General features: G+C 44.9%; 1 protein-coding gene across 1 annotated transcript; it reads left to right on the top strand.

Moving 5' to 3' along the window:
• Nucleotides 1–21,363: 21,363 nt before the first annotated feature.
• LOC149333658 (uncharacterized) lies at nt 21,364–64,004 on the top strand. Its single transcript, XM_089557775.1, has 5 exons — nt 21,364–21,539; nt 28,566–28,714; nt 54,658–54,752; nt 57,537–57,626; nt 63,853–64,004. The coding sequence occupies exons 1-5, from the start codon at nt 21,390–21,392 to the stop codon at nt 64,002–64,004; spliced, it is 636 nt and encodes a 211-aa protein (XP_089413901.1). The 5' UTR covers nt 21,364–21,389.
• Nucleotides 64,005–72,089: the final 8,085 nt, after the last annotated feature.

Here is a 72,089-nt window from a genome sequence, read left to right as displayed (position 1 = left end):
GACGGTGAAACAACAACATAGATCAATTAGTTCGTTATCGATCAAATATGCCATCACCCGCATGGTTCAGCATTAAAGATCTAGGTTTTTTTTAGTTCATATAAACCACATGCAATTTAATATCACTTCTTCCATACAGCTATTCGCCGATGACTGCATAAATTATAAGCAACCAACTACTCCTACGGTTGTTCTCGAACTTCAGTCCGATTTCACTGAACTAACGAAACGTTGTTCATGATGGCAGATGTTTATTAAAGTAGTCGAAACTAAACCTTTAGGAATTCTTGGTGTGGCAGAAAGATGACAAAATATTTACCGATTAAAGAATAATGAAACTGATTATGTCTCATGTATGAGCCGTGTCTAATGGAGGAGCTGTCTGGGAGTGTATTTCAGTGATAATCTAACCAAGGATGCCCACATAAGTACATAACAAACAAGAGTTAAAAAATGTTCTTTTGAGAAGAGGTTTATTTCCCGTGATCGCTGCAACAAGGCACAGTGCTTACTTCACGTTGATCAGATCATGTCTTCAATACGCCTGTATCGTACAGCATCCTTCTCAGGCGTTTGCTAGAAATGCTCTTGAAGCAGCGCAAAAGACAGCAGCCAGATTCGTACTGTCATCTTACTCCCGCCATCAAAGCCTATCAACACTAAACCATACCCGGAATCTTTAGTATCTTGCCACGCGTCGAACAACAGCTCATTTGTAATCCTTTCGTATGATATACCATAGCGCCAGCCATTCTTCCAGAATCATATTTTTCCGGCGTTCGATTGCACAGCTCGCCTGGATCATGCGCAAACACCACGAGATTTTTGCTCGCGCTCTAAAATGTCAAAATAGCGCAGGGATTGCAAGAAACCAATGGAACGTATTGCCATCCAACATTGTCAGCCATAGCGAATCATTGTTTTTTGATGCAGCATTATTCACATATTGGAACGCCGCAGATGCTTTATATAGTTCTGTATTCGTGTGCGTCTTATGAATGCCGTTATTTTTTGCCTGCACCTTTTTTGCTTTATTATGTTCAGTTATGCTTTGTAATACGCGGAACAATGGCAGAGGTTGTTTTGCTTAGCAACGTGTTTGCACAGTTCTTGATTTTTCTCGTACGCCCAAACGTTAGAACAACTTTTCCTACAGTACCTTTTCTATCATTTGTTATCGGGTGACGCTGTCTTCGAAATATTCCGTTCCTGTGCGTGCACAATTGCTGGTATACAGGGTAAGTAAATAAGTAAAGCTGATACGATTATAACGGAGTGGTCACTGACAATATCGCGGGAAGAACATGGGCTTGAAAAAAAATTTTTCTCGTCATTGAATATTGCCGCCTATTTTTAATGCTTTGTCTGCTCATTGAAAATGGTTTGGTTTGGTTTATGGGGTTTAACGTCCCAAAGCGACTGAGGCTGAGAGACGCCGTAGTGAAGGGCTCCGGAAATTTCGACCACCTGGGGTTCTTTAACGTGCACTGACATCGCACAGTACACGGGCCTCTAGAATTTCTCCTCCAAAGAAATTCCAGCCGCCGCGGCCGGGATCGAACCCGCGTCTTTCGGGTCAGCAGCCGAGCACCATAGCCACTGAGCCACCGCGGCGGCCATTGAAAATGGCGTCGGTTCAAAGCTTAAGTTATAACGAAATCAGAGCCGCCAACAGTGCACAGTAAAGCAATTGCAGCCTAATTAAATTCGAATGCCCGCGCTCGTATAAGCCATTTCAATTTCGCTTGCCATATTGAACGCACCGAGTATTCTAGAAACCACGTAAAATCACCATACGTTCGGTTTAATGCGTGTATCGAAGTGTGAAGATGCAGTATCAGGTAACTGTTTAGAAAATTAATCTCCTATATATACCTTGTATCCGCATGGAAAGTAAAATTTTTCTGGGTATCGAGAATCTGTATCGAAGATGATACTTCTTTCAAGTGTCATACCCAAACCTGTCTCTGAGGGCGAAAAGTGTCTTCAGCACTTTTCGGCGGCTCAATCAGCGCTCCTTCTTGTGGTATATGGTCTCCTTACAACGGCATTCTTCCTCTTGTAAGGTAGACCTGGGGGGAAAATCTGACTGTGCAGCCCGCTCGTGGCCCCCCCCCCCCCGCCACCGAATACGGGCCGGTGTAGTTTCGGCTACTAGGCTTTGTTTCGGTGCAATGCCAGCAGTGGGGATGGGATGGCCGGGACCCATCCTCTGGGGATGCAACCCCCCCCCCCCCCCCCCCCCCCCCCCCGGGAGTGGCAGCGACTCCCAGACGACTGTGAGGGCCAGTCGTGCACGTGAGGTCCGATGCCTGAGCGGAGGCAGGCCTGGGTTTATACTCAGGTTGGACCCACGAAATCCGGCCCGGAAGGCATGTCAAAACGCCAAAAGGTTTTCAAATACATGCTACCTTCCTTCCTCTGCGCGCGGGGGCGTGCAAGTCTGGCTACCGACGCGTCGGTTTCTGGTTACGGAGAAACCAGGTCCGCGCGGGGGTTCATAGTGGCCAGGCTCTGAGGACCGCCGCCTCGGGGAAGCGGCCTTACGGCCGGCCACAGGCTTAACCGCCTGCGGGATGCCGGGGGATGAGGGCTTAGTACTGCCTCGTAAGAGTCTGGCGAAAACCGAAGATGTGTGGAGTACCGGTGGAGTAGGCCCGGGTCATCTCATCCTAAGCCACGTTCTTGGTTAGTGGCCCGGTCGCCCAGCCTTGAACACTCTCTCCTCTGTAGGAGAAGAGTAAGCTAGGGGAGGAAATAAGTGCATGGATGGTTGGAGGAAGCACAGATGGACCCCCAGGAGCGACCAGTTCTGAGGCCGCGAGGCCGTTGACGTTCTGGACCTCCACTGGCGATCGGGACTATCACACATACTTCCGGTGTCCGAAAAACCGCGAAAAACCTTAGACGGCTAGTAGCCGGCAGGTGGGAAAGGCCTTCTAGTGTGCGAGAGGAGCCCCAGGTAGCTACTGACCCCGTGTTAGGTTTTCCTGTCTCCGACGGTCGGAGCCCGTTGCGTATGGTGGGTGGTCGGGCATCCCGTGAGTGGGGCCGCACCATTGGGCAATCTCGATGCTCTCCCTGTCCTGGCCAGGCGGGCCAGTAATGGAGTCGAGATAATTGAAGGATCAGAGCAAAAAACTCGCTGTCCCCATTCCCTTCCCACGTCCCATTTCCCTTTCCGCTACTTCCCAGGGGAGGTCAGGGGAGCCTCCCCGGGCCCGCTCTCTCGGCTGTGGGTCGCTAATGTAGCATTTTCCCTAATATTTTATTTTTCCACCCACGGGTGGTCAAATTACAACTTGCCTACGGGCCTCCTCTTTTATTTTTCAATTGGGGTAAGCCTGTTGTGTGTAAATGGTGCAGGCAGGGGCCTATTATTTTTATTTCCTTTTCGGTTGCCTCAACCTATTCAATGTAAGGTAGACCTGAAGTAACGTTAGTTCCGCGCAATTCAACGAACGATGTTCACTGCGCCGACCACAATGCCCATGACAGATCTATTCTTTAACGTCTTGCTGCATGGCACTTCTTGGTGTAAGATGCCATGCACTTCCAAGAACTGTTCACTGACTCCGAATCCTTCAAGTTTCGTTCGGAGACGTCGTACAAGATCGCTCCTGCTTTCAATCAGTGATGGAGCGCCGTCCGTTGCTGCACAAACCATTCGCTCCCGCTGGAATCCGATGCGTTCAACAACTTGAAGCCCGAAATGATGTCCACTCCTATAGCGATGCCTTTCATCGGGAGAATGTCCAGTAGTTGTGCTGTCACGATGAGATTTTGGAGGTTGTGAGTTCGGCTATCACCGGCGGCAAATAGTTGTTTTTCTCCTGCCTTGTAATCTATTATCTTTAAAATAATTACCCAATTATTCTTCCTATAATAAACACTACAAAGTATAAAAACCTCTCCTCCTCGGTATCGGCTACTGTTGACTTTAGCTCCCGGTGAAAGGTTTTGCAGATTTTGATTTTCAAATAGACGGGAAATATTGATATACTCTCATCGATGCTTTAGCTGCTTTGCAGGCTTTGAGAAAAATTCTTTGTGTTTCCCGAGTGACGTGTAGAGTTTATTTATTCTGTTGTCACGGATCTTCTGAATTAATGCACCGTACATACGAGTATCAAGAAGACATAATGTGAAATGGAGTCGCAAGATTTAGCCTTTAAGTTGCACACACAGTTCGACGGCAGATTAAACACAACGGCTTGTCCAAAGAACTCAATGAAGAATTACCACTTTGCTAACGACAAGAGGACTGTGTCCATCGAAATTGAAAAAAAAATATTTCATCTCCAAAATTAGTTTTATTTGAAACCTTCGATACAGATATTCCACCTCTGAACTTACAGTGCACAAAGACCATGTTCTTGATGCCACAAGAGCTATACACAAGGTTCAAAGAGATATGACAGTAGTGAAACACCATTCCCCGAGTGGCTCTCTGTGCGGGGGTGCGCCTAATATAAATTCCTACATGGTGTCGCAAAAGGATAAAACCACAGGAAAAACCTCCCCAAAAAAGAGGATCTAGAACGCGGTATGTACATTTCAAAGCCTCCAAGCGGCAAGTGGGAAATAGAGAAATTAGGTGTCCGGCGCCTCGCTTCTCGTGCGCGCTTGAAGGCAGGTGATGGCGCTCTGAAGGTAACGCAGATTAAAGCGCCCTTTCCTGTTTTCCGTTGCGCAAAGAATGAGTGCCATCTTCAAGCCAAATTTTATGGCGGATTTCAGTTATATAGCAATTGTGGTGGTGAAGCTGATTTGTTATATTGGCACGAGTTATCGAAATAAATGAAGGTGGTACGTGTTTGACACCTCTGACCTAAGGGGATATCTGTCAAGGTAAAGGTATATAAAAACTGTTCTCGGTAACGAAAAAAACGCAAATTCTATAAATGCTAATAGTAAACGCTTTTAAGAAATTTTGTTAATCTCAGCAGCCATTTTTGTCTAGGCAACGATCTTGATGCTCCCAGCAAACGAAATATAAAGCACAGCAGCCATTTCGGATGAATAAAAAAGTTGCTGAGGGGTATCAAAATACCAAGCTGAGCACTGCGTCAAAACCTACATTTTCTTAAGAAAGCGAGCATATTTTAAAACCGTAAAAATTTAAGGTACGTCAACAATTTCATTGTGTCCTAAGAGCAGCGCTGGGTGAAAAGAGATGCATTACTCATTAATCTGATTAAAGAGCTCTTCCTTAGTACTTCGACTTTCGCGCATGAGTATGAAATGTTATTCACTGTCAGGACATCTCCAGACTTCTCACAACAGGTTTGTCTTCTTTTTCAGCAGGAAATCGGGAGTAATTTGCCCAATGCAGAGGAAACATAAAATTGCTTTTATAAAACATTCCTGATGACCACAGGTACGCCATTCACGCTGGATGGGCTTTACAAACGGCAACTTGTTTTTTAGTTTGTTATCCCAAGTTGTCTGCGTTCAGCCTTAAAGTGCTACGTACTTATTTTGGGGAGTATCCATGGGGCATCTGAACTTTTCTGATTTCATGACTGGGAGCATGCCTCTTTCATTTTAATTATTCTCAAAATGGCTCGGCACTTAGACGAGTTTAACATGTGTCGCTCCGTTGCGACTTTCTATGTGTTGTGTATTTTCTTCCTACAAGCGGTTCGACTGCTACGTAGTCCCGTTAGCAGGATGAGCGAATTTGAGTAGGCTATGCTGTTTTTAATACCTCTTTTTGTTTTTCGGCCTACAGCTACACGATACCACATAACATTCAGCTGTAAAAAGGAACGCAGAATTCGGCAGCTTTACTGAGTTTTGCCACTTTCCTTGACCTACCACGCTCTCAATATATCTGCTTTTTTTTAGCAGTCAGTGTAAAAGTGTGCAGTTTACTTATTTTTCTTACAGTGCCAGGTGTTCCTGTATTATGTCTGTGTGGTACTTGTTTTTTTTTTTAAGAAAGTTTGGCAGTGTGAAGCCAGGTAGAGTGGAAAGGCTGTTGTACCATGTAGGTTGCGGGTCGGGCCTAGCGCCGATTTCTGGAAGGGTATTCAGTATTTCTAAGTTTAGGCAACTATTCTGGAAGTGGAGAAGGTCAGGTCTCTTCTTGGCCGGTGTCTTTTTTTTATCACTGTTCTGGAGACCCACTATGTAACTATCGGATAACAGAGAGGCTTTTGTGAGGACCGCATTTTAAGTACATGTGAGCATTTAAAGATTGTTCTCCTTTCTTTGAGGGAAACTTAATTTGGTTGCACATAAAGATCATTTAGGGAATACGTTCGGTATGCTAAAGTTGACAGACGGCAACTTAGGTTTTGTACTGGATCTAGTTTTTAAGGTGTGATGATATCGTAAAACCATAGACTGCGCAACCATGTTGTATGGAAGAGCGTACAGTACCGTGGCGGATGCGGAAAATGCACAATCCTGTCCGACCCCCTATGCTTTCGTGGGAGCGCTTTGAGTATGATCAGGGATCGGTCGGCTTTCTTTTTCAGGGTGCTGATGGGAAGAACAAATGTGAGCTTTCTGCTCAATGTTATGTCTGAAAATTTATGTTCTTGTTTCCGTTGAAGTATGCATTGATGACGTCCAGCTTGAGATCCATTTTTAAGCCTGTTTTTGCGAGAAAAGAACAGCAACCATTTTTTGGTGGAAGGACTCGAATTCATTTTTCTCTGCCTTCTCTGCCCAGGGTGCTAGTTAATTTAAGGTGAGTTCTGTCTGTCTCTTACATGTTAATAAGCTAGATGAGTAGCATGTAATTTGAAGGATATCGACATGGATGCTATACATATTTAACTGTCGAAATATTTCAGGCGATGGAATTCAGTATTACAACAAAGAGCATAGTACTTGTAAAATACCCTTGTTATACTCCATTTCAAAAAGAAAATTTCATGGAAAAGTTTGAATTCACGTGTACATGAAATCAACAATCAGAGAAAAACATTTTAAGCAGTTAAGCATCCTGGCACGGGTACTTAGCTCCGTTAGCTCCCGAAGTACTATAAACCTCGAGGTGGTATCGTAAGACACTTTGATGTTACGAAATCCTGCCAGACATTTTTGTTAACGTCTGAATTCTTCACGGACTGTGCTTTGAAGTCGAAATTTATGGTCATCAGTAGAACACCAGTTCTGTTTCCCCTTTACGTGGCGACGAGAGGAAACACTTGACGATGATGAAATCGAGTTTCTTGATGAATTGATGGTTCGGACTCCCAAGCAATCAAATTACTCGATGGCGGGAAAAGAAGGTCAACTATTTATTTACACGTAAATAAACAAGAACAAATGAGCAACGAGAAAACTATTTACCACATGACTGAACCGTTGATTACATGAAGGTTGCCCCCGCTTTACCACGCTGAGTTTTAAGCCTTCTGTCTCCGCCCTCGGCGCGGACAGCAACCAAGAATAAAACAGGTCACACTGCTCACCAAACGATGCTTAGGGAAAGGAAAATAAAATTTCTGTCAGCTAATCAAAAACTGTGGAAAGGATTCCAGCTAATCAAATACTTGGGAAAGGACAAGCTCCGAGCACGCTTACAAACAGCACTGAACTCGCTGTATTCCGAACCTCTGCCTTCTTCTACGTTTCCTTTCCGCACACGTGCATACAGGGCAAACGTATGCCTCGCGAACAATGACTCCAGCTTCTTTATGTCGCTGAGGGGTCCAGCGTCCAGTGGCAACTAAAGCTTAACTAGGGTCCTCTTTTGAGTACCCGAAGCTCATAGACCCATCGGCGCCGCATCGCGTACCGATCGGCCACCGTACACCTGATTCCTCACAGTAAGCTATATACATGAGCAGAGCGAATGATTGACACGCTGGGAAGCGAGAAGGTTAAAAACAACATCCACTGGCCACAAGCACGACGACTGCAGGCATTCAAACACTGCACTGCAGAAAGCTACAAAGTATCTCTCGTAGGTAGGCAAGACGGAGACAGAACGAGCGCTCTGGCGACGGTGCCGCCGGCACCAATAGAGCAGCCACCGAGTCTCCGTCGTGCGTCCGCGGTTCCACGAATTCGGTAACCCTTCGATAGGGGACAGGTGCACATGTCAAAGCCTCGCTCCGTGAATTCTGCTGGTGGCTGGATGGCGCACCGGAAAGTTCAGCGAGCTTCACAACACCCATCTTTAAATCCACCATGATGAAAGTCAAGAACTTTGCGTGATTGAAAGATCAACATAATCTAATATTTAGCACTGGCTCAGAAGATATGGCTAGACTTTTAAGAGCTATTGCCGTCTACCTACCAACCGACGTTGGCTGTCGTTCGGATTTTCAGGAATGGCCCTATCAGACCTCTTCCTAGCCTGTAACATATTTAGGGATTCTGATATTTGCGTAAACAATTCCAGAAGAGCCTATAAAGCAGCTTCGGAGAGGTGGGAACGCTTGTCGTAATAGGCTTTACTGTGAAAACGTTTCATGAAAGAAAAATATTTCTGGCAGCTGCGTTGCCATAAAATGTCTGTAGTGTTGAAAATGGCATGCTGACGTCATGCTGACGCCTTCTTCTGAGGGTACCGTGCAAGTGGCTGTCTCCGTACCACTTGCACGACCCCCGGGTGGCATTATCCTTTTTATTTTGCTCATTCTTTGGCGAGCTTAAAGCAGTAGGAGTCTTCGCAAGGGAAGTAAACGGTCCAGTCTTGGCTGTTTTGCCGGTAATTGTTTCGCGCTGGAAGAAAGAAGACTTTGACACGTCGTCGCTTCCGCCTCTAACTAGGAGGCACCATTAAAGCATGTAGGACTGTTTGTTGCTGCGTGTATTTTTGTCGAAACATCTTCGGGAATGAGAAGCTACAGCGCTCTAAATTCAAATTTTACTGCTGTGTGCGCAGATAGGAGCCGAGATGAACAGAATGTCGTAGAAGCATTATTTTAATGGAGCTGTTTCTCTCTCGCCAACTGAAACGTCCGCTATAAACAGTGCTTTCATGGTATTTTTCAATGCTCAACGTTAGCCTAAATGACGCTCCCTGCAGCTCTCAGGGAAGATTCGTGCTTGTCGTGCCTCACAAAACACTACAAGTGCAACCGCGGTACAGACTAGCCGCGGCACCACGCGTTGCAGGTTGGCTTTGCGCGCCGATTATAATTCGCGTGTTTGTATAGAGCTTAATGGAATAAAATGACGTTATGCCTACGATAAAGAAGAAATCCGCAAAAGAATGAGGCGCGCCTTCACATGACTCTATACGTAAAGTTTGAAATTCGGCCGCTCACTTCCCGAATATCTCCGAAATGCCTATTGCACTGAAAACATATTCCCACACTCGGACTCGTGTTTCGCCTTCAACGATTTGCGAAGGCGAGCAAATCTTTTTTCCTAATATGTGGGAACATTTTCTGTCGGCTCTGAACATAGAGCAGCAATCACTGAGAGGCGTTTCTAGCCATGCCAGGTGTTCTTTAGCAGACTGCTCATTTAAATGTCTTCCACGTGAAGCTAATTCAGTCGTTTCAGTATGCACGAAGTTTTTGTTATCGTTTATTTTAATGCGTGAACTACTTGTGTATGTTGCAAGAAATAGTTGAAATGGATGTTGTCTATTTCTCCCGAATGAAGTCGCAGACTTATTGTCGTTCGCGTCGATGGCACTGTAAACTCATGACCATAAAGTAGCTAACCTCAGCTTGCCTCGTTACATCCGATGCAGTTGCCACAGCAGTTTCGGTTGCTAAGGCACCTTTGTGGACAGTTACCTTTCAGTTCAGCTCTTTAAAACAGCGTGGGAAGAAAGGGTCCTCGGAAACAATTAACTCTTTCACGCATTTTCTTCCGACGTTATGGCTGACGAGCTGTAATTCTTTATTTGTTAGCACACAGTACCTACTACGCTCTACATCTATGGACTGCACTTAAACTGCAAGTTTTGCGGTAAAGGAAATTTGTCGTCGTCTTGCAGCACTGCGTCTCGTGCAACTGATAGCATGTGTACTGTCTCGGGACTAAGCTAAAGCTGACTGCTTTTATGGAGAACTGCTGCCGGCTGTGCTATAAACAAATAAAAGTTTGAAAAAAAAAAAGCAGAACCAGACTATTTCCACTCCGGAATACTGTTGGAAGCGATTATGGATGGCTCTACCCGCATTCTTGATAATTTTTGTATCTGAAATCGAGTCCAAAGGAAGCAACGGTTGCTGCTGCCCTTCATCCAAAATTCAAGAAACTGAAGACTTCCATCATCGAGCCCAGGAGATTGCAGAAAAGGCTGTTGTTGACTTGGTCAGCTGGAGTAAGTCACGCACTTTGCCACGCAGCAGCAAATGAGTTAATCATTGGCTGCGGGGTCAAATGCATCAGCTGATGCACGTTTGTGCTTGGAGCAGTAAGCACGATAACAAGCTTTAGCTATCCAGAGGTGCGAGGGGAATTTCAGATGTTAACTATGTCCGAAATCATCCAGAGGACGTGACATTTTACTCTTATCGGTTGGTAAAAAGTGCCTTCATCGACTAAAACACAGTACGTGCTCATCTAGTCCAGTACAAAGACTTTTTTTTGCTTCCCTTATAAGAAGGCCTAATCGCTGGGCTCTTTTGTACCGGCGGTTTAAGCTTAACCCCCAAACTCTGAAAGCCTCCCTATCTCAGTAAGGAAGCCTTCATTGCAGTGAGGCCTCCTCACGTCTATCTGAAAGCTTTCTTGCTGACTATCACTAAGTAATGTCGTCCTTGGTGCATCCTCAAAGTTAAGGCAGCCACTAGCTGCCTTCATGCGTCCTTTAGTCGCTCCTGGCCCTACAGGAGCTCTTCACCTCACTACTGCCAAATGTGACTCTGCACACTCGCCCGTTCGGCGAGACGCGACGCATGGACACGAGCCCGGCGTGAGCGCAGTTTAGCCGGCGGGAAAAAATGGACTGACAACATGGACTGACCGCTACGCGGGTGACTACACGCAATTTTTTAACCGTGCTTGTGAATATGCATTCGATGAAGTGTACCTGTATCCTCCGACAGCTAGGTCGCTTCGCGCCGTGGTGAATACAGTTGAAGTGCACTATTCGTACCATATTCGTACTGTCATCTTACTCCCGGCATCTGAGAATATCAGCGCTGTAGCATACCTTGAATATTCAGCTTCTTGCCACGCGTATTAAAACTGCCCGCTTGTCATCCTTTCATATGTTATACGATAGCGCCCCGCCATTCTTCCAAAATCATCTGTTACCGCCGTCCCAACGCGCAGCTGGCCTAGATCTTGCACAGAACACCGCGAGGGTTTCGCTCGAACAATAAAATGTCAAAAGTTGCCGCTGGGATTGCAGTAAACCGATGTAACGTATTGCCACCCAGCATTGTCAGCCATAGCGAATCAGTGGTTTTTGAAGCAGCGTTACTAACATTCTTGAATGACGCAAATGCGCCATATAGTCTAGATTCGTGTGGGTGTTATGATCCGTTATTTTTTGCCTGAACTTTTTGCTTTTCTAATGTTCAGTTATTCCCCGGATTTGCTCATTCCTGGCACGTGTTTGCGAAGTAATTGATTCTTCTCGTATACCCAAATGTTCGAACAACTTTTCCTACAGTACCTTTTCTAATATTTGTTATGGGGTGATGCTGTCTTTGAATTATTCTGTTCCTATGGGTGCACAATTGCTGGCCTTTACGATGAGTAAATTAATAAAGCTGATGAGATTATAACTGAGTGGTCACAGACATGATCGCGGGAAGAAAATAAGGTTTAAAAATTATTTTTCTAGTCTTCGAATATTGCCGCCTATTTTCATTGCTTTACCTGCTCAATTAAAAATAACGGTTGTTCGAAGCTTTAGCTTTAACGAAATCAGAGGCAGCGAATTTGCAGGGTGAAGAAATTTCAGTCTAAATAAATTCGGGCGACCGGGCTCACCGAAGGCCTTTAAATATCGCTTGCCATATTGAACGCACTAAATATTCTAGAAAACATGCACAATCACCGTACTTTTGGTTTCACGCATGTGTCGAAGTATTGATGATGCGGTATCACGTGTCTATTTTGCAAATTAATCTCCTATATATACCTTGTATCGGTATGGAAAGGAAAATTTTTCACGGTTTCGAGAATCTGTACCAAAGATGATACTTCTTTAAAGTGTGATACCTAAACCTGTCTGTTAGGGCAAAAAGTGTCTTCAGGACTTTTCTGGGCTCAAGCAGCGCCCCTGCGTGTGTTATAGGATCTCCTTATAACGGAATTCTTCCTCTTGAAAGATAAAGCTGAACTGACGGTGCTCAGCGCCCTTGTACGAATGAGGTTCAGTGTGCCGAACCCAATGCCCGTGACAGATTTCACCTGCAGCGTCTTGCTGCATGGCGCTGCTTGGCGTAAGATGCAGTGCACTGCCAATAACTCTTGAGTGACTAAACTAAAATAAATTTCATAATTGCTAATAGTTAGCGCTTTAAGATTAACATGAGTAAGGTTAACATGAGTAGCCATCTTTGTCTAGGCAAGGAAACTGATGCTCTCAACCAACAGAATAAAATCTCAGCAGCCTTATTCGGATGAACAAAACAGTGGCTCAGTTTATCATAATATGAAGCTGAGCACTGGGTCAGAACCGACTTTTTCTTAAGAAAGTAAGCTTAATTTAGAACCGTAAAAAAACTTGAAGCACGTCAGCAATGGCATTGAGACCTAGGAGCAGCTTTGGTGTTAAAGAGATGTATTCGCGATATTGCTAAGTAAATAGCTCTTAGGATTTCGACTTTCGCGCATGAGGATCAAATGAGATTTACTGTGGCCAGAAGCTGAAGATTTAGGGTGTGCTTCAGTGCTGATATGCTTTGAAGGACGTCATATAATACAGGCACATTTAAGCGATGATTCGATAAGCGTGCGAGGAAGAAACGGCTTCTCAAAAGAACATGTTTTTAAGTTTCGTTACATATGTATTCACGTGGGCACCCGAGGGTATATCTTGACTGAAATACACTGCCATACAGCTCATACATGAGACAGAAACAATTTCGTTCTTCATTATTCTGTAGTTATTTTGTGATTATTGTTATTATTTTCTTCATTATATTTGTGTTTTATTTTGTTTAGTATCTGCTTTATTATCTTTCTGCTCGACAGGAAAGTCTTCCGTGTTTAGTTTTCACTATACTAAAAACCATCTTCCATGATGAACACCTTTCCGCTAGTTGTGTTTAATAGTTCATAAATAGAACAACCGTCGGAGCAGTTATTTGCTTATAAATTATAGAGTCATCAGCGAACAGCTGTACGAATAAGTGCTGTTAGAGCGCATGTCTTTTATGTGAACTTTAATGCTGAACCCAGCGAGACACCTGGGTAATAATGGAGGGGGTTTAGGAATGTAGTCCTCAGTTTTAAAGGGCCAGTAACAATCGTGTAAAAGCTTATCTATCCGTGTGATTGTTTGATTGTATAGCTGTAAAATTCTGGTCTTTAGATGAAATCATTTGTGAGCAGCACCGTAAACAGCTTTTGAAATGTTGATGAAAATGTTGTCTTTAAGAAGCCCCGTCATCTTCGTCTTTCTGTTTGGTTTTGGTTAAATTAGCTCCGTTTTTTACCTCCGTTAAACAAGCAAGAAGTGCAGGCACTGAAGAAGGTTGCGACTGGCAGCTCTGCGGCACCAAGTGACAAGGAAAACTGCCATGCTCGGAAACAAATATTTGCGCGAGCAGCTGTTATTTTTATCGAAAGTGAACAAATGGGCCCTGCGTCCAAGGGTGAGCAATGACCTCCTCAGTGCCTCCGCATAACGGTCTCCGCGCGAGACCTAATGCCTGTACTCCACTCCTTGTCGCTGCAAAGCTTTGGCAAACCTCCAGCGAGCGGCATGCTTAGAACTAAAGGATAATCCCTTCGATTAAATATTAGCACCTCTTTTTGAAGAAACGAATTACCTTCATAGCTTCTTTTACTTAACAGACTGAAAGATTGGCGTTCATCATACATGCGCCCATCCCCTACAAAAAAACCTTCATTGTGACTGATCTCCCTCCACCTCTTCCAACTATTTTGCGCATTTTGCCTCCCGAGAGTAGAAATTTTCTCGATGCAGCCACATAGAATTATGAGTTCGAGATCCGTGCCTTATTTGCTTAAGCTCCACGAAACCCCACACAACGCTTAAGTGGGCATAAAGTAAAAATGTGTCAGCTCAGTGACCACTCAACAAGAGCAGTTTTCGTTTGGGGAAGTGTAGTCGCAACTGGCAGGAAGAAATACGCTTTTCAACACAAGATGAGCCAGGGCAGTAGAGTAGAAACGAGTCAGCTCAATGTCCAACATTTCAACAAGAGCAGTTTTCGTCTGGGGGAGTGTAGTGCCAACTGGGCGCATTTTGGGGAGGATGGTAATAATGGTACAGTGGCGCGCGTGAACTTGCTCAAGCTTGTGTCCGGACATGGAAGCGGAATGTTCTGGCGTACATTACCAGAGGTCAGGTGGCAAAAAAAGAATAACAGTTGGGCAAGCGGCAACGAGCTGGAAATTAGTGTTTCATCTTTGAAACCGAAGACGTTTAGCGACGTCGCTGAAGATCGCTGAAAACGAAAACAATGGTGGCTGGGCTGAAGGCAGAATCTCAGTCCCTGATCAACGGAGCATTGACAGGAAAAGCCTGCGGCATAGAAAAGAAAATGGCGAACGAAGTGCGTCGGAAAAGTACGGGTGTCATTTCTGGAACCACCGCAGACGTTGGAGAAATGCGAACTATGCGCTTCACTGATCTGGCGAGTGTGTCCGTAGTCTGCAATAGCCCATTGTCATAGGATGATGTTTGCGTAGGAATACTCTTCAGAGGTTTCATTCTTCTTTTTAAAAATTTACCCGCGCATGTAGCAATGTCTTGTTTTTATCTCCCAAGCATATTTTCCGGGAACTCAGTTTCCTTGTATTCACTCTCTTATCGCAACATAAACCCTGAGGTGGCTATTTTAATTAGTTCACGTAGTCCAAGGTACCTCAAACATACTAGAATCAATACAGGTGTTTTCAGTACATTATGTACTGAAAACAAAAGAGTTCTGGTTAGAAGTTTTACTCTGACGTTGATGTTAAAATAAATAACCCCACACTTTTTACATTTACTTTAAGTGACGTTCGAAAAGTAGCAAGATTTCTCTTTTCTTTGTATTGTTTAGTAATGCGAAAGCTGAGTATAGTGAACTTATGTACAAAGTTATTCCATGGACGTTTCTTTTTATTGTTATTTTTAAAATGTTTTTCAATACCTATGTCGATGCTGGACCACACATCAAATCGCCTTTTCGTGGTGATATGCTCAACCAACGTGGGCACGCAAATGCGTCTTATGACAGACCTGTCACCTAAATTTGCTGAGTAACTCCAACACTATTCACGCAGCTTATGGTTAGTGGCAAGCTCTCGTTGTTTCAAAAGTTTTATGTCTGAAAGGATGTTTTGGAATCACTTAGGGACTACTGATCTTCATTTTTTCCTGGTTTACCTCGACCAGAGAAGACGAACTGTAGGCATCCGCGAAGCTTTCAGAATCCGCGTATATAGAGACGGGCAACTGTGTGTCGAATTTCAAAGCATGACGAATGATCCAGATAGGCAAAGATAACAAACTTTAGGCAAAAATTTTATGCAGCAAAGTAAATTAATGGGCAGTCTCGGGAGGGAACTGCACTTCACGGTAAGTAGCCAAGCGATTGAAGTGGCAGGAGAATGCACATATTGTGAACAGGTAATCACCGCCGATCCGGACACGAGAGTGAGAACCGAGAAAACAAGAATGCACTCGAGTGCCCTTGCCGAGTACTCACAGATACTGAGTGGTAGTTTACCAGTATCCTTACCAGTAAACTGTTACCAGTAAACTGTAAACTGTTAGTTTACCAGTAAACTGTATAACAGCAGTATCTTTCGGCTACCCGTGTACAGAGCAGCAACGAGAGTTTAGTCTAAATTGCAAACAACGCACCATGGTTTGCAAAGAAAAATCCCTTGTAAAATTAAGGGAGAGGAAGAGGGCAGAGTAGATCATAGAACAAGCGCTAAATAATCAAACGATAGTCGAAATCCAGCAGAAGAAATGTACACGGGCGGTTCATATAAGGAGAAAAGAAGATAACCGTGAATAGCTGAGGGTCAGGACTGGATTTCAAGAGAACGCAAGCCTTGTAAAGGGCGGCGGGAGTTGCCTGGGTGGCTGACATTAGGAAGTTTCTGGGTAGAAGGCGGCCACGCAGTCAGCTTAGGAGCAGGTAGGTTACTTTGCGGGATACGACAGAGGCCTTTGCCCTGCAGTGGGTGCAGTCGGACTACATTCATGGCGTCCCTCTTCCTGTTTCTTACCTAAAGGTCTGGACCTCATCTTCAGAAACCGAGCACCTCTTTTCGGCTACATTGTTGTGCATGTCCGGCAATTTCGGAGAGAAATTTCCAGAATTAGAAAATTGTAAGATACTTTCACGAAAATATTGAAGGTAACGGTCAATTTTTCTTTTAAGTAGTAAAATCTTTTTTTTAATGTTTCTGTTGATGTCATGAAACATTGACTTCTCCCATATAAAAGCAATGGGGAACGCTTTTGTCGATAGCGAAAACGTTGATAGAAAAAAAAATTGAAGACTGATCTCTGGATATATCGACTGTTATAGAGAAATCTTACTTTATATGAAGAATTACGTTCGTGAAAGGCTTCTTGCTCAAAAATGCTTTCCTCAAGAATCGCTGGGAATGGGAATTCCACTGGTATCCTTTTTTTTGGTGTCAATGGACCCGCCTGAACTTCAGGAAAGCAATTTCATCTCATCATTGCGAAGGAAAAGCCTGGGCCTTCATGTATTGGTCGCACTATTTGCAGCGTGAACCTGTTAGAGAGTGCTGCTATCCAAAGCCTGGTAAACTGCGCCCTACGCATGTCCTATAACACCTGCCGGGAGACATCCTAAATTTATGACGGCTGTGTCCTGCACTACATGTGTCGACTTCGTGTTATGCCTGCAGTGCATTTTAATGAACATCACGGACATTGCAGAATTCTTCTCGGGTGAAAAAACGGCAATACTCCCACTTCAAGTTGGTGAAAACACCACCGAGTACGTAACCGCCGCGCATTTCACACGCCATCCAGTGCTGGTATTCCTTGCAAAGTTACTTGTGTGCTCTACCATTGCTCATGTCCATTCGCCTAACAGTTTCGCATGCAAGGTGTGCAAAATTTTGCCCTTTCATAAATTGAGAACGGGGCAAGCGGTGTCCTGTCTGTTTAACATTCATTTAAGGACTGACTGGGGCAACGATAAGTGTGTATAGGCACTGAGTCCCAGCTTCTCACCCATAGGCATAGGAAAGATACAAAATTAAGCTGTGCAAAAGGGGTATCTAAGCAGTTGTATAACAGCAGCATTTTACCGGTACTCATATACGGAGCAGCAACCTGGGTTCAGTTTAAATTGCAAACAACGCAGAATGTACAGAAAGAAAAATGCCCAGTGAAAATTAAGTTAGAGGAGGATGCAAAGTGTTTGAGGGAGCAAACGCGAATTAATGACAACCTAGTCGAAAGCACAACGAAGAAATGGCATGGGCGTGTCATATAAGTCGAAGGCATGCTAAACAAGTGTGATTAAGGTTAACAAATGGCTTTCAGTACAAGGCAAGCGTAGCAGAAGGGGAGGGGGAGTTAAGTGGGTGAAATGAGATTAGGAAGTTACCGGGTAGAAGTTGGCCGCGCTTTATCTCAGGAGCAGAATGGTTAGTCTGGAGATATGGCAGTATCCTTTGCCCTGAAGTTTATTTAGACGGGCTGCAGGTGCATACCCAAGGTGCATACCAAAGCATTTTTGAGTGGGAAACAGTTTATGAGCGCAATGGTTTCTTCTAATGCAAGATTTCATTGCAATAATCAATATATCCCCAGATCACCCGAGGACTGTCTTGCAATCTTTTTCTTTTAACGTGTTGCCACCCCTAAAATTTGCTTCCCTTAAAAGCGTTCCCCATTGGTTTTCCGTGGCAGTCTTAGCTCTTCGATACAATCGATGTACACTAAAGAAAAGATTTTGCGACATATTCAGAAGAATAGACCAATACCTTCGATATTTCTCTAACAGTACCTTACAATTTTCCGATATTTAAAATTTTTGCTCGAGAATGCTGGCCATGATCATAATATGTAGAGCTGGAGGGGGAAAAGTCTTCATCTTAATACAGAAAAGTCTTGATGCGAAGCCCCAATGATTGAAAATGTCCTGCTTATTCTTGTGTACCTCTAGCTATTTCTTACCTCAACGTCTTCCCGTTTTTTTTTAGAAACAGTCGACCTCTTTTCAGCGACACTGTCATGGCAACGCCAGCGGTCTGCCTTTTATGGTGTCCGTGGACCCATCCGGTCTACGAGAAACAAACATTATCTCATCATTGTGGACGAAAAGCTGGGAAATTTATTAGTGGTCACACTATTTGCAGTGTAAACTTGTTTCGCAGTGGTGCTAGTCAAATCTTGGTAAACTCCATCATACACGTCATATAACACGTTGAGGTAGATACCTTAAATTTATTTAGAATTTATTCTGGTCTACATATGTCGACTTCATGTTATGCCTCTAGTGTATTCCACTGACCATCACGTAAGTACATTGTGGCAATCATCTCGGACCGCAGACCGGCCATCGTCCCACTTCAACATGGTCAAACTGCCATGCATGGGTAACCTCCAAGCATTTCACACGCCATCTAGCGCTGTTATTCGCTGCAAAGTTGCGTGAGTGCTCGACAATAGTTCATATCTATCTGACTACCAATTTTCTCAGTAAAGTCTGCGAAATATTGCCAATTCATCAAGTGAGATCGCTTGAAGAGGTGTTCCGCTTAATGCTCATTTAAGGAACACTGTTTGAAGCTGAGTGCGTATAGGCTCTAAGCACAGACTTCTGACCGGCAGGCATCGCGGAAAGATACAAAACTGAGCTCCGTGGCCATTTGCGATAGAGCTCTTCTCAGTGTGTTCTGCTTGGAGTCTCATTGCTTTGCACGTGCAAGTATATACTTTAAAATGAACGCCGTTTTCTTCATTACCAAGTGAAAACGAAGCTAACTGTCGGGTTAAACAGATCGGTCCTGCTATTTTGTACAGCAGTTCAGAAGCATTGAGGCCAATGACTATGCAGTGGGAATATAACTGAACCGCTCTTCTGTCTTCATCAACTCCGTGACTGCATCTTTGTTCGGATATATTAAATTTGTTTTGGAAAGCGAGTAAGAAAAACGACAATATTTTTATTATCGCAATATTTGGACTATCATAAGTGCCGACATTCTGTGCTCCTCAGGATTGATTTTGTGAGGGTTTCAGTTTTGGTGCTGCTAAACACCACTGTGGGAACTTTCCTTCCTTTTCATCACAGCATTAAATTACGACCAAGGATAGCTTGCCTACTTATTTTGCATCTAAAATATCTTTTCCATAGTGCATTTAGAGAGCACAAGGCCGATGGCCAGGGAGCATTTCCAGATCAAGTAACTGCAGGAAAAATATTTCCACTTGTTGGACCCAGAATGTCCACTTGGGCTTCATAGCAAGACGTACGCTTAGTACTGAATGAAGCTGAAATGTTACATGAATGATAACCGAAACAAACTTGAACTTTTGCGTTTACGGCTAGTAATTTACGATGGGAAACTGCACGCCAAGCACTTTTTTTAAATTATCTGAATTGGTACTTTGATTGCAATGTCAACAATAAAAATGTCAAAGTCAAAAATAAGCTTATAAATGCTCGATGGCTTGGCTTTACTTGGCTACTAGACGATACCACCGCATCCAGGTTATTTTAAAATAGCGCAAACTGCAAAGCGTTTCTTTGGCGGCACAGATTTTGAACGCTGTGCTGATTGAGATAAACTAGAAACTGCGTTTGCCTGCATTTGTAACGGCTTCTAATTTCGCAATATAATCTAAGGCTGCAAAATTAAAAATCAAAAAGTTTATTAGTAACTTTAATACACATTCAAATACTAAATCTACGAGGCACATATAATGACATCTTTGGTACAATCCACCTGCACAAAACACTCCGATATATCCCTCGAGGATTCTGAAGGTTCAGAAGGTTCTGAAGCGAAGGTTTTCAATATGGTCTAAGCCTTCCTATTGTACCATCGTGCAGTGCAGATTTGTGTTCGATATTTGCTCTTCAATTCTTTTAATGAGCAGCGGCGCCTACTCTAAAAGTTACGGAAATAATTCAAAGGGAATTAACGTATTGTCAGACGCTTCGGCGTAAAATGTTAAAAGGGAACGTGATAAGTTCGATGGTCATAAACATACTCGCATTATAGGTTTAAGCAGGTTATTCGTGAGTAACGGTTCTATTGGATTACGTGACCTATTGGACTTGTGACACGCAATAGGTCATTTGAACCATGGACTATGGGGAATGAGATAAACTAAAAACGGCTTTTGCCTGCATTTGGAACGGCTTTTAATTTCGCAATATAATCTAAGGCTGCAAAATCATAAATCAGAAAGTTGATTAGTAAATTTAGTACACATCCAAATACCCAATCTACGAGGTACATATAATCATATCTTTGGTACAACTCACCTGCACAAGACACACCGATATATCCCTCGAGGATGCAGGACAAAGGTGTATCCCATATCCTACCAGTTCACCTTCCCAATCCCCGCAAACTTTTCAGTCTCATCGGTCCGCCTAACTTTCTGCGGAGCCCCTGCGCTTACTTCTCTTGGAATCCATGATCTTAAGCTACGATTTAATTTAAAAATTAGGCTAGTCACTATTTTTCGTATGTTTTCATTCCCCGGCAGCTGCGCTGGGAAAACGTCGTAACTTGACTCTTCTGAACATATTTCAAATGAAATTGTGTCAATACTTACTAATGTAAATTTACCTATTTGTTGTGTCGCTTAATGCACAAGGCACGATATAAAGCTCTATATGCAGAACGTGGGAAGGTCAAAGATATATCTTTCAAGGAGTTCATAAACAGTCCCTCGTTAACAGTCCTCAAGAGAGAGCACGCAGTACAGTTCTTGGGTAGTTGCATTTTCCACCTGTCTGGATAAAAAAAAACACAACAGCTATGGGAGTAAGAGCAAAGCGCCTGTCTGCTTTGTTTCGTTTGCCGCGTCGCATCAATCACTGCCTTCTTTCTAAAGCTGAGGCAGTGCGTATCTAGCCTGTGGAGCTACCAAGAAGTGAACACTACGCCTGAAGGAAAATGATAATGTTGACTGATCTATCTCGCGGGGTGACCATGCCCATCTTTTTATATTTTGGCGTAAAAAACAAGAGTGTCATCACTTTAGCAGGATATAAAAACCACCCAAGGGTAGGACTCCCGCACTTCTCACTTCTGCACTGTAGGAGTCCAGTGAACGCTACGGTCAGACGCAAGAAGAAAAAGTTTTCATGGCGCATTCTATTATTACAATGTCAGGTCTTATTGCTAAAGCAGCCGTTTTACTGACGATAACGCTCCCCTTCATGGAAATCGGGACTCACGCGAAAAGACGTATTGACGACGATCCCACGTACTTTCCTTACCAAGACATCTACGAGGTAACCTCCTGCCCATACTTCAATTGAGGACACCGTTCATGCGTGTCCGCATAAGAATGTAGTGCTCCACTTTTTTGTTTCCATGCACCGAGAGAATTTTTTGCAAGAAATCTTTACTAACCAATGCTTTTTCCTCTTGAGGAATATTTTTATTTTCATGAAGCTTCTTTGTTCTCTTCAAATGACATTAACTATGTCATTAACATTGTAAGCGGCAATTCACATTGCTCGTATATGGCTCTTATTCAGATGCTAGTGGCTTGTCACGGCAAATAACGCAACCTATCTAACGAACGGCCCCAAGAATTTATAGCACATAAGGCACAACTCTCCATTGGATCGGACTACGTTTTGTGCTGCTGCCCTCATCCGCACACTTTTATTATATACCTGGTTCTATAATCTATATCTTTCTTATTGCGAAACATCGAGCGCGTTTGTTTATGTTGGTGGTATGAAAACTTTGTGGAATAGTCGAGCAGCTCAGGGTGGGGAAACATGTGATGTAGGTGTTTGCAGCGCACACGAAACACGGACGGACAGAAAAGGGAACGAAACACAGCGCTGACTTTCAACTGACTTTCAAGCGCTGTGCTTCGTTCTCTTTTCGGTCCGTCCGTGTTTCGTGTGCGCTGCAAACATCTACAGCATGAACAACCAACTAGCCCAAGAAAAGACGATTCTGAAACTTGTGACTACCATTGCTTAGGCGAATATCATGCTTTGCGCAAGGCTTGCAAGGCGGCCCCTGTTTCTGAAATACCAGGGGTGCCTTCATACGGTAACATTTACAACCGCCGATCAGGGTGTGGAAAGCAGTGTTTGGAGCATTTGAAAACTGTATTCTTTGTAGAGGTAAATATTTCATGAAAAACGCGGATTGCTCCAGATTCTTGTTTACCTGAAATCTCCGTTACTTGATTGTTCATCGCACTGATTTTTCATCGCAATCTACATATGCAGATGCAGGATTTGTTCTCTTCTTGAAAACTTTAAAACGGCTGAAAAGCGTTCACCTATGAAACAGGCAGGACTAATAAATTTTGAATATCCAAAGTTAAGATTGCAGCCCTGTTATTGTAAGCCCGAAGTTCTTGCGTTGTTCCGATAACGGTGCAGAGCCTCCACTGCGTGTCCACCTGAAAGGAGAGTTCCTGCACAAAGGTTAGAGCCATTGCGCTTCTGCCGGGCAGTCAGCTTTATTGTAGTCTCAGCGTTAGGTCACCTTGTCCAAGGCAGCGCCTGCCAAATGACAGCCTCATGATTAAGTTGTTTGAGGAGAGCGCGACGCTCCAATTGGCTGGTCCCTGTCATCATGTCCGGGAAGCACCCATGCTTTCTCGAGTTCGTCAGTATAAGCCCTGGCGCGCAGGGCCCGAGAGCTTTTACTTCATTTTCACCCACAAGTCTACACCACGTAAACCACAGTATAAAATACTCTTTTCTCACTTGCCCCTAACTCTTTGAGACCAGCTTCCGCACTTACTTACACATCAACCCCCGTCGCGCACGGAGCAGTGCGGAGGTAGCCAAACCTCCTCTTCAGAGCAGAAGGAGCGCTGATTCCGGACGCAGCATCGAAGCATCAGCAGGCGCCATCAGGGAACTGCACGATTCAGAGGAAAACCTTATGATTTGCTTATTTCCCTTTAGTTGCGAACACACTATACAAACGTTGAAGGCGCCCAAAAGTTATAGCAGATATACGCCGGTGCTAAGAATACAATGCTGCATTCTTAGTGCTGTTTCAGTTTGTCTTTCAACCTTGAACCGGCATAGAATAAAAATAAAACAGTGTTCCGCATTTTGAACTGTGGATGCGCATCATCACCGGTAATCGGCCTAATGCTGGAAATGGTTGCTTGCGCTGTGGTCCATTGTCGGACCCGTTTTGACGTTATATTTTCAATATTCGGCCGACTACGTTTGCTGCTTGGGTAGGTACTAATCTGCTTGTTTATTCTTTCCTGAAAAAAACAAACAATCATGTTGCTTCTGTTTGCTAGGCATCCTATCCGGTACTATACAAGTACAGCCTGCGCCGATACTAGGCCAGTAAGCGGATAAAACTATCGAATATGGTTGGACTATAGCGCGCGGACAAGTACGTCGTCCTGAAATGAGCTCGATAATTGTAACAAGATGTGGTATAGAGAACTAAATTAAATGAAGTGTTATGCGTAGCAGCTCAGTATTTAGATAATTTTTTTTCGTTTCTGGAAAAACGGTGCCGCCATATTTAAGGCCATTGTTATTTACTTTATTCAAAATTTTACAACACTCCAATGACTAAACCGGCTCAAGCCTCCCCACTGCTGTTTGCGCAGCTTTGTGGATTGGCTCTCACAACCCTAAAAACTGCGCCAGCCGGCTTTCTCGGTTGACGCAGAGCACCTTTAATGTGCTTCCTTAGCACTACCATAATTTCCTTTCTTAGTTTTCATTTTGTTCGAACTAGACGATGTTTAAAAATCATGCTATACGGGTGAAATTTGCGCTACACCTATAGTACTCCACTGCAGGTTTGCTAGCATGCTTACCTATGCTTCCGCTTCCGATGAGGTTCTTGCTCTCGCCCATCTTCTGTAGTAAGATCACGTCTGACGCGGACTCAGGCGATCGTACCGTCGGTCCTTTTTCGTGGAAAAGCTATTTGCTTTTCGCTTCAGAAGGCGATCACGTTTCGGCGAGTCTCCTTGGCACTTGTGGAGAGTTCCGGCCTCATCCGGCCTCATGATAAAACAGTTTTCTTTTTGGGATGCCTTGAGTATCGTGGATATTTTCAAGTGACAATGTATTACCCTGGGCTCTTTGGCCAAAGGGAAACGACTTTATTGTGACTAACACTGGCAGGAAACAGAAAACTTGACTTTTTGAATGTCTTTCAAGCAGCACTTTATGGACCTAAGCAACTCCGAAAAGCATCGCTCTGGTTTGACATACATAAAGAAGCCGGTCAACACTTGCATAAAAAGAGGGACAGAAAGGTTGCCGTTTTATGCATTCCAGCGCTTAAACGAACGTCAAAACGTCAAGAGTATAAAATCTACCAAAATGCGTAACGTTTAGCGCACTCGTTTTTAATTTATGCAAGCCAATGAAATCATACCTACAAAAGCCGCCCTACTGCTCTGTCCCCAGGAAAGAAGCACGACCCCTACTGTCGTAACCACGCACATTACTTTAATTAGAAACCCATACCTATTCCATTCCCTCAGTTCGAAGCGGTTGCGGACAAAATGACCATGGAAGTGGTCAGGGCAGTCACGCAAGCGAAGCTGCTCAAAATCCCTCCCAAGCAGCACAGGTAATGGGCCCACTATTGCAAATGGATGGTTTGACTCTGGTTCCTTTGGAGGACCGTCATTGGCCAGTACGTTTCCAATAGCGGGCCGATTACTTGTACTGCTGGGCTAGCTGGGGACAGGTCGCCATTGGACACTGAACATTGCAACATTGAAGGCGAGAGGACAATCCAGTGACGTTAGCCTAGTAGTGGTGACAAGGAAGAAGCAGGAAATCTTTGGGATATGATAAGGCTTAGTGAGGTTAACAGGAGTTGGGAGGAAACATGAAGCGTAGAGAGTAATAAGTAACGTGCACGACTTATGTTACCGTTGTTTAACGGACAGCCCAAAGCTAGGTGTGCGATTCTTGAACAGTAAGGTCATAGCCGGCAAAAAAGACGAATTCTGCTACCTTAACGAGATGTGCGCATTGAAAAGATGCGGAATAGGCAATGAACATAATAAAAATGATGACAGTGATGATGGTGATTTTTATGGCGTTAGAGCATCTGCGGCGAAAGAGTGCCGTGGCACAAAGTGTTTTGTTATACTGAAGGTGGGGTTAAAGACCCATTTTCCAAGCATTTCACCATAAAGAAGCCCCGCACCGAAATTAAAAGGTCTTTAAACCTCGTGCCCCTAGCTACCCGCCGTAAGCACTTCCGCATATGCCCATTCCATAAGATTTTCTACTCCAATTTTCAACTTCGCTCTCGATGGATTCAACCAGCACCGTTCATTTGTCACCGTCGTGATCATCAACACAAGGTCACAGTGCCTCATTGTAACACAGTGACATGTGCGCAATCCTATTTTCCGCTAACCTCTAAAGAATGGAATTCCCTACCCGCATCATTAACTAGCATCACTGATTCAACTCAATTTAGAAGAATGCTTACCACTCTGATTACATAATGATCGCTTTTGTATTTGATTGTAGTGTTGTGTTCTCCACGTACTAGTATTGTTCTTAAACTATTTTATTAATCTGTTCCGTGTTAATTTTGCTCACTTCTTTTTATCCTGCCTCAGTTGTTCTATAGTTTTGTATGAATTGTGCATTGTTTATTTTTTTGTTATCAGCTGCCCTTCCCCTCTGAAATGCACTCTGTACCCTGAGGGTATCACAAATAAATAAATAAATAATAAATAAATAAATAAATGAAAGGGAAAGCCTGTACCAATTGTATCTGTGCTGGGTAACCGGTGGCACTGAGGATCGAGCCCCGCACCTCCCCCATGCGAGACGGATGGTCAACCGACTAGGCCATCGCTGCGGTCATAATAAAGATGGGGCACACGCTAGTCGTGCGCGACTTCAACGGAAATGCAGGCAAGAAGCTGGGAGGCTGAGAAGTGATGACTGCGACATGGGTTCTTGGAATAGCCCGAGGGATTAATTAGTAGTAGCGGCCGAATGAAATAATTTACCGACTACGCATACATTCTTCGCCGATCCGAAGAACAGGTAGTAGATTTAGAAGAGCCCGAAAGGCAAGACAAACAATGCAATGTTCTTAATATGGGTGCGCATCTTATACAAGGGCAGGATATGGAGCCGCTATATCAAGTGACATACAGAGGCCATAGACCTTTGGCCGTTTCGTACAGAATTAAATACATTTGAAACACGCACTTTTTTTCAAAGGCTGCACTAGGAGCTACTTTTTTCTTTCTTTTCAGGTGAATGTACCATGCTTCTTTGCCGCAGATAAGGCGTTTTATTTTTTTATGTCGACCAGGGAGCGTAGCAAGAAATATTTTGAGAAACTGAGCCTGTCAGCACATCTTCCGCTATTTTCTTCGTGATTAGCGCTGATTTTAAACATTTTATTTGGCAATGGGCCTTTAAATATTGATTGCAATAATACGCTTTCGAAAGCTCTGTGACTCGTATTTTGCGTACGCGAGCATATTAGCTCGAGTTTCTTGTGCATTAAATACAGACTCCGTTATTCAATGGTGCGAAAAACTTAACGATTTCGGCGACACTTTCACTTGCTGTGACGTCAATTTAAATGTATGCAATGCAGGAAAGACAGCTGAACAAGCTCTCTGTTGCGCATTTTTAGATTTCGAGATTTCGATCTACATTGCGGATTAATGCAATTTTAAACACAGGCTTAGCTTCCATGTGGGGTGCCTTCCATTTCGCATTATTATCGTGCCCCTTAATTATTCGTCTAACCTGCATAAACCTCAACGAAGTGCCTTTCATAGGTACAGAAGTAAAAATATGTAAACATAAAAATAAACCGTGGCGTATAAGTATAAAAGCGATCATAGTCCGTCACACTCAAAAAGCTTATAAAATCCAGAACACAAAGCCTGTCAAGGAAGCTGACAAGACTCGCCGATAATATCTACCGCTTATCTACGCGACTTATTACAAGGAGGGGCCTGACAGGTATTGAGATTAAAAGAAACGGACAATAAGCGTCTAATCAGCCATTCGCTGACATCACATTGCAGTGCATGATTGATGACCAAGCATGGTAATTTGAATCATTGGTTTAAATTTAATGTACAGAAACTAAAGTTATGTAGGAAAAGCTTAATGGCTTGTTTAAAAATGAGTGCGCAAAAACTAAAGTTAGGTTCAACAGCGTACGAGGGAAGCAGCAGTTCACCATAGACAGCCAAGTGTTGGAAGTGGCAGGACAACACATCAATATCGCGCAGCTATTTACTGCAGATACAGGTCAAGGGAGTGAAGCAACAGGGCTAATAAGAATCAGGTGGAGTGCATTACGCGGAGACGCGACATTCATGAAGTGGAGTTTACAATTTCACTCAAGTGGAAAATATGCGGGGTATTCATGTCATGTAACATCATGGCCACGATTTAGTGGTGAAGCTTGCAGGTTCTGCAGTCAAACCCCAAACAGGTGGCGATTAGCCGGTTAGATATGCTGGCAGCGTTCCACCGGGATACATGGACCGCAAAATTGATGCCACTCGGACTTCGCCGCATAGACTTATATAAAAACTTTGTCTTCCCAAGTACTCACCTATGGTGCCGACGCGTAGTTGTAACGAAAAGGGTTAAAATTAAATTGGGGAAAATGCAGCGAGCTAAGAAAAAGAAAACGATAGCTGTGACGTCAAGGACCAGGATAAGGGCCGAGTGGGATGGAGACAAGCGTAGTTAATTGCATACCAACGAAAATCAATGAGAAAAAATCGGCACGAACAGGGCATGCGAGGTCAAGAAACGATAACCAACGGCCTTTAAGGGCTACTGCTGAATTCTACAAGAAGCAAACGGTAGCAGGCGGTGGTTTATTTCAGGTGGGCGGAGGAGCTTAGAAATTTGCTGCGACGATCAAAAGGCAGGGTTAATTACGGAGAAATGAGAGAGGCCTCACACCTGGATTGGGCGTAGTGAGATTTATTATGATAAGTAAGTGAAAAGCAACGGATTTGAGAAGCAAATATGCCAAAATAATATAATCAGAGAGGAATAGCATTTTCAGTGCCTTCTTACAGTGCCCATTGCTAGTCAAGCACAAATTTTGTTTTGGGGAAACATGTTTCGTCATCACGAAGATTGTGCCGCCGGCAGTGTGAGATTTCGGATAGCGCTCGAGAAGTTACAGCGCCAATTACAGCGTTGTATTATGGGCCAATAAATCGTTAGCAGTATCAAAGCGATCATACACAATAAGTCAGGGGCGCTGATTCGCTAACCTGCACACTGTGACTTGATATTAACAATAGGTTCCAAACTTACTTTCAGGCATTTAAGATTTCAGAAGGATTTTGGCTCCATACCCAGAATTTTAGAAGAGAAATGACCGGCGGAAGAAGGTGCACTTACTTTCAAATTCGAGAGATTGACCAAAATGGCATGAACTACACAAGCTACTACTTGGTGAACGACACAAAGTAAGTCCTGAAATGACCGAACTGAAGCCAATTTTTTTCAACTCTATATTTTTATATAGAGCAACATTCAGTGCTGCACGAAATGTAGCAAAGCTGGAGAATGCAGATATAAGCAAACAACACCTGGCTCTCCTTCGTCATGTGCACTTTGCTACGGGTATGCATATGCCATCGAAACTGCGGCTAAAGATACCGAAAGAGTGCCTGAAAATTTTGAACAAATTTCTGTGAGTTCTTCACTGACGAAGATACAGTGCGTGGTTCCCGGGGGCAGAAATGGTGCAAAAGTAATGTGCCTAATGTTGCGTTAAGGTGAATTTGTTTAGGATGAAACTATTTTACTAGAAGGAAACATTTTCGCAGTGCAAGGTGTTAGTGAGAGGTCAAATCGAAATCGTCGTCAACCGGGAAAGCTAGTTTTCCAAACGGCGGCGTTACCGCATTTTGGAATGGCCGCCGATCGTGCCTGTATCGCTGGATGGTGCATGCCCTGAAAGCGTAGTGCAGCTCTGTACCGCTTGTCCATGGCACACAGGACAGGTTGCCTGAGCCGTATGCGGACGCGCAAACGTCGCCACGAACGTGAGCGCAACGAACAACTATGTGATTATCGAAGGCATGCGCAGCAATTTAAGTGGAGTGAAAGCTTCAGCGACGAGATGGTTCTCTCTTCCAAAAATATCAGACAACTGTGCCTGATTAACCAAGTGTGCACACTCGGACCCAGATTAACCAGACTCAAAAGATAGTCGAACGGCGACAGCGTCTTTTAGACGCTTGACTAACATTTTGTAGGCAATTTTGTCAGAATAACATTTCTGTTCTGCTAAGCACTATTAAACCTTTAGGATTTTCTCTGGCAGCTGCCAGCTGGAGCTCCCTCTCGAGCACTAAAATTTTGATGACGAGTTGTTAGTTTACCGCCGCATGATAATATCTGCTCTGATTTGGTGACCACCTAGTTACAAGGCCCAACTAATAGTTCGTATTGAAGGCAGGGAAATGCAGAGAAACATACATATAGTAACCCATCGTCGCAGAGCAAAGACTTTCGATCTAACGCGTCTAGGAAAAGCGATATCGGCAAATGAAAAAGGACGCCCTTCGCTTTTGCACTTGACTCCAACACCTGAATGAGCCACAAATAAACAGCTATTAAAGTCTGGTCACAGGCTCCGCCCACAAATACGTCAGCCAGTAAGGTTGTTTATTTTTATCATTCTCACGGCACGGTGCGCTGCCGTCTCGAGCTAGCTTCGCGGCCCGCCTTCTTTACCGGTCACATCTACTAACGCCGTTGCGGTGTTTAGCTACCAAATGGCTCCAGCCCCTCAAGACGCGCCTGTCGAGTAGTAGTATTGGCGCGAGACCGGCATGTGAAGGCAGCCCGAGGCGCGGGATTAGGAATTCAAAAAATATATATTTCTATATTATGGGCTCGCTTCTGAGAACATGTACTCTGAATAAACGCTAATTTGGTGCTATTATATATAAGGCTGGTATTTGAACGCAACTACCAAAAAACATTTGTGAGTATGTTATACCGCTGTGTAATTAGTAGAGATAGTTTCTGAGGGCTCCTTGCAGTTTAGCCCTGCCACCAGAAGTAATCTTCGGTAGGCGCTATCAGCAAGGCGTAAGGGTAACAATGAAGACCGGCATTTATGTCCTAGCATGGATGTCATTTCCAATATATTTCCAACGTGACAATATTGTGACGTTGTAGTGACGGGTCAAGCGGCCAGGAAGACAGCAATACTACTTGCAAACAACCCTTACAAAAATTTTTAGTAACATTCTTTAGAAAGTCTTTCGACAATTGTTAATAGAACCTATCAACATTGAATAGAAAGTCTTTTAAACGCCTTTGTACATTGTAGTAACAACCTATCAACCGTCTTCCGACAATTGGCCACCGATATCCAAGACTCAAGTACATAGAAAGTCTTTATACTTCCTATCATCCCCTTATCGAGTTTCTATACACTTCCTACTGACCCCTTACCGACAATGTCTACCAACACCCTATTGACGGTCTTCCGACAATAGACGATATGCGAAATGCGCAGCGCCATCTCTCGGCGCTCCGAGAACTAAGTCCTCCATGTTGGCACGGTACAGAAAACGAAACCGCTGCCCAGCGTTGGGTTAAAACGGCTGCGCTTCGTTTGAAAAGTAAAATGCCGACGCAGTGTTGCGCTACCCTCTCCACTGTGAAAAGACACTACGATGCGTGCCAGAACTAGGTGCGTTCAAGCTTTTCACTTTTCTATTTTTTTACTCCGTCCCAACGTTTTAGTAACACAAAACGCCATGCGAGGTATCATGTGTCAGCACGCGGATCAGTGCGCAGCTTTCGCTTTCTGCGCTGATTTTTGACAAATCTCTCGAGGTGATTTGCGTTTAAATTAAGATAAGAACCACAGCCTTTGTTGTCTCTGATCAAACTTAGAAGCCGATTTCGTGCATTTATCAACTCTCCGGTCGGGCGTGAATATACTATATAGACGCATACTTGAACAACGTAATAGAGAAGGTAATTTTTTTGAGCGGGCCAATCGCTTGTGCCGTGGCGAAATAAGTTCACTCGAAGAACCATATGCCGATTACTACTTAGTTTGCTACGGGTTCAGTTAAGTTTTTCCCGTGTTCAATTAGTTTTAGAAGGGCGAGCAAACTCTCTGGACCATATACGCATGTTATACGCGTTAAGGAGTCTTTGTGAGCAATACACCCTACGTATAAAAACTGAGGTGCGAATGGTTTATTTCTTGAGGATTCCTATACCTTCGATATCTGCGGCGACGAAAATCTAAAAAAAAAGAAGCGAATAATATAGCTATTTTATTATGAAGGAGGGACGCATGTCTAAGCTAGAAAGTACGTGCAGCAGTGTTCTGAAAACGCTTCAGGCCATCAGATTTTGTTATCGTTGTGGCAAGCTCCAACAGCTTGCTTCGCAACAAAGCCATTTGTCCAAGTTTGGGAGTAAGCTAATTAAGTTTCGGAAGCAAGCGAACATGCTAATTTCGCCCCTGCACACACAGCTTGACCAGCGTATCGAGTCCGTGCATGCACCTACATCTGTAACATCTTTCTGTAATCAAGCCGCCGCGGTGGCTCAGTGCTTATCTGAAAAAAAAAGCTGCGTCTTTGCTTACAATATTTTGATTATATGTGCATGCCTAATTTCCTCTTGTTAATGTCGACTGACTGCGTCTTAAGCAGGAGCGGTTTCAACGAATTGTGGAGAAAATCAACCGACGCCGGGCTCTGAAAAGGTGACGTTGAAAACCGCGGATGCGCATTGCACATTACAGTAAAGGAATCGAATTACGCAGCTGGTCGGGGGTCTTGTGTGATTATACTGCAATGCACGAAGCTCCTGGCGTCGGCGCGAACGAAAGTTCGCACTGTCACAGAAGTTTGTCAACACACGTGTGCACTCACCGCAAAATAACCGCTCGCTACCCTATCAGATGAATTCGCGTCCACCTGGGAATAAAATAGCCATGATAATGCGTGATGCTTGAACTGGTGCTTTAATCCGAGCATTAAAACGACAACAGCACACGGTCACGGTTCGACTGTCCAACCCACTTTCGAGTGCGGATTATTGCGATCATCAGCGCCAGACTTCAAGAGAAGCTGAGGATGCGGTAGGATTAAGCTGGCGCTTATTGAAAGCACCTACATTTGGTCGAAGATCAGCTGTGAAAATAACGCAGCAGCTGAAGCTTGCCTGTTGAAATTCCACTCGCAAGAAGAAAGTACGCACAGCAAACGATGCACCAGCTCGACGAGCTCGACCGCGCCAAGATGGAAACCGGAAGTTGTGGGCGCGGTGTTGCCAGACCGCCAAGCAATTTCGCATATCGTCTATTGGCCACCGATATCCAAGACTCAAGTACGTAGAAAGTCTTTATACTTCCTATCATCCCCTTATCGAGTTTCTATACACTTCCTACTGACCCCTTACCGACAATGTCTACCAACACCCTATTGACGGTCTTCCGACAATTGGCCACCGTTATCCAAAAGACTCAAGTACATAGAAAGTCTTTACACTTCTTATGAACCACATACCGACAATGTCTACCAACCCCCTATTAACGGTCTTCCGACAATTGGCCACCGTTATCCAAAAGACTCAAGTACATAGAAAGTCTTTACACTTCTTATCAACCACATACCGTCAATGTCTACCAACACCCTATCAACGGTCTTCCGACAATTGGCCACGGTTATTCAAAAGACTCAAGTATGAAGAAAGTATAATTCCTACATCAACTTTTGGAAAAGTGTATGTTAACTACACAGTACAACACTTTTACCAACATAGTTTTATCACTTCAAAATCATTTTGTGAACACTATCCTTGAGTGCTTAAAGAATAATAGAAGCAAAATGCAAATTATTACATTTATTGTGCACAAGTGTACATACGCGCTACAACACCTGCATGATGCATCAAAATATTTTATGGAGAACAATAGAGGAACAGAATATTGCCTTCGGCACACTTCCCCTCAGTTCCCTCTGAGTAACAATGACTGACACACAGCAATTGAAAAACATAACAGGTTTTAATTCACGATGTTTCGGCTGGAGGACCAGCCTTTTTCGAGTATAGTATAGCATTCGAAACAAAAGCTGTGTGCTTCAAATGCTGTAGTACACTTGAAAACGGCTGGCCCTCCAACCAAAACGTCTTCAATTAAATCCCGTTAGGTTTTTCTTACATATATACGAGGTGTTTCAGGGAAGACTAAGTAATTTTCAAAAAACAGGTATTTTGAGATGAATGTATGGCTTTTTCAGCATAGTATTACCAGTGTTGGCAGGCACCAGAAAACTTGTGAAGAGTCTTACGTAGTAAGCTGGTTACCTAATTTTTATTAATGAACCTTTTCACTATCAGAAACTTTGTTAAAACATTAAGTTGGGCTAGTTGGTAACGGCTTGAAGGATTCATACTCTTAGCGGTAAGAACACACACAACACAGACACACACACACAGGACACCCGCTAGACTTCAACTATCTTTACTGGACACTTGTACGACATAAATATGTATCACTGAGCACACGCAGGTGCCTCGTCATCGGCATCAGGTCTAACTACGCCCTCCCCTCTCCTCCAAGGCATACGGTTGCGCCGATAAACAATCCCTTTTTCTGCCAATGCCAGGGAGGGAGTGCTTACACACATGTCACCCGCCTCTTGAATACGAAAGGCCTGGGAGCCGAGAAAAAAGAGAAATTATCGAAGTCTTTCGTATTCAAGAGGCGGGTGACATGTGTAAGCACTCCCTCCCTGGCGTTGGCAGAAAAAGAGATTGTTTATCGGCGCAACCGTATGCCTTGCAGGAGAGGGCAGGGCATAGTTAGACCTGTTGCGGATGACAAGCCACCTCCGAGTGCTCAGTGATACATATTTATGTTGTACAAGTGTCCAGTAAAGATAGTTGAAGTGTAGCGGGTGTCCTGTGTGTGTGTGTCTTGGTGTTATGTGTGTTTCTTACTGCTAAGAATATGATTCCTTCACTATCAGAGTTAGGCGTCTAGTTGCCATTAGAGATTTGTAGCAGTTACATGCACTGGAGGGGTTTCTTTCCCTGTGTGCTTTCAAAAGCGCATGTATTTTCGCACGATGCAGCCAAATTTCGTCGAGCCACAGCGGCGAAAGTAATCATGTTTTGTACATTCCAGAAACTGATATGGCTACTACGAACAACTGGCTAAAAGTCTCTAACTGCAACCAGTTGCAAACCTGTGTTAGTTAAAAAGTTAATTATCAGAAATTAGTTAACCAGCTTACTAAATACACCTCACCGGCTTTCTGGTGTCTGCTAACACTGGTAATATTATGCAGCAAAAGCCATATTTTTGAAAACTACTTATTCTTCCCTGAAACACCTGGTGCATATAAATACTGGTCACTTTCCTGTACAACACAGAAACGAAATAATTTCTTCTGTAACATGAAAGTTCCATGAGCCACATAACAAACCCGTGGAAAAAAACTGCATGCATACACACACATCTCTCCAAAACAGCTAAAAAATCCCACACAGTGAAACAATGCTTACACTGTCTTAAGACCAACATTAAAGGCTGCAAACACTAGCGAATTAAAAGTCAAACAGATGCCAAACATATGCTAAATGTCCCCATGGATGTAGATATTAAGCTATGAGCTGATTTTAATAAAAATGCATCAGCACAGAAATGCTTAAGCGACTTTGTTGGTGCACTATCCTGACACTTGTCCTCAATATCAGGCAGCCTGCTTGTTGTTCATCATCATCATCAGCCTGACTATGCCCACTGCAGGGCAAATGCCTCTCCCATGCCTCTCCAATTAACCCTGTCGTTACTTGTCTGCATCACCAGCGGAAGAGGTAGCGTCCTAGTGATGAGACGTGTGCACGAACAGGTAGCCTCCTCCATGGCAGAATGCAGCAGCAAGAGAACTGCACAAGAAAACATTCAAAGTATACAGTTATAATAACTTCTAATAGAATCAAACACGGAGAAGCAACAATCAGTTAAATGTGCACTAAAATGCAGCACTCCGAGTGAGTTTGATAAGGCTGCTGAGTAATAGCATAAGCAGCAGTCACAAGACTAGAACAAAATGGAATGCGTCCTTGAACAAGAAAAAGCTATAACATGCTGTTGTGTTCAATTCTGCCCCCACATTCGAAGACTGAATTATATTCACAGGAACTGACATTAACGTGTTACACCTAATTAGGCTACCACGAAGAGATATTTAGCCATTCCAGTCATATGAAGATAACATGCAGGCCATCAAATATGAAAATTATTTTGTGGTTCTGATTTGTCTGCGCAAAAATTCAGGCAGCTTTTGTTTTCAAAAGTGATGGCACAAAGACATTGCAATATAATGCACATGTTGCTGTAGATAATGTATCATTCGGAGCTATACCAGGTATTAGGGGAAAATGCATGAACAAATAGTACAAAGGTGAGCAAGTTCGTCAGGGCAAGAGTGGCACACTCTAACGCAAATGAATCAAAATATTAAGGCACACACTGCGTCAGATACAATACTTGTAAGTAAAGCTGCATAGAACTACAAGCGATAAAAGCCTCAGAAACGTGCTCTAAGGGAGCAGCTGGACTGGTAGTTTTTTATTTGTCCCGCAGCACATCCCTCCAGTGCTGAGGCCTGCTCATATCTGTTTAAGTTAAGAATACAAGGGAAACAAGCAAACAAGTGTTCCAAAGAAGATAAAAATGTGCACTTAGGTTGTTCTTCAGGAAATTACCTGTCACTAATTGCAGCAATAAATCCCTCAAGAAAGTAAATTAAGTTATTTACACAGCTTATTACAAACCTTGATGGCACGGGAGAAAGGCAACATCAAATGCATCGGTTCAAGTAAAGCCAGGGGTCTTGTTAAGGTCACAGCAATATTTGTTGACTTAGGCTCAGCTAGTGTAATGCAATCAGTAACTGAACGTCGGCATGAATAAAAATAACAATGCACCAATACTCAATTCCAAATGCATTTCAACTGTACAGTGCAGTCAGTTGTGGCAAAGGGAGTGTGAAAGAAAACCTCAGCAATGCTCATGACATCGAATAAGCACCTTTCTTCTGTACAGCTAAAATATAAGCTTTACAGGGTTTCATGTAATGCAAGGATAACCTGGTAAGTATCAATTATTGATGCTAGCAACAAATATGCTTCTAAAGCAGAGTGCTCCACTTGAACGCCAATATTCAATTATGCATTGCCCGTTAGGCCATGCCTATCACATCACTGGTTCACTTCAAACATGCCATACCTTGTAAGAGGTAGGTACTTCTGAAGTAAACCTATAAAATTTATTTGCTGCTTTTAGACTGCTGTATAAAGGTCATGAAGCAGATAATTGTTTTAATTTGGTCTATACTGTGGTCAAGATGTCCAAGCACGAGAGGCATGAGGGAAAAAACTATAAAAAGCATTTCACACTATAACACAATGCACTTGACTAGGGGAGTGCTTTCATGATGCCCGCAATATCTTTTCCCTTTCTCTTGGTCCTCTTTTAAAAGAAAAAAAAACGAAAGAGAGAGAGCCTGGACCAGAAGATTTTTGGCAGGCTAAAAAAGACAAGGAAAATATACCCACTTGTCTACCTATACCCACTTGTCTACACGAACATTTTTATGGGGCTACTAGAATCTAAACTTCTAAATTCATTTCTAAAAAAAGCACTCATATACCTGCGGTACATAGACGATATTTTCATGATATGGGAGCATGGGGCTGAGACCCTGAAGGCATTCGTCACACATTTCAATTCATTCCACTCCAGCATTAAATTCACCTTCAACTCCTCGAAAACGCAAGTCAATTTCCTTGACACCACTGTCTATTTAGAAAATAGCAAGCTCAAAACCACACTTTACAGGAAGCCTACTGACCGACAACAATACTTAGATTTCACTAGCCATCATCCAAGACACTGCAAACAAGGTATATTCGTAGGACAGGCAACGAGACTAAGAAGAATATGTAGCGACGACGATGACTACCTGAAACACCTCCACTCGCTAAAAAACACACTAATTACCAGAAACCATCCACAGACAACCCTTAATAATGCGTTCCAACGAGCAACCACTTTGAAACGAGATGTAGTTCTTAAAAAACGAACAAAAGCTAACAGTCAACGACCTCCTGCACTTATAACGAAATACTCAAACGCGCTTCCAAACATAAACAATATCCTGCGGAAATACTACCCCATTTTAACTGGTAACGATCGTCTCAAGAAAATATTTCCCGACGCACCAAGGGTAACATACAGACGCAACACAAACCTGAGGGACATCCTGGTGCATGCTAGGCTCGGTAAGAAACCACCACCGACAGTAACTTCATGCTCTCGACCTAGATGCAAGACATGAAAACATTTACAAAGGGACACTACGGTTAAAAGTACAGCAAGCGATTTCAGTTTCGATATAAAGACCAGTTTTGACTGCACATCGTCCAATATTATCTACATGCTCCAGTGCTCCTACTGCCAGAAACAATATATCGGAGAAACCGGACAAACAATGAGTGCCAGATTAAACGGGCACCGGGCTGACACAACACGGAATGAACAGAAGGCAGTGTCGACCCATTTTAATCAACGCCATCACTAATTCGGCGAACTCAAATTGTTCATTCTTCAGTCAGGCTTCAAATCGACTAGGGACAGAAAATACAGAGAAGCATTCCTAATCCACAAATTTAAAACACTGCAACCAACAGGGATTAACATGTCCAGAGGAAACCTGGAATCTCTCAGGTACATTCCAGGGTCAGCATAATTTTAAATTAACAAATGTCTTGCACGTGGTCAGACTATTTCCTAGAACCTCACATAAGTAGATTGTCGCTCCTTGCACCCTTCCCACGTCATATCTTCCACCACATTTCCGGCCTTGTCACCCTCTCCCTTTGTTCACTTTTCCCTTTTTTTTCCTCCTAATATCCTGCTACCAGTTCTCGGAAACCATGACACTCCAGTTACCCCCTCCGCCCCCACTTTTTGGCTTTCTCTAAACACGAGCCATTTACCCCCCTCCCCCTGCCTTGTCCTTCCTTGGAACTGCCCCCCTTCCTTTCTCCTTCCAGTGCCAGCTTCTTATTTTTTTTTCCCTTGTTCTCATTTTCCTGTACCACGCTGACTAATCCTTTTATCTGAGTTTTGCAGGTTCACCCAGCGCCTACTCCCCCGTCGCAGCCCCTTCAAAGCCTTTTGTTCATTACACACCCCCCGGATATAAGTTGTTCCACTATTGCAGCCTAAGGAATCATGATTCACCTCCCTCTCCTTCCTGACACGCATCCCCTCCCACATCACTTTCCTTCCCCACCCCCGGGGCCTTCCTCCTCGGAGCGAAGGCCCTATTTAATCCCTGCCGATGATGAACGCTTTGCCCAGACGAAGACAAGTCCCCTTGTCGAAACGTTGGCTCTAGCAACCTGAGGTTTTCCCCTCCCTTGTTCATTTTGTGATCGCCAAGGACCATCTACCGCACCCTCTCTCTACCATATCCTTTTACAAGTGGCACATGCTTGATATCCAGTGTCAATGGCTGATAGGCTGAACCAGCAGGTCTTGATGTCATTTGCCTCTGGTTGAGGTAGCATTGACTCGATGACAGATGAAAGCTGGTGCAAAAGTAGCGTGATGATACCGGTGGAGCAGCTGTACAGGGCTTGACTGCGGGTGCATTTGAAGAAAGGCTGCATTAGAGCCATGCTTTCATAAACATCACAGAAGGCACATCCCATTACAACCTCTAGCTGTTCAGTCCAATGTGTTCATGAGTGGAGGCTAATGATTAATTACCTATGCCTCCAATAGTTAGCAAAAAAATGGTTTACAAAGCTTGTCATACTTTTCTTAAAGCTATTATTCGCGAATCACGTTATACTTTTATCGCTTGAGACTGAAAATGAGGGAATGACATAAATGTAGTGAACGTAAAAAAATAAAATGACAACAAACCTTCCATTGTGCGATTACCTCAGCTGCACTGCAATGGAATGGTTCTGCTATTTTTAATCGTCGTTTCGTTGACCAGAACTATCAAGAAACACAGCACTTGATGTGACTGCGACGTAGAACGGGCAATGCTCCTTATCCAGTAAACACTCAGGCAGCAGAATCAAAAGACGCACGCCGCTACAAGCACTTTTCGTTCTTATGGTCTCCTTTTCATGCGCTGCTCCTGTTCAGTCGGAATAACGAATCAAGCAGCACCCCATAGTTCTCGGCGTGCAACCAAATTCTATCACATAACTCCTGCGCCGAGGAGCTGACGCAAAGAGCGTGAGGCGGCGGGTTAAAAGTTGCATAGTTGGCAAGCGAGCGTGTCAGAACACCTTCTCTCTGCAAACGATCGCGTGGTGCCCGCATTTTGCACCTCACTGCGAACAAGACGTGAAGACCAACCCAAATGCATTCGCAGCCCTCAATCATACCCCCGACACATCGCAGAAGTCATTTTCCAGTTCTGTACTTACATTTGTCAACGTTCACGGCAAGCCGTTTCTTCTATCGGGCATCGGGCGCCGGCCGCTCTCGGCGTGGTTGCGTGCAGTACGTCAGAGCAGTTTTTGAGCACTGCGTGCGCGTAAGAACGTCTTCCGCAACACTGGAGCCATCTGTCACCTTCCGAGTTTAGTCACACTACCACAACACTAACGAGGCCACACATTTAACACAAACAAACTGAAGAAACGCACCCAGAACTTCACAACCGTCGCACCCCGTCAACAAAGAGTCGTTTCAGCTTCCTAAAAAAGATAGTGTAGCGCGCGGCCAACATGAGACTCGCAATCCGCCGCCAGCGAACGGAAAGGTGGCGCTAATGTCGCCTAACTTTACACCAGTTAAAAAAAGAATTGATGAATCCCTTTTTGCCACAAACTTGTTGCATTAAACGACAAAATATTTTGTTTCAATTACAAAGTCAGCAAATTGGAATGATTGAGGTGAAAAAATGCGACTACTCACAACCATCTGTTCCTGGCGGCGCTGCGAACGAAAGCTTGGAAAACCGGGCAGCATGCCGGGCAGCTACAGGCGACACATCTGGGGCCAGGAAAGCCGCAGCCGCTGCACGGCTGCACTGTCTGCCTAGTTCTAAGGCTATAACTCAGCTCCCCGTAACTGCGTCGTCGCAGAATAAGGAATGATGATGATGTTGCCAAACGCTACTGGTTTCGGTTTTTATTTTCGCATATTGTGTGGCTTAGCGTACTCTACACAGCTTGGCTCATGCGATTTAGTGTACGTGTGTGTGTGTACGCCGCTCTAGCGTGACGCGCGAAACTTTCAAGGCTGCGCTGCAGCATCACCTCTGTTTTGTGTGTGTTTATATCACGTCATTGGACACCTTGCACGCTCTTTGCTCGAGCGAGCCTCGCCGACAGTCGCGCTACCGTAGTCTTTTTGTGTGCTTCCTAGATTGTTTTTTGCCTCTGCCTTAAGCGGTCCTCGGCTCGGCGTCACGTCCGCTGATGGCAGTAATAAAAGGCGAAGACTGAACACATGCTTTTGCGCGTCTACTCCGTCTGACTACGTTAAAACCCAACACTTTATTCCAGGATTCCTTAATCATTGCATTACGGGAAGATAGACAATACAGCTATCACCACGTTTTCCCTCGCCACAGCTTCGTACCGTGTTTGCGTTGAAGGAGATGCAAGTGAAGATGCGGAAGAGGCACTGCGCCTGTGCTTTAGCGGTGCTCAATGTGGGGGCTGCTCTCACCCTAGCTTTTTCCATACTGGAAGCTCCTCTGTGGCTCAGTACTACCGAAAAATGTAACAAGTCAAGAATGAGGGCTTATAGTGCTCCAATTGCCGTGCACCTTCCTCATGCAAAGCCCTTGTTACCGCAGTTGAGTACAGCGGGCCGCTGTTACCTGTTTTGTTTCTCTATACTTCTCTTTATAGTATCGGCCGCCGAACATGAATAAAAATTAATATTGCCTTGCCTGAAATTTCGCATGTAGAGTCGCTGAGGAACGAAGCAACTTGAGTTCTCGAAGCTGTAAGCCTGCACACGTTACACAGAATTTACTCCGAGCGCGAAGCGGTGCGGCCCTTTTCGCGCGGGGTTTTTCAGTCCCGTGCGATCAGCCATTGCTGGTCGCTCGAGGAGGAGGGTAGTGCGAGGGTTTAAATTGGGCGCTCCCACGTGGAGTGGCATAAAGTGTACCGGGCACTTTTGCATGGCGGGCAGTGTGCAGGGAAAGTGTGCTTGCGGTGCAGGTTCAGGAAGCTGGTGATATAATTTGGGCGCCATTTGGGCTAGCGAGAACGTGTCATTCAATGAGTGTGGAAACACATCGGTGCAATGCTAAACTTAAATTTTTTTTGCAGCTCGAAACAATAATCCCTCTGAAACCTCAGAGCGAAACGCTCTTAATGCTAGTGTGTTTTAGCACCGTCGTACGGTACATCACTGTTCGATTGCACGTTAAAATATGACCTATCAAGAATTACAACAATAGCAACACCAACGTCTTTCGAATTGGCAGAGTTGTTGTACAGCTCTGCTGAAATTCCTTGTTAGTTCTGAAATGTTAAATCTGTTTAATGACTGCCTGAGTACAGAATTTAAGGACGAATACGCAGCAGAAAGCATTGTTTTCGTGCAGAATGAGCCATCAGCGAAACTGATTCGCTCTAACGAAGTCATCATTGCGCTTATGTAACACAATATGTCACTAGCTCCTATTTTTTCTTAAAGACTTCATACAATCAAAAATTGTCACTAAATGTCTTCAATTCAAGGCACGTTTCTGAATTTCGGGATAAATGTTCGGTGATGAACTTTGCCCTTTTCCCCGCACTCGAAAATGCGAAAGCAGTAAAGCTAGTATTGAGAAAATTGAACTGAAATTTCTAAAAATCCAGAGCGTGCTCGGCTATGGAAATGTGATTGCAAATTTTTGTTTCGTCTTCAAGGTTAGTTAAGTTGCCGCTTTGAAGTTGTCGGCTACAGTACTTGATTATTTTAGGCTTTTATTTGTTTATTCGCACCACCAAAATGATTTCTCGGTTCGTGGTATATTTCTATTGACAGCAGTATATAAGCAGTAAAAAAATTGTATGAACTTTCTATCAACAAATGTTGATAAAATATGCCCTAAGAAAATGCGACTGCAAATGTTTGTTTCGTGTTCAAGGTTGCTTTAGTTGCATTGACATGTTGCCTAGAGTACTTAATTAATTTAGGCATTTATTCTCATTATAAAACGTTCTGTCGGTGTCTAGTATGTTTCTACTGACAGCAGTACATAGAAAGCAGTAAGGAAACTGCTTGGCTAAGGGAATGTGAGTGTAATGTTTGTTTCGTGTTCAAGGTTGTTTTAATAGCTTTGAAGTGTTCTCCTACAGTACATGATTTGAGGCATCTATTCGCATGACCAAAAATGTTTTGTCACTTTCTAGAGTATTTCTACTCACAGCAGTCCGTAAAGAACATAAAGTATTAAAATGGAGTATATCTTTTGTTTTAAAACGTTTTCCGATATCCTGATTACATTCCAAACGCATTTGCTGCGAATAATGTTGGTCGCTTTTCGATATAGTGAAATTGTTGACTAGCTGCAACAGATTCCACCATGTAATCAGGTAAGATGTCGTCACGATAATGCGAACAAGATAGTGTTAATCACCTCGAACACCATGCAGTTTGTTCATTTACTTCTCTCAACGTGTCAAACTGCACCCAGATTTTCTAGTAACTTTCTATTGACAGGAGTAAATACAAAGAAGTAACAGTCTACCAACTTTGTATTGACAAAGGTACATAGAATGTAAAAATTATTTTCTAGTAACTTTCTATTGACAGGAGTACATACAAAGAAGTAACTTCTACCAACGTTGTATGAACAATTGTTGATAGAATGTAAAAGTTACTGCAAGGTTACTAGAGTCAATAGAATGTTAATACAAATTCTAAAGAAAGTTGATATCCATATTTGTAAAGGAAAGATCTTTATTTGGGCTTTCTTGCGCCCGCAAATAAACTGAACAGCACGGCAGCGGCGAAAGCAACAAAGATGCTATTCAGTCGTCGAACTATGAAAATGCCCGCCGCTCGCTGCATCGCTCAATTTAAAGCCAGCAAGAAAACTTCAAGATAACAGGTTAAAATCAACTACAGTAATCTCGAAAAACCTAGATGCAGTTCGCCATGGCTCTGATCAATCGAGATTAGTCCGGTCGCTTATGTTATGCCGTAATCATATCCATAGGCTAAATCCTAAAGGATAACTATAAGCTAAACCGTAAGCATATCCGTAGGCTAAATCATATAGCATAACCATAAGCTAAACCAGAAGCATCACTGCAGGTTTTCGCTTCGAGATATCCAGACTTAACCTTAGCTAATCCCTAGCTAATCCCTAGCCAATCCTTTTTTCACTCAATCTACGGCGGCGAATTGGCGTCCATAACCAAACACGATCACCCGGCTTGCAATGCGTGTCTCGTGAGCGCAGATTGTAGCGTCGGGCATCGGTGTGCTGTTGGTCTTTAATTAATGCGAAGCCGCGCAAGTTTGCAGGCTTCTTCGGCGCTATCAAGGTAGGCGGCTACGTCGAGGTTGTTTTCGTCTGAAACATGCGGGAGCATCGCGTCGAGTGTTGTCGTGGTCTTCCTACAGTATGCAAGCTGGAATTGGGTAAACCTGGTTTTCTCTTGGACGGCGGTGTTATAGGCGAAGATCGCGTAGGGCAGAATGATGTCCCGCGTCTTGTGTTCGGCGTAGATGTACATGGAGAGCATGTCTGCGATTGTGTTGTTCAGACGCTCTTTGAGTCCGTTGGTTTGCGGATGAAAAGCAGTTGTCCTCGGATGGAGTCTGACTGTAGTTTAAAATGGCTTGCGTCAGCTCAGCTGTAAACGCCGTTCCTCTGTCTGTAATGAGCCCTTCGGGGGCGCCGTGTCGCAGGAGAATTCGCTCGACGAAAATTTTTGTGACTCCTGTTGCGGTACCATTAAGCAACGCTTTTGCTTCGGCGTAGCGGGTCATGTAGTCGGTGGCCACGATGATTCACTTGTTACCTGATGATGAAGTCGGAAAGGGGCTGAGGAGGTCGATCCCTATTTGCTGAAAGGGCTTAGTTGGAGGTGCTATGGGCTTCAAGAGCCGGCTGGTCTAATCGGAGGCGTTTTGCGTCGCTTACACTAAGGGCATGTTTTCATGTAATGGGAAACGGCGGCAGCTATCCGCAGCTATCTTTACCCACTGGAACGATGCCACGAAATTCAGGTACGTCTTCTTCGCCTTGGAGGGTCCATCAAAAACCTGGTTTGAGAATTAGGAAGCTAGCCTTACGGACTGGGAAACCTTCAGAGAGCAGCTTCTGAAAGATTTCAGGAACGTCGTGAGAAAAGACAGAGCCCAAGAGCGGCTACAGTCTCGAATAGAGCGCCTCCACCAGATGTCGCGTTGTAGCAACGGCAGTCCAGCGGTCAGGAAGACAGCAATACGACCTGCAAAGAAAGCTCTTTATTTGAGCTTTCTTGCGCCCGCAAAAGAACTGAACAGCACGGCAGCGGTGCAAACGACAAACGTGCTTGTCAGTAGTCGAACTATGAAAATGCCCAGCGCTCCCTGCATAGCTCACTTTAAAGCCAGCAATGAAACTTGGAGATAACAGGTCAAAATGAAGTACAGTAATCTGGAAAAACCTATATGCAGTTCTTGATGGCTGTGAACAATCGAGATTAGTCCGGTCGCTTCTCGCGTCACGAACAAAAGTGATAACGCCTTGTTCTTACGGCCATGAGCGCGAACGAACGGACACTACGATGTGACGAGGTAATATTTGAATGCCAGCGCAAGCAGTAATGCGCTTAAAGGAACAGTTTTAGGAGTAGAAAAGTGCAAAAGATTTCTCCTGTGCAATATATACGTCACGTATGCAAACAAGGAGAGAACGAGGCTTAGCATTTTTTCCACTATTATTTTATTATTTATCAAGCCGACATTACTGCATGTACTGCTGGCAAAAACAGCCTGCTAGTTCGAGATCGGAACGTTTTCTAGTGCAGAAAGGTCGGAACTGTACTCAATCATTGCGTATTGATTTTAGTTCAGGAAAGCTACGTTGGCTATCAGGTGATACGCGGATCATTCAAAATAATAGAGAGGAAATTAACGAAGTTAATTTCCTCTCGCGATATGGGGATCAATATTGACGCCAGCGCTGGTTCAGACCAAAGCGCCTTTCAAGAAAAGGAGGAAGTGTGTGTGTGGAAGTGTTCTAGAAGCGCAGGTCCCTGGCTACGCCGCTGTTGACTCTCGGCCCCTTATTACCAACGTGACATTCTGGTAGAGGTGCTGAGTACGTCGTTAATGCAACGTACGCCCACTTTAAGCCGCAATTCCAGCCCCGGACAAATAAATACCTGTCCACTGTCCACCAGGGCAGTTGCCGATTGCAGGGCTCCCGAATTTGGACTGCTCTCTGTTTGCAATCGTTCGCGGAGACCAAGTGCTGCAACATTGAATCCTCCAGCTACAGTACCGCCGGTCCTGCTCCACCACCAGCGAGAGCCACCCCATTTCCACGGTCAACCACACGAGGACGCCGAAGACTGGCTGGACCAGTATGACCGGGTGGCCATCTACAATGGTTGGGGCGCTGACTGCAAGATGTGGCCTGTATATTTCGCCCTTGAAGACTACGCGAGGACATGGTTTCTAAACAATGAACCTCACCTTAAAACGTGGGATACGTCTAAAACACAGTTCCTCCATGTCTTCAAGGACAGCACGTTGCGCAAGGAGAAGGCTGGCCTGCTTTTAAAGGCCCTATGTCAACTTCCCAACGAAAGTGTGACGGACGGTGTATGTAGAGGAAATGAGACTTCCGTCGTGCGAACCCGAGCATATCGGAGGAGAGGATGGTGAGCTTCTTAATGAAAGGTGTCAAGGGACAGCTGCTCGCCGGCCTGGTTCGAAGTCCACCATTGACTGTAGCTGACGTAGTAAAGGAGGCGAGCACCATCGAAAAGTCTTTTGACATGAACACCCGTACAACAGCGTCGATGCCCACGGCCACTGTGGAGGGCGCCACGGTCAATTCGGCAGACTCTCTGCATGAAATTATCCGATGCGTCGTGAGGGAAGAAATGGCGCAGCTCTTTCCGGACAAGGGACAGCCTCAGGTTTGCACACTTGCTGACGTTGTCCGTGAGGAGGTGCAGGAAGCTCTCGGTACTTGTACACCACCACCTGTACCCGGCCCTGTGCAGCCTCAGCCCCCGAATCTCAGCTAAGCCGCCGTCACACGCTGTTTTATTCCATCCCAGCCGAACCCACGTTACGACACACCTGCCGCCGCCGCTGCGCGAACTCCACCTCCCCAGCCGAATTCTCCACTGCGGCATGGACGCCGCAGGACGGATGTCTGGAGAGCGCCAGACAACCAGCCGCTGTGCTGCCATTGTGGTTAGGCTGGACATGTTTGGCGCCGCTGCCCATACAAGGAGATGGGCCTTCGAGGATTCTCCGTCGGTTCTCCTCGTCCGATGTATGGAGAACGACCGCAGCAGATCGCGGATTACATCTCGCAAGCGGACTTCGTACAGCGCCGTTTCTCTCGACCTCCAACACCAGGTCGCTACAGTTCCCCAGGACAAGGTCAGTCTCGGAGTCCCCGTAGGGGAAACTAGATGCAGCAGCCTCTGGAGGTGTGGCTGGTCAACGTCAAAGTATACAAGATCCTCCATCGCCACAAGACAGTTCTCCACTAACGCCAAATTCCGTAGCCGTACCGATGATTCCTAAGCGCACGTACCTCAAAACTAGCCGATGTCCTGACGCACCCCTCCATGGCCACGACGCCTTTCCTCGATGCCGAACTCCTTCCACGCAGCGCAGCCGATACAGAACGCCGCGACATCCCCAAAGTACGACACCATGAACTGCCGACTTGGAGATTTCGGTTGACGGCGCCGATGTAAGCGCGCTTGTGGATAGTGGTGCCGATTATTCTGTACTTTGTGGAGAATTCGCCGCGGCACTAAAAAAGATCACCACTGTTTGGGACGGCCCGTAGATGCGTACTGCAGGGGGACATTTGATTACACCTACGGGAATGTGCACGTCGAGGGTAACCGTGCAGGCCAAACATTCTTGGCAACGTTCGTAGTGTTAGCCGAGTGCTCCCTGGACGTCATGCTCGGTATGGAGTTTCTGACCGAAAACGGTGCAGTTATTGATCTCCAATTGCAGTCCGTCAAGTTCTCGACCGAGAAGGCCATATCTATGGATAATGTTCTCCCAGCGGCGCTGCACATTCTAGATGAACATGTGACCGTGCCTCCACGTTCCAGTGTACTGATAACCGTCGGCTCTAAGCACATATGGCAAATTGAGGGTGTCGTCGAAAGCAATCTGTTGCTACTGGACAGAGGACTTTCCGTCGCCAGGGCGGTTGTCTTCCTTTAAGATAGCAATGTCAATGTTCTTCTCACCAACTTCAGCAATGAACACCAGCACCTTAACAAGGGGACGAGTGTGGCGTATATTGACGCTCTTCGTGAAACTAGGTGTGTGCACAGTTTAATAAGTGCCTCAACACCTGAGCCCGACGGACTTACTGGTGTTAAGTATGATATTAACCCAGCATGCCACTTGAGCAGCGAGACAGAGTGCGGGAACTGCTCAAAACCTACCGTGGTGCCTTCGCATCCTCGCCACTCGTCGGGCGGACGCATCTTGCGAAACATCGCATTATTAAAGATGAAAATGCTCCGCCACTCCGACAGTCACCTTATCGAGTGTCTACCAAAGAAAGTGAGGCTATTAGCACACAAGTAAAAGAAATGCTCTCAAAGGACGTTATCCGCCCTTCTAAGAGCCCGTGGGCGGCACATGTAGTGCTTGTGAAGAGGAAGGACGGACCCTTACGATTCTGCTTTGACTACCGTCGGTTAAACAACTTCATTAAAAAGGGTGTGTATCCGCTGCTCAGAATTTACGACGCCTTGATCGCTTATGCAACACCAGATATTTGTCTTCCATGGACTTGAAGTCCGGATATTGGCAAATTGAGGTAGACGAAGGAGACCGCGAAAAGATGGCATTCATCACTCCAGACGGGTTGTATGAGTTTCATGCGATACCATTTGGTCTTTGTTCGGCACCCGCGACTTTCCAAAGGCTCATGGACACCGTTTTTGCGGATTTGAAGTGGCAAACTTTCTCGTCTACCTGGACAACGTCATCGCTTTTGCCCCGTCTTTTGAGGAGCACCTTCGTCGCCTCGAGGAGGTTTTGCAGGCCATAACGTCATCAGGCCTTACACTAAAAGCCGAAAAATTCCATTTTGCATATGAAGAGTTAAAGTTTTCAGGCCATATCGTGAACCAAGAAGGGGTCCTTCCGGATCCCGACAAAACATACGCTATTGCCCATTTTCCACCGCCGCGTGACCAAAAGGAAGCTCGTGGCTTCCTCGGGCTACGCGCGTAGTACCGCCACTTCGTGGAGAATTTCTCTAAGATTGCTTCACCCCCTTACTGTTCTGACAAAAGCGCATGTACCGTTCAAGTAGGAACCTCAGCAGCAGAAGGCCTTTCAAGAGCTTCAACGCCGCCTGAAGTCACCCCCCGTGCGGCGCACTTTGATGAGCTTGCTGACACAAGGGTACACACCGATACGAGCAACGTTGGTTTGGGCGCTGTCCTCGTTCAAGTTCAGCGGGACCAACAACGTGCCATCGCCTATGCCAGCCGCGCACTCTCCAAGACAGAAGCCAACTACTCTGCCTCTGAAAGAGAATGCCTCGCCATTGTGTGGGCAGCTTCCATGTTCAGACCATACCTTTCTGGCCGGTCCTTCAAAGTAGTAACCGATCACGCACTATGCTGCTTGACCAATCTCAAGGATACTTCCGGTCGCCTAGCTAGATGGAGCCTTTGACTCCAAGAGTTCGATATCATCGTCATTTACAAATCCGGTCGTACACACGAAGACGCAGATTGCTTATCTCGTGCTCTTGTGCAACCAGCTCCGGATGACGCTGCTGACGACGATGAAGTATTCCTGAGCCCAATACATATCAACGATTTCGCCGAGCATCAACGCGCCGAACCGAGCTTTGCGACTTCATTCGTTATTTTGAACGTGCCAGCAGCAGAGTCCCTAAAGACTTCAGGCGCGCTTTGTCGTCTCTCTGCATACGTAACGATGTACTCTTAAAGAACAACTTCCCTGCCAACACCAGGCCATATTTGCTCGTCGTCCCCGTGTCCCTACGCAATGGAATTCTTCACGCCTGCAATGACGAACCCGCTTCCGGCCACCTTGGGGTTACTAGAACACAAGCCAGAATTCAAGAAAAGTACTACTGGCCTCGCCTAGGCCATTACCTTGCACGTTACGTCCGCACTTTCCGGGATTGCCAGCGCCGTAAGGTTCCGCCCGTGAATCCAGCCTGATTCCACAAGCCCATTGAGCCGCCTTTGCAAGCGTTTCAGCAAGTCGGCATGGACTTGCTGGGCCCCTACCCCACATCTGGCTCTGGAAAAAGGTGGATAATCGTAGCCACTTACTATATCACGCGTTATGCAGAGACAGCATCCCTTCCGAGTTCATCAAATCGTCTTACGTCACGCTGCTCCACAAGCTTTGATTACGGACAAAGGGGCTGCCTTCTCCTCTGAGCTCTTGCATCATATTCTAGTTTTCAGTCACACCAGTCACCGTAGGACAACTTCTTATCATCCGCAAACTAACGGACTGACGGAATGTCTAAACAAGACGCTTCCAGACATGCTTTCCAAGAACGTGGACGTGGAACATAACACCTGGAACGACGTCCTGCCTTATGTTACGTTCGCGTATAATACAACTGTACAAGAAACCACCAACATGACGCCGTTTAGCCTCGTCTATGGCCGTCAGGTGACGGCAACACTCAATTTCGTGCTGCACCATGACGACGATCACCCGAAGGACGACGTTGCATCCTTCTTAAAACGCGCCAAAGCTGCCCGCCAACTCACACGGCTTCGCATTCAAGACCAACAGGGCCAGGACGCGCAACGCTACAACCTACGGAGGCGGCTTGTTGAATACCTCCCGGGTGATCTTGTCTGGGTTTGGCCCCCATCCGACACCACGGCCAAAGTGAAAAGATCTTGCGCTGCTGTTTCGGTCCTTACCGGATTGTGCGGTGCCTTGGAGCCCTTAATTATGAAATCGTCCCTCACGGGGCTCAACAATCTCGACGCCAGCTCCGCCCCGAGGTGGTCCACGTGGTTGGCCTGAAGCCCTATTACGAAAGGACACACTAACTGTTCTAGCGGCCACTCCTGCGTTCGTGCCGGCATCGGGTCGATGCCTTCGGAGGAGGGGCCTAATGACGCCAGCGCTCGTGCAGACCAAAGCGCCTTTCAAGAAGAGGAGGAAGTGGGAGTGGAAGTGTTCTAGAAGCGCACGTCCCTGGCTACGCCGCTATTGACCCTAGGCCGCTTATTACCAACGTGACAATATGCCAAACAATCTCCTTCATAACCCGCACGGAATAACTGTTTTATATTTAAGAAACGATATAGTGACACAATGTTAAGATTATATACCGGGTGTTTCAGTGAATTTTCAAGTATAGGATTTTTGGGCTAAAAATATGGTTTTTGTGGCATAGCATTACCAGTGTTGGCGGACACTAGAAAACCGGTGTATCATCTTAAGTAAGCTGGTTAAATAATTTTTTTAATAGTTAACTTTAACTAGTATGGCTAGGCACCCAGTCGCAATTAGAGATTTGTAGCCAGTAGGAAGTAATAGCCATATCAGTTCTCAGAAATTCGAAAACGCAATTTGCCCGTGGCGCTCTGGCTGGACAAAATTTGGCTCTCTCGGCTAGTAACGTGCATGGAAGGAGTTGCTTTGCCTGCATGCTTTCGAAAGCGCATGTATTTTCGCCTGACACAGCCAGATTTGATACAGCTACAGGGACGAGGATAATCGCGTTTTCGAACATCTAAAGACTAATATGGCTATTACTAACGACCAGCTGCAAATCTGTAATTGAAACTACTCGCCTAACTCTATTCATTAAAAAGTTAATTTTTAAAACTTAGTTCACCAGCTTACTACTTAATACGATGCACCGGTTTTCTGGTTTCCGCCAAAGTGGGTAGCACTATGCCACAAAAGCCCATATTTTTACCCCAAAAATGCTATTCTTCAACATTTTTGAAAGTGTTCGCAGAAACACCAGGTATAGCAGTTAAAATTCAAAATGAGTTATTGTGGAGCCCACCGCATATTCTACCCGCATGTCACTTCAATCCGTATCATGCCCAACAGTTCTGGAAAAAAGCATTTTTCAAGGGAAACAATATATGAACGCAGTTTTTCATGTATTGTTAGATTTACCTAAATAAACAATATATACGCACATCTCTCGTTGGCAAACTCAGATGTTTTGCTTTTAACGTTGCGAAGGACGGAAGAATTATAAAAAAAAAACATTTGGCTACGCCTCAACAGATTGGATTATTCCGTCCAACATTAATGCAATATGCCAAATTTTTGCCGCCTAGTAAATTACATAATATGAATGCCATACCAATTCTCTACAAATGAGCAGTCACTTTCTTGGAGTAATCGTTCATTGAAACCTATCACGTCGGCCCATAGCTCTCACATTAATAAGAGACAAACAGTGATTATTCACATTAGGTTCTTCCTCAGGGTAAAGTCGTCCTCAATGTCTGTGCGGTCGTTGATCCTGCTGTAGAACATCTTATCTATGAGAATCTTTCGGCATTATCTCCCTTTGAGTGGAAACACTTGAAAAAGATACATCCGAGCTCTACAAAGCTCCGGACATAGATAATGAGGTACAGGGGTCTAAAAAGGCGGTGTAGTGTAACGTTGCAGCTGTAACGTTGTAACTGTCAGCCCTGAGTGCGCTATTTCAGGTGCGACAATACCATACTAAACATTCTCGGTGCATTGAACTGCGTACCGGGCTCAATAGTAGAAGCAGAAAAGCGTGCCCTCTGAGGAACGTGGACATTATACGACAAAACATGCGGCGATTGTCAACCGTGAAGGCCTGCCATGCACTGCTCCGTTTCATGAGAGCGTTGGGCCTGCTTGATAGGTTATGACATTGCCGCACGCTAATTGATTCGTTTTCTTTGTTGCTCCTACTCCTATTCCACTTCCATAACTCTTCCGCGCTTCTCTCAATACATGTTAGACCATTTGTCCCTCTTGACCTCCCTGCCTTCCTTCGCTTCCTCCACCCTCCCTCATACCAAAAGCGCCGTTCTGAACTTTGAAAACTCCCTGCGTGATGTCACGCTATAAGTCGTGCTTCAGGCGGCTGCCCCTACTCTACCTGCGGGGAAAATGTATTTATATTGTTTATTTAGAACATACTGCCATCACGGAAGCCCAAGAATGTGGGAAGACACCGATACAGGCACATTACCTGTGCTATGGGAAACATTCCTGAAACGTGCACTTGGAAAAGGGAAGAGTGGGCTTGCTGTATTATAATTAACGCTGTTGACCATGCAAGCACGAAACCTTGGCTTTGTGATAATTACATGATTCGACGCTGATCGGTGCCATTTCTTAGAAGTTTATGCCATTTATGACAACCATTTTCTTTATCTACCTCGGCCTGCTTTTGATTAGGAAAGGATCCAAGACTTTTCCTATCTAACCCGTTTACTGCTGCACAATTCTTACGTGAAAAAAATAATGTGTATTTTTTTTTGGCTACAGCAAGTTTAATAGAAAGAGGCTTAAGATAAAAGCTAGCACGCTATCTACGAGTGCTTAGTCAAGCAATAGTCCTCTGTAGGATATCCCAGAGCCTCTTGCTACTAAGGACGGCTCGGTCTTCTAACGTTTTTGTTCTTCTAGTTAGGCGTACTTCTGAAGTCGTCATAGTATTTGTGGGCACTATTACAGCTGTAGCATGGACCGCTGGCAGGCAGTTTTAACAAATCGGCACGATGCTCGGCTTAAATCGTCAATTTCGGTGAGTTCGTGCCACCTAGCTGAGTCGGTTCTGATTTCTAACATTAGGAGCGCTCCAGCGTCCCTCGATGTTTCGATCTTTGACGAGCCATTGCAACCGACAGCTCTCCATCCTTCTTGGCTACGTGTATGGGCGCCTTGGCCGCCTTCTCGAGGTCATGTGCAGTGTACACAAAGATGGCAACAGTGGCACAGTCCAGGCAGCTCAATTGCACATACATGGCGGCATCATATCTGGCTCGAAGCCATTCGAAGCGTAGAATAGAGGGATAAACGTTCAGAAGAGAGACGATTTAAATCAAGTACTCCGACAGGTCGCCTCTCAGCACACGCCTCAGATCGCGATGCAGCGATGACGAAGTTGTCGAATACATCGCAGAAAGAGGGTGCTGTATGAGCTTTGCCGCTCGTTCGAACACCGCTTATTTTGGAAATATTTTTCGCCTGGCTACTATTCTTTAATATATATATGGCACAATTAGAATCCTTACGGCTGTATTTATCCGGCGTTTGCAGATGATGTTGGTCTGAATTTTCTTAAAGTGGGATCTAGAACATTAATACTTACTTCAACAAGGGCAGGTGTGAGCTGAGCATTTTAGAGCGCATCTCTTAGACGCCTGTTCCTGCGTGGAGCAGCGTGCCACGGCCTTGGCGTAAGCGAATCCGGAGCGCAGCGGAGGACGAAAGACAGCGAAAGCGAGGAGAGTGCAAAGAGGCAAGCGGACAAGGGGACAACGGTGGCAGCGTGAAGAGCACAGAAGAGTAGTGCGCTCCGTCGTCTACTCTCCCGTGATGTCGCTGATAACGGATGCATAACTTCCGAGAGAATGCGCCGTAGTATCGTGCTCGGCGAGCAAGCTGACCGTTCACCCGACGCGAGGATTATATAGGCTGTGAACTCTGTGCACTATCCATGTCGAAACCCTGAGGTGCCTCCATTCAGCAATATCAGTTGCGTATGCGTTCACCTTGATTTGAGTACCGCAGCGTCGACACTCAGAAATAGCATTTCTGAAAAGCGTAATCGTCTGCTAACATTCCGTAATATCTAATGCCCCATATATGACTGACAGCTGCTCTAGACGCCACAGCGCCGCACGAGCTTTTACCACAGTCCATTAAAGCTTTGAAACAGAAGTAGCTGCCTTGCCAACGAGCAAATCTGTCGCTGATTGTGTAATTGTACAAGAAAACGCTGTATCATGTGCGGTGTTTTCAATGCATGGTACCATGTGCCATATATAAAAAACACGTCTTGCTATTTGTGCTCCATTTTGCTGTATAGCAAGAATACAAGAGCTCGCTCCTGAACGTGCACTTTTATCAAAAATGGTCGTTTTATTTATTTTGCTTCTTGTTTCCTCCTTTTGACAGGGGGCAAATGCCCTATCACGGCGTATTCTATAAAACGCCTCCGGTCACTTCAGAACGCACCAAAAACAATGGCCTCAACGTGAGCAAGACATCAGGTTAGATTTTATTTGCACTGTCTTGGTTGCCAGATAAGGAGCTTATGCGCCTATGGAGCTTATGCGTAGTTTTATTTGTGTCATGTATTCCACCACTGTGAAGTTTGATAACCGCCCTGTGCCTTAGAAGTGTGACTGGTACTTGCTGCTCATATAGGTCAAGGGTTTTTGGTGGCATTTAGTAGTCGGGGCTTGCGGTAGTTAATGTTGCACCTGCTGCCACAAACATTCAATTAGCAAATAAATGAAGAACAAAGCGCTTCGTGGGAAGTCAGTACATAACTGATAGTGTATCCGGCAAAAAGGAAAGGAAAACTAGCACTCCCGGCTACTTCACACCTAAGAGTTACCTAAATCTTCCTGCAGGGAGTAGGCACTTGAAAGTTAAATCATTACATACTACGTATTTTTAGAACTTGGTATTTTGATTGCGAATAGGCGATATGGCTATAATTCCAAATACCTTTGCTTCTTCTACTGCGGCAGTCGCTTTCACTGGTTTTCAGACCAAGAACTTTAATTGCAGCCTATAGTTCGTTTTAAAAGTCAGCTGGCGGCAACGCTTTCTTGAAAGCGTTTTTCTTTTGAATGTTCACATAAAATAATTCTTTTTGCGTCAGAAGTCATTTTGCATTTAGTCGCTGCTAGACTAAACTTGTGTATTCGACAATCAAAGTGACAGCGATAGGATGACTTTTGCGGCCACAATATATACTAACAGTCAAACATTGCACTGAACAGATGATGAGTATGTTGAACTGAATTTCAGAAAGTTTGCGAAAAGCTTGCATTAGTAATGTTTTAACTAGAGAACTTGTGTTGTCGAAAATCTGGACTCGACGGCGTCGTTGACCGCGAGCGGTAAATCCGCGAAAAATCCCCAGAGAAGCAACCCAGGAAGTAGGTGGGCCAGCTAGGTCACGTGACTTTAAGACAGCGTTACACCCTTTCCATGGGACTGTGGCAATACTGCCAACCGTGGCAGGTGGAAGTTAAATTAATGATTGAAGGCGAGAAGGTGCTAGGAAGAGTAGCCTGGATACTTGCCTGGGCTCCCAGCGGTCTATGATTGATTAGTAGAGAATGCGCAACTCCGCATTTAAAGACATTAACCAATTAGCTATCGCGTCATTACCTTAAGGTTTATTAAGTGTCCCCTCCAATTTCCCCAAAATAAAAAAATTGTTCCAAAATACAAAAAAAACATGTTTTGGTACTTATGCCTGAAACCGAAAAGAGCTCCTAGGTTGGCTCACAGTGGTCCTTCTTCAAAGGAAAAGGCGTCGATGTTTCATGAGCCAAAATAGTCGTCTTATGAGGATCCACCAGGCTTTCTTACGAGTGTAATATTACTTGCGCTACAATCACCCTTTCGCTGCAATTCAGCCGTAATACCAATTACTCGTTAATATCATTCCTTGCGGAGCTAACAGCACGCGTTAAGATTTAACTGCAGCGAGCAGAATTGTCATAGAAAGAATATAAACCGGCTGAGTTCTATATGTTCATATTAAACCAAAGATAATAAGCAAGCTTGACATGATTTGTTTAAACAAGTGGAAGTTTATTATAGCAGAATATGAGAAGCTTTTATTCTTCATGTGAAACAGTACAAGTAAATAAGGTTCCCGATAGCTAAGAAAATACCATCAATTTTGAAATTGTACATCCGAAGTGGATAATTTTTTAAGGACTGGAAATTTGATTAACTAGAAATTAACATATTTTGATACGGGTGGGTGAGTTGCTAGTGCTAACTAGAATTTTCACTTTAGATTCGTGATAAAACACAATTGCTCAAGTTGACCATGGCTGAGAGTACGCATCTTTACGCGACTGAGCTTCAGTGAAGTCGTTACTGGTAACAACTCTTCTGCGAATAAACATTTTCCTGTAGCGAGTTGGTAATTTGTATAAATTTTGGAATTGCTATGCATATAATATAATTTAGAATCCTTTGGTAGCATTGCAAGGGAACGTGTATTGTAGTGGTAACCTTGCATTTGTAACATGAACAATGAAAATCCTTCCTCAAGAAGATTCAACCAGATAAGTTTCTTTTATCTTATTATATGAATGAAGTACCAACGTCTGGCTGTAAGTATTAGCCTGAACTATGTCAGAGAAAGCTTTCCTTCCACATTACGAATCTGGCTTGTTATAAAAATACAGAAATTCCGGTTATGAAATACAATAGTCTGGTTACGAAAATATAAAAAAAATTATTAATCTCAACAACCAATTTTTAAGATATCAGAACAAATGTGAAGAACTAATTTCATAAGAGCAATGGTTTAAAGAATGCTAGTTGGTCGTTCATTAAGGCATATGGGCGCGCTAACTTCGGAAAAGACAACACAAAGCGTAAGCGGGCACATTTCTCTCTCTATGGGGGAGTGAGAAACGCCGCAATGATCATGGTAGCGCTCTTTCATGTGTTCAGGGTAGGAGGGAACACTGTGGTAATAATTTTGATTCCCCTACCAAATGTCTGTTCAGGGGGACTATGTCCCCTTGTCCTTCTTCACTACGCACGCTTATGACACAACGAACAGAGCACGACAGGGTCGCAGACACTCGAGCCACAGACTCTGTCTCGTGGTGCATTCTTTCAGTTTTGTGTTTATAAATTGACGCAGCCCTACATCATTAAACTCATGAGAATTTACTATTTAAAAATTGACACCTTAACTAAAATATTCTCGACTAATTCTCTTCGGGCAATTCTTTTCAATATTGTAAGTTTTTGATCTTGTTCTAATAACGCATGTCCATCACGAACAGAACCATGGCATCCCAGGAATTTTCAGCTCGTTTATTCGGATTATCAATTGTGCCTAATCCTTCGTGTGCTCGACTTTGAAAGAATGAAAGGTGAGTATTATAGCAATGCAACAAAATACTTTGTTTTAAACACCTGCCTTTGTTGCAACGCTTCTACAGTTATATACCCATACAGGACTTATATATTCTTGCTTTATTATCTTCCCTTGCCTCAAAGGTTATTTTGCGAAGGTTGGACAGAATCTAAAAAAGGTAGCAGCGGAGGTCATAAGAAGAACAATTCATTGGTTTGTGGATTTTCAGCGACGCGTGAACTATGATTGTAAATGATATTCCTTGCGAAGTAAAAGATCGCGTTGTGGTGTAATTGCACGTCAAAGGAAGTGCGTTCGACTCATTTCACCTTTTATTCTCGTTCTATTGTCACCTGGTGGTGAGGGCAGTCAAGATAGCTAGCAAGACGACGAAAGAACGCTTCCAAAGGAAACTGCTCATCGTTATGACCTGCGCCCACAAGGACCGCAATAACTCGGCCGCGACGAAAACAACCAGCGCGCACCCCGGTCGTCGAACAGAATACGCGCCGCCCTAGCGCCGTACTGAATTTAAAACTGATAATGAACTTTCAATGCACGGCGTACGAATTTACTACAAACATCCTGGAGCAACCTAGAATTGGCTCCGCCTGGATGCTATCAATCGATATAAATCTGGTCGCGTCGTGCATCTCAAACAAAGAGATAAATCCGCGTGTCGCCACGTCTGTTGGTCACGCCAATGACCTAATATCTACCTTTCAGCAGCAAAAGCGACCGAAGCCCATTTCCGCCATGATATTTTGTATTTAAAATGTGCTTTGAATAAGGCGGCGCATGATGCCGTCCACGTTTCTTTGTAGGCAGTTGGAATCGCAGACCAAATTTTCAGTGCAAGTGAGGCTACTTTATCAAAGCGTTTTATTTAATGATTGTGTGGATTGACCAACCACTAATTATCATATCTACAAGAGCTGTTGCTGAAAAGCAGATCTGCTTTTCCTTATTATTACGCTAATTTGCCTGTCAGCAATCGTACCGAATGTAGTGCACCTCTCTAAAAACGCCGACGACATCTGCGCCTCTCCAGGTGCGCGCGCGAGTCCAGCAGTCAACAGCGTTCATTTCTTCATATCTAAGAGCCCAATTCCTCTGCCTTTCAGGAGAAAAGTTTGCATTTTTGGCATTTACCGTAGAAATTATAATGTATTTGTTACTTATTTAGAAGCATTAGGTTTCATACTGCAAAAGTAGGGCCTGGACGCTTGAGTTTTATATATTTTGTAAATACGCCGTCGTTTCCTGGAATTGATTCTAGTACCTTGGTTTCGATTTTTTATCGGCGAGTAACATTTCCTACGAACGAAGCATTGTGTTATTTCTTCGGCTAAAGAAAGTGGCATTCTGGTGCGGCCAAAAGTAAGAGTTTATCAGGGATTTTAGTATGCCTGAGCGTTAGGCATAGCAGTGATAGTTACACAAAATACCCTTATTATTATCACCCGCCGCAGTGGCTTAGTGGTTACGGAACTCGGCTGCTGACCCGAAAGACGCGGGTTCGACCCCGGCCGCGGCGGCTGAATTTTGATGGAGGCAAAATCATAGAGGCCCGTGTACTGTGCGATGTCAGTGCACGTTAAAAAACCGCAGGTGGTCGAAATTTCCGGAGCCCTTCACTAAGGCGTCCCTCATAGCCTGAGTCGGTTTGAGACATTAAACCCCGAAAAACCAATAAACCTTATTATTATTACCTCACAGATCGCTCCGCCCCAGAAAGCGAATGCTATCGCCAATAAAGAAAGTAAAGAAATTAAATGGCCAAATTGCCAGACAAACTTGCAAGTGGAATGAAGTGCCCACTTCATCGATCCGATAATGACAGCATTATAATAAGTCAATGGCTTTGCTCTAAAATTCGTGTTCGAGTTAAGTGAACTGAATATGTAAGGCAACGTCTTATCCATTTCTGCCAGACCAGACTGGCATCATGTAGTGCTCGAGAAACCCAGATCACTACCCAAACAGGATCCATCTCTTGCCACAAATGAACTACTGCTCCGACTACTCTGCAACGATGCAACTCGGTTAGGTCGCTGGTGGCACGTAGTAGCGTTCACAAACTGCTCTTCCAATACTGGTGCGATAGTACACTCCTGCAATTGAGAACTGTAGGTTCGAAGAGACATTTGCACACCTTCCTCGTCCCTAGCACCGCATGGACAGTTAGTGATGGTTCCTGAAGGCAGTGTTCTATTGCTTAAACAAGCGTTCCCTAACAAAGCCAAAGTTGTTGGGAACTCGGCCTGAATATCGTTCTGGTATGAAGGCGATAAACTCGATCCTAAAACCAATCCTAAAGGTGTGAGTGCAAGACTTTGTACGGATTTTGGGGGTCATATGTTTCTGCAGAAATAAGGACCACATGGACACACTTTGCACTCATAGCAAAGCTTTCCCTTTCTCTCCTGTTGTACTCATTTCTTCACTTCATTCTCCTTCCTATATGAAGCGGCTCCAAACGAACAATGCCTGAATAACCTTCCTGTTTTTCAGTTCTCCGATTTTTCGCTTTTCTTGCGCAGTCTTGCGGCTCTTATGTACAGTCTGTAAAAACATGCAATGAAGTGAAGTGCAACGGCAAGCAGAGAGAAAAGTGCCTTTTGTCTCTTTGGTTGAGGTCATTATTCCGTTCGTTCTGTTTTTAATTAGCGCAAATAAATATTATGCACGCTTAAATCAGCGTAAGCTTGTAATGAAATAGCATTCAGTGGCACATTTTTCCCAGCTTCATTTGAAATTACTGTGTGTCATAACGTCATAAGAGCTCGGTGGACACGTTGAGATGATCTGATAACTTCACGTTACCTCTCTAAACAAATCAATAGTTTAATTGTCTCTTGTCGTGGTTGGCATGTTGCTCACAGTCCGGAGGCAAGGTTCGTACCTGGTATGTTGAGCAGGTTGTTATGACGTCAGAAGCTCACGTTACCGCTGTCGACCAATCAGGGGGCCAATCAGTGAAGTTATGTCGTCGCAAGGTCAGCTGACCAGGCATTGGCTGGGTTCATGTGTGACAACACTACTGTTATTTCATAAGCATATCTAGCCGGCGTGTTTGGCACCTCAGCTGTGAAAGTGTTGCCGGAGTTGTGTCAGAATTTATTTCCTAACTTAAGAGAAACAATCAGGGAAGGCGGATCCGGAAGAACTGGTAGGAGAGGCAATGTGGAGGAAAAAAGTGCTTTAAAAACTCATATAAAATAATGGTAGCAAAAGAAAATGGAGCAAAAGTAAAAATTTATAGTAAAAAGAAAGAGCGGCTAGTGTCAGCTTCCAATCTTCTATGCAGGCCATGATCTTCATGGCGGTATGTGTCTTCTTTAAAAAGCAAATAACTTATTTTTTATTACGTGTGTGGCATCGATTTCGTGATTATATATTCATGCATTCCTAACAAACCTTAAGTAATCATAATATATCTTCGCATACGCGACGAATTCTCCATACTTCTAAACGCCTGCCCTCATGCCATCAAACCGAACTGAGGCAAGTGTAGCTACTAAAGATAGGTGGTTACCACAATTGAGCGCCTATTAAGGGAGCACAAAAGAGAAGTACGAAGGTTTCAAGAAATATAATGGACATAATAGCTTTGTCACCTAAAATCATACGGAATCATTCAACGTTAAGCGTAAAAGATGAACACAGGAATGGTAACAATTTATCATAAATTCATTTAGAGAATGTAGGAAAACAAATATTTTATTGATTAGCAAGAAGTTCCTTCCGTAACGCGTGTTTACAAGTAGTTTAGTTTATTAAGGTTTAACGTCCCGAAGCAACTCAGGCTATGAGGTACGCCATAGTGAAGGGCTCCGGAAATTTCGACCACCTGGGGTATTTTAACGTGCACTGACGTCGCACAGTACACGGGCCTCTAGAATTTCGCCTTCATCGAAATTCGGCCGCCGCGGCCGGAATCGAACCCGTGTCATTCGGGTCAGCAGCCGAGCGCCGTAACCACTGAGCCACCACGGCGGGGTGTTTACAAAAATATTTCAGAGAACCCAAGAATCTTTCTTTATTAAGAAATGCGCGATCACACCCGTAGAGAATTATGAACATGACCGTTATGTACGTAGTAAATGATTAAAATGTGGCCAGTATGCTTACGTACCCTTCATACATGCCAATAAGCATTTAATCAAGTGGAAACATCAACAATCAATGGCACAATAAAGCAAGAATATTTGGATGTAATGTGCGAAGGCTCTCCATAATATCAGTCGGGGGTCGATAGCTGCGGCGCTGTTGCACGAAAGAAATGAGGCAGTAATACTCCAACACTGTACGTCAAGCCACAGCTTACATACTCTTCAGTATGCTTACGTACCCTTCATACATGTCAATAAGCATTTAATGAAGTGGAAACATCAACAATCAATGGCACAATAAAGCAAGAATATTTGGATGTAATGTGCGAAGGCTCTCCATAATATCAGTAGGAGGTCGATAGCTGCGGCGCTGTTGCACGAAAGAAATGAGGCAGTAATACTCTAACACTACACGTCAAGCCACAGCTTACATACTCTTCACCCAAACTGAATAAAACTCGCCATACGCTGCCGAGGATTGCGTTCAACAATTTAGAAATGATAATGGCTGACTCGTAAGTAACCTGTTGCATCGATTCGACAATGCCTTCTTACATATTGAAGGTTGCTCGTCTCATCCCCTGACTTGAGACTGTGTTGGCGCTCTTCGCAATCTTTTAATTATCTAGACAAACACGCGAAAAAACTGCGAAACATATCAAATTTGAGAGAGCATTGGTAGCGCCTTAAAGAAGGCCTAAGCATTAAAAGCTTCTCAATTAAAATAAATATATGTAAAGAAAACCAAATTCAGAATCGAGAGCATATATATATGGCAAGGCAGTTGAGTAATAGCCAATACATGTTCAAAACCAACAGAAGATCTATCTCGAGAAGTAGCCATAGATGCAAACCATGTCTCCGAAATAAACTGCGTGTTAACAGCTGTTTGCAGTGCATACGGGATGCGTGGTCCGCTAATGATAAACAGGTTATGATTATCTCACAAGAGGATAGAAGAGGAATTGCTGAACAATTGGGCAGAAATTGGAAGGTTGACTGAAATGTATGAAGTCCAGTTCTGAGGAAAACAGCTATGTAAAGGCAAAAAGAACTGGTTTGGTTTATTGCGGTTTAACGTCCCAAGGCGACTCAGGCTATGAGGGACATGGAAGTGAAGGGCTCCGGAAATTTAGACCACCTGGGGTTCTTTAACGTCCACTGGCATCGCTCAGTACACGGGCCTCTAGAATTTCGCCTCCATCGAAATTCGGCTGCCGAGGCCGGGATTGAACCCGCGTCTTTCGGGCTAGCAGCCGAGCGCCGTAACCACTAAGCCACCGCGGCTGGGCGAAGAAAGAACTGTTATGTAAAATGACAAGGATAAACATTAAGTGACTAAAGAGCAAATACGTTTTCAATGATATCTTTGACAAGGCAGATAATGAGACAGAAATGTAAATTGGCAACAGGTGACTGCGAATATCAGAAAAATGATGGTTCCTTAATGTAACTGAGTCGTTTGCAAGAAATATTTAACGTAGCAGGCTGCCGCCTAAAGTTATGTCGGCAAGCAAGGGAAGGAAAATTTGAGAGATTGGGCGACTATAACTGATTTCATTCAATTTATTTACTCTCATGCCCGATCGACGTTACACACAGGAGAAAGTGACTTACAAAAATACATGAGTAATAGGCAGATTAATTAAGATGATTATAAACAGCAGATTTGAAGGTGTTGGGTACAGCGATGAACGCAACGGAGGCGGAAACGTGGTTTCAGTCCGTGGTGGTCTTTGGAACAAATGAATAGGAATAAAGATGAGTCATGCAGCTTGGAACACCAGCTTTGAAACTGTGGTCCATGCGGTACGAAGAATAGTAGGGATAAGAAAAGCGATTCTTTTTGGTGTTCATTGGCCAAATATATTTTATAAAAAAGGCATAAACGAGAAATACGGCTCCGTAAGGAAAGATCAGGGCGATTCAACGCCTTCTTCATGAGATGATGCATGCGATTGCATGAGATTGACGTATGATGCATGTTACATGAGTCTGCTAACTGTAGTGTTGTGGGAGGGGCCTGCATAGTGCCCTAGGTGTAAAGATGTTGAAGATAATGTTGACTGTTTGTGAAAAGCCCGTCATTCTGGTCCAGCCTGTGTTACACGACTTTTTATTTCGCAGGATATGCCTGCATGCTTCTTGCAAAGGACCAATCAGTGAGAACATCCGTGCCGTCGACCTGCCACCAGATGTTCAATAACGCCTGCAACAGCTCGGGCATATCCGAGCAGATTTACCAAATGAGCTGCAAGAAACCTGAACATCTTAAATGACAGCCTTAGTTGCCTGTGTGCTTGTATAGAACCCTATACAGTAAACCTGCGCAATAAAGTGCTTCATACGAGGATCTATGCGGGTGAATTTATTGCAGCCAGTATGTTCAGATTCCCAACGAATGCACTCTAATAAATATTTCCCTACGGGCTAACTGCTATTTTTGTGCCCAGATGAAGACACTCCACTGCTTCCGTTTCATTATGTTGATTCTTAGACATGATGATTACATCGACCTTTACATAGAAGCTGCACGCTAAGCAGAAATTAGCAAGGCTAATCACGGATTTTGTTGCATGCATTGTAATTACTGTGCCCCTTCCTCCTCATTGAAAGTCTTGCTTTATAATGCTCTTGCTCAGGCTTTTTCGAATATGCTTCCTCCATCTGAGAGCCATACTAATCAATTTATGTTTCTTCGCGCAAAATAATTCGCGTAACAAATATGTCCGTTTCATTCTCTCAAATTATGAAAAAAAAAACTCCAAGTATTACTTTAATGGAACAGAGTTTATCCCTACCGAGCCTATCAATCTGATGAAGCCTTACCCGTGCGTGTTCGTTCCACAAAGCCTATCCTCTTCATTCTTCACGCAGCTATACCATTATCGCTCCTAACCGTCGCTTATCTCGTGGTTGTTCTGCGCTTTGTTGGAGAAGAATGTTTTTATACTTTTTAATCACCCATACTTTGTTGAGTAGAGCCTCGTTCCAGCGGTTATCGCTCGCGCCTTGGATTACGTTTGTTCTTGTTTTTTACTTAGTTATTTTGGTTGTAAAAGCTTTAGTTGATTTTCAAAAAAATTCAAGTTAATTTTTTGCGTACTTTCAACTTCATATTAGCAATTTATGTCCCTAAAGCTTGTTCTCTATATTTCCGCACGCATTTGTTTTAGTGCGGTGTCGTTGGGAAATATCAAAGAAGAGGAATGAAAAGAAGAAAAGAAAGTGAAGGCACTGTTTCGCCTACTCTTACGGCGAATCTATCTAGTACACTATAGCGAATCTTAAGCGCATTTCCAATTTTTGTCTGTTTCGTTTATGTAATTCAATACTCTCTCTAAAGCCGCAGCACTACAGGTCGCCCACAATGCTCTAGGTACGCCGTGAAACAAGGTCGCGTATGTTAAGGCGAAAGCCTTTAATGTCTCATCGTTGTAAGCAGCAGTTGTCGACAGAAATGTCACGCTTTTCAGTTGCTTCAAACGGTCGTGACGTCACTGTGCGGCAATTTCAAACGGGGCCAATTGTACTTTGCCTAGTAACCATGCAACCAATTGAAGGGATCGTATAGTGATGCTCCAAGTAAGTGGGACTGAGCTTAGTTAATTGCTTAATTACTCAATTAGCCTCATTAACTTTCATAGTCAGGCCATATAAATAAATAAAACTGACTAACAAATTGGTCGAGCTCGGGAATCGAACCCCGGTCTTCGGAGTGTGATACGAGCACGCTATCCAGTCCGCCATGCCAGCTTTTTTTTTCTTTATTGCCTGTCTTTGGCTCATGAGATTGCACAACAAAAATACACATAACGCTATATGCATAGGACACTGTCGTGGTCAGCCAGCACGAGACTGGCTTCGTCAGCTTAAAATTCCCGCAACATACACAACGGCTCTAGTCTTGAGAGCCACTCGGGAGGCTCCGCAGCTGCTTTTTGGATTGCAAGAAACCAGTCCATGTTTTCCCGAAAATAAATTCGGGCCGGTCGTGCGTCTTTGTCACAATGGTAGCCTGCCATTCTGGAGCGCCATATACAGTGGAGGCCCAAGAGCATTATGAGATCAAAAGGTGCCCCATCCTCATTATCAGTGCTTTACCCTTTTTAAAACATCCCCTCCCGGGCCTCCACTGTACAAGGCCCTGTACATGGGCTCTGGGAAAACAATATCACAAAGATCATTGTACAACTTTTATGCGAAGCATATTGCTAGAGCTACCACTCACGCCGTCGGCGTGGGACCCCTAGACGTCACACCACGTGACACCGTGACGTCCCACCACGTGACACCGTGACGTCCCACCACGTGACACCGTGACGTCACACCACGTGACACCGTGACGTCACACCACGTGACGCCGTGACGCCCCACCACGTGACACCGTGACGTCACACCACGTGACATCGGATGAGAGAGGCGGCCGCCACCTCGCGCCGTCGCCGTGGGACCCCTAGCCGTCACGCCACGTCACACCGTGACGTCGTCGTGACGATGCCATCGCACAAACGCCGGAATGTCCTCGAGCGGCATTACCGCGCATTTCGAACGCGCGTTCACACTCGGTGTAGGTGAAACGCTCGCTCCACCGGGCAGGCAGACGCGGCTTCCGTGGAAATCCAGGCGCTCACCCAAAGCGCATCTCGGGGTTAGTCGGCGTTCCGCTGTAGCCATGCCGTTGTCTTCCCCCACGACGAAAGCTTCTAGTGGTTGTATTAAAATGGCCAAGTATGCAACCAAGGAAAGCCATGTATTGCTAAGCCTAGCCACCAATATGCTTCGCATCTGACTAGGCTTAACCTTAGCTAAGCCTCAGCCATAATTTTTTTCCTTTTGCTTTTCCACAAATAATCGGTGGAAAAACGTGCCGAAAAAAACCGAACGCTTACTACAATCTCTTTGTAGTAACCAAAAGTTCCACCAGAGAGCTCTTCTGTGGATACCACAAACTCCGGCAGCAATCGCCGCAGCTTCACTTGGCACACGGTGCGCAAGAACGGGTCTGTGACGTCGGCCAGCTCGATGGTTTGGGAAGAACAAAGGTGCGTCTAGTGAATATGGTGTCTTCGCTCACTCCCATCCTCCTCCCTTCCCTTCCGGCGAGGTTTAGGTGTCCACCGAGATATGAGAGACAGATACATTTCCTTTCCTCAAAAACCAATTTTCCGACGAGCGAGGCATAAAACCGAATGGGCGATGGCGTTCTATGGACTCGTGGAAGCGTTGCAAGACGCTGTCGCGTTCCACTCTTAGAGGCGAAGCTTAACATCTTAACCACACATCAGTGACCACACTTTAGGTAAAAGAAAGTGCCCCCCTGAATTTTGACGGGTATCCACCGAGATGTGTGAGACAGTTACTGCGTAATTTCCTTTACTCAAATACAATTTTCATTTTCTTCATTACGGGCCATCTTTGTCTTTCTTCTTCCACTACCACTTCCTCCCTTCCTCTATAGTGCGGTTCAGGTGTCCACCGAGATGACGGAGACTCACTGCGCCATTTCCTTTCCTCAAAAAGCGTTCAAAGGGCAAGGCATCGCGCCGAGCGTGTGGTGGCGTTCTGGGGACTCCCTGGCAGCGCTACAATACGCTGTCGCGTTCCACTCCTAAAGGCGAAGCTTAAACCTCATTAATTAGCAGTTAATTAGTATTCAGGCACAAATCAGTAATTAACCATTACTTGGTGATTTGTCGTCACTTAGTAATTAGTACTCAATTACATGTGACGCCACCAGTGCCACAGAAGCAGTCAAAGTGGTGCTGAAAACGCTTTTGCTTCTACGCACTTTAGATAGTCAAAGTGCCCCCTGAATTTTTTTTTTCTACAGATCGTGTTTTCTTCAATTCAAGACCGTTCTCGAATGTTGCCAGAGTGGATGGTAATTTTTTTGCTCTAGAGTAGCTTATGTGCTTGATTATCTTGATGAAAATAAGAGGGAGATAGATGTAAAGGAATGTTTTGTCAATGATGGAGTGGGCCAGAGCAAGTGCGATGGCGGCTCCTTCCGCCTCTGCAGGCGAATTAGTTCGAATAGTGGCAGCGGCCCCCACTGTGCCGTCTTCATAGGCTGCGACTGCCGTGAAATATCCTGGTTTAGAATTTTGTGCCGCGTCGACATAAAGGATATCGGAGCGGTTGCTGTATGTTTTCGTGTAATAGCTCGCTCGTGCCTGCCGCCTACCGTGATGGAGACTAGCACTCATATTGCGCGGTAGGGGCTTCTGATATATGTGATCCTGCGTGCGCAGAGAAATCATGTAAGGTGTAGGACTTGTTGGGGTGGGAATTGGTGGATTGAGACGTAGCTGTCGCAGTAGGCATTGTCCTGTTTCCGTGCGACTCAGGCGGACTAATTGGTTGGTGCGCTGAGCCTCTATTAATTCCATCACTGTATTGTGGGTACCAGTGGCCAGGAGGCGTTTCGTGCTAACCGTCCGTGGAAGACGTAAGGCAGAGGTGACAGCCGTGCGTATTAGGATGTCTGCCTGTTGTCTTTGCCGCTGAGTGAGTATGTGGTATGGTATGTGATATGTAATGCGGCTAATGATTATTGCATTTGTCATATTGAGGGTCTCGCGTTCAGACGGCCCATGATTGCGTGCTGCCACCCGCCTGATAAGTGCAGCGACCTGTTTGGTCTGTCTCTGCAAGAGCTGAAGGGTGGCGGTTGCATCGAGTGTGTTGTTAATTAGAAGGCCGAGAATCTTCACCTGAGGCACAATGGGCACTGGATTCCCGTACATGTGCAGTTCAATCGGGGGGTCACTGGGGAGGGGTTTCAGCTGCAGGAGTTCCGATTTATTTGGAGAGCAACGGAGGCCTGTGTTTGCTAAATGAGTGGTGGTGATGTCTATGGCAGATTGCAGGATATCCTGGGCTGTTCCAAGGGATCCTCCCGTTGTCCAGAGGGTTATATCATCTGCGTATATGGCTGTGTGGAGCCCTGGGACAGCAGCAAGGGCCTTTGCCAGTGGCGCTAGGGCAATGTTAAAGAGTAAAGGTGATAGAACCGCCCCTTGTGGGGTTCCCCGGTTAGGCAGGGGGAAAGGCTGGGAGGCAATATCCCCAAGGTGGAGGTCTGCCGTGCGCCCCTGAAGGAAGGCCCGAATATATTGCCATATGCGGGTGCCACACCCCGTGGTGGCTAATGTCGTGAGGATATGGTCATGGCTTATTGTGTCGAAAGCCTTATGGATATCCAGGGCCAGTATGGCTCGCGTAGAGGCTGTACGACGCTTATTGCAAAAGAGGGACTCTTTAAGCGCGAGAAGTACGTCTTGCGCCGAGATGTTTGGGCGGAAGCCGAATAGAACGTTTGAGAGAAAGCCTGTTGTTTCTAGGAATGGCTGCAGGCGATTGAGAATGACGTGCTCGAAGAGCTTGCCGACACAGCTCGTTAAGGAGATGGGGCGCAAATTTTGAAGAGTGAGGGCTTTGCCCGGTTTGGGTATAAATCGCATGCTGGCATGGGTCCAGGCTGATGGGAGCGTCCCAGCTTGCCAGTGGTTATTAAAGAGCTCCGTGAGTTCCTGGAGGGAGACATCGTCCAGATTGAGTAGTGCCTTTTACGTTATGCCATCCGGCCCCGGCGCCGTAGAGCGGCGAATACTAAAGAGTGCTCGGCGGACTTCGTTTAAGGTGATGTCGGCATCAAGTTCTGGGTTAGGTGGAGGTAGATTGGGTGGATCTGCCGACTGAAGAGATGTGGGTATATAAGTGTCCCGTAGTTGGCCAATTACGTCGGTGCCCTTTTGGAGCTCTAGTTGTATTAGACGTTGTGTGTTTACTTGTGTTTGAAATTTAGTGGTTGTTGGATCCAAGAGAGCGCGTAGGAGGGACCACGTGCGTTTAGTGCTTAATGTACCCTTCAGGTCGTTACAAAAGGTTGCCCAGTTTGCGCGGGCTAGCGTGTTCGCGTATTCTTCTGCCCCGCAAGTGAGAGCGGCTATGCGGAGTCTCTATTTACGATTGTGTCGCTGGTGACGCCAGCGCTTGAGAAGTCCCTGTCGGGCCTCCCATAGATGAGCCAGATGCGGATCAACCTGCGGTGCCTTAGGGGTATTTTTAATGCTTTTGCTGTTCGCCTGGATGGCCTTCACCAGACGGTCTGTCCAGTCAGTGACAGTACGGGGTTCTGTCGAATGAGTTGCCAAATATGAGCGCAATTTATCCCAGTCAGTGAGAAGCTGCGAACGAGGGTTGAAAATCTTGGATTCATAAGATATAATAGTGGAGACTGGAAAATGGTCACTTCCAAGGCTATCCTGGAGCACCGTGTGAGATTTAACGATTATGTTCTGTGTGGCCCATGTGAGATCGGGTGTGGTGTCGCGGGTGACGCTTGTGCCAATGCGAGTGGGTACGGTGGGGTTTGTGATCAGGCTAAGGTTGTAATCAGCCATTGCGGTAGAAATCATATTACCTTTGGGGGTATCCGAGTTGTATCCCCAGTGCGTGTGACGTGCATTAAAATCACCCACCACAAGAAGGTTTGAGGAACGGAAGGAGCCCAGGATACCCGGAATAACTCTGCCTTTATCTTTAGGATTGCTGTATATGTTAATAATAGTGAGGCCATATGTGTGTCCTGGTGAGCTTAGCTCTATCGCGGTATATTGAGTGCCCTTGCTGTCGGGCGTGTTTGTCGGTGTGCGGTCTAGTACCGGCATGGATGCGAGTGTCAAGATTGCCGTACGTGGTGTAAGGGCTGCCGTGTGATAACCGCGGATATGAATGCCATTTGTTTCCGTCTCTTGCAGAGCGATGACATGGGGACAGAGGACAGGCTCTGAGACAGTATACTCAAAGCGTTTTCCATTCTTCCCTTATTCCTTTACATCTATCTCCCTCTTATTTTCATCAAGATAATCAAGCACATAAGCTACTCTAGAACAAAAAAATTAGTGGCGGACTCTGGCATTAGGGGTTTTCCGCGACGGTTTTCGATGGGTTGCGGACGAGGCCGGCAAATAGTTGCTCTTTAACTCCTCGCATAAGCAGCTTTACTTTTCCTTCTTGCTTCATGTTTGCGTCGGCACGCCGGAAGAGACGCCTTATCTCCTCAGTGTACACTGCAACTGTATCGTTTGGGTGTTGTATGCGAGACTGTAGCAGCTGCTGGGCTCTCTCGTTTCTCACGACGTTTGTGAAAGTCTTGAGAAGCTGCTCCTTGGAGGTTTCCCAGTTCTTGGGGCTAGCTTCCTCATTCTCAAACCAGATTCTTGCTGGTCCGTCCAAGGCGAAGAAGACGTACTTTAATTTCATGGAATCGCCCCAGTTGTTAAACAGAGCTACACGGTCGAACTGTTCCAGCCATTCTTCGGGGTCGGTGGCAGGCGAACCCGGTCGAAAAATCCTTCAAAGTTCCTTCAGGGAGCCAACAGGATTCTTGACTGTCACCTCTACATGCACCTGATGGTCCTGAAGGAATCTGCATGGATGCTCTGTTTGCAATGGCGCGACTCTGACGGGGCTGAAGGCATCTCCATTAGCAGCTCTGTTTGCACGCACCGGCGCGGCTCTGACGGTGCTGAAGGCATCTCCGTCAGCCCCTCTGTTTGTACCGGCGTGACTCTGACGGTGCTGAAGGCATCTCCGTCAGCAGCTCTGTTTGCACCGGCGCGTCTCTGAAGGTGCTGAAGGGATCTCCGTCAGCACGTCTGTTTGTACCGGCACGACTCTGACGGTGCTGAAGGCATCTTCATTAGCAGCTCTGTTTGCACCGGCGCGGCTCTGACGGTGCTGAAGGCATCTGCATGCAACTGCTCTGTCTGCGGGCGACGTTAGCTTCGACCATCACCGGCATAGCTGCGAATCGCTTCGGGAAAGTTATAATACTGGCAAGAAGCTTAATTGTACGTTTTAATCGGTTTGTGTAGCACACACCTTGTAGTACCAGCACAACCGCTCACCGGTGGAGATTTATTTGGCCAGAAAGCACCTTACGAAATTAGCGGGGACATATCTGAAACACACGTACGTATGCTCAAACACATACAATATTCGTGCAAATTGCATGATTCTTGCAAGCACGCATTAAGTATATGTGAGCTGCGCGCCCTTCCGATAGTGCCTGAAAATTCTTTGCACGGAGGCCATGAATCGCTGTAGAGCTCGCGCTCTCGATTATATGCTTAGCTTTCAAGGATCATCCGGCCGGCTTCACTTGATCCTGGCTCATTTTCGGCAAAACTGTACACATATCATATATCAATATTGGACGGTAAACGTTGTCTCGTAGTGAACTTGACAACTGATGCGTACCAACCAAGCGGTTCGCATAACTGAAGTACTTCTGCGTTTCGTGCGAAGCATGCAAAGACGGCCGGCCGCTATTCGGCTTTGCTGACTTTTCTTCA

Source organism: Amblyomma mixtum, chromosome 8, assembly GCF_055824585.1.
Source record: "Amblyomma mixtum isolate Tamu chromosome 8, ASM5582458v1, whole genome shotgun sequence".
NCBI classification, from domain to species: domain Eukaryota; kingdom Metazoa; phylum Arthropoda; class Arachnida; order Ixodida; family Ixodidae; genus Amblyomma; species Amblyomma mixtum.
This window is presented reverse-complemented; position numbering and strand designations above follow the sequence as displayed.

Coding starts and splice junctions, on each gene's coding strand:
- LOC149333658 (XM_089557775.1), top strand. CDS start 21,390: ATGGCGCATTCTATTATTACAATGTCAGGTCTTATTGCTAAAGCAGCC. Junction 21,540..28,565: donor CTTACCAAGACATCTACGAG/GTAACCTCCTGC, acceptor ACTTACTTTCAG/GCATTTAAGATTTCAGAAGG. Junction 28,715..54,657: donor TACTTGGTGAACGACACAAA/GTAAGTCCTGAA, acceptor TCCTTTTGACAG/GGGGCAAATGCCCTATCACG.